Source organism: Cnephaeus nilssonii (assembly GCF_951640355.1).
Source record: "Cnephaeus nilssonii genome assembly, chromosome: 12".
Classification (NCBI taxonomy): Eukaryota; Metazoa; Chordata; class Mammalia; order Chiroptera; family Vespertilionidae; genus Cnephaeus; species Cnephaeus nilssonii.
Window position 1 is genome coordinate 4,825,813 of NC_137083.1, and position 71,500 is coordinate 4,897,312.

General features: G+C 45.2%; 3 protein-coding genes and 1 pseudogene across 4 annotated transcripts; 2 read left to right on the forward strand and 2 right to left on the reverse strand.

Annotated features, from left to right (window-relative positions):
* Nucleotides 1-2,734: 2,734 nt before the first annotated feature.
* Nucleotides 2,735-7,382, reverse strand: DNAJB9 (DnaJ heat shock protein family (Hsp40) member B9). Its single transcript, XM_079786526.1, has 3 exons — nt 7,290-7,382; nt 5,509-5,735; nt 2,735-4,306 (listed from the first exon to the last, which is right to left on the reverse strand). Exons 2-3 carry the CDS (start codon nt 5,723-5,725, stop codon nt 3,864-3,866), a joined length of 660 nt encoding a protein of 219 aa, XP_079642652.1. The 5' UTR covers nt 5,726-5,735; nt 7,290-7,382; the 3' UTR covers nt 2,735-3,863.
* A 190-nt stretch (nt 7,383-7,572) lies between these two features.
* Nucleotides 7,573-13,331, forward strand: THAP5 (THAP domain containing 5). The gene is made up of 3 exons (XM_079786836.1): nt 7,573-7,769; nt 9,954-10,146; nt 10,651-13,331. The coding sequence occupies exons 1-3, from the start codon at nt 7,690-7,692 to the stop codon at nt 11,557-11,559; spliced, it is 1,182 nt and encodes a 393-aa protein (XP_079642962.1). The 5' UTR covers nt 7,573-7,689; the 3' UTR covers nt 11,560-13,331.
* A 2,494-nt stretch (nt 13,332-15,825) lies between these two features.
* LOC307108674 (interferon regulatory factor 3-like) lies at nt 15,826-19,504 on the forward strand (annotated as a pseudogene). The gene is made up of 2 exons: nt 15,826-15,848; nt 18,306-19,504. The product of its transcript is annotated as an interferon regulatory factor 3-like (transcript).
* A 7,077-nt stretch (nt 19,505-26,581) lies between these two features.
* On the reverse strand, nt 26,582-51,929 carry LOC307107927 (putative G-protein coupled receptor 141; the record flags this gene model as incomplete). Its single annotated transcript, XM_079785475.1, has 2 exons — nt 51,857-51,929; nt 26,582-27,501 (listed from the first exon to the last, which is right to left on the reverse strand). The coding sequence occupies exon 2, from the start codon at nt 27,485-27,487 to the stop codon at nt 26,582-26,584; it is 906 nt and encodes a 301-aa protein (XP_079641601.1). The 5' UTR covers nt 27,488-27,501; nt 51,857-51,929.
* Between the last annotated feature and the right edge of the window lie 19,571 nt (nt 51,930-71,500).

Genomic DNA, 71,500 nt, shown 5'->3' on the forward strand with positions numbered 1-71,500 from the left:
GTTTTTTTTTGTTGTTGTTAATCCTCACCTGAGGATATTTTTTCCATTGATTTTTAGAGAGAGTGAAAGGGAGGGGAGAGACAGAGAGAAACATCAATGAGAGACACATCGATTGGTTGCCTCCCACACACCCCCCACCCAGGCCTGGGGGATCATGCCCTGGACTAGAATCGAACCCACCCTTCAGTCCTTGGGCTGATCCTCTTACCACTGAGCAGCCGGCTAGGGCTATGTTATGGTTTAATGTGGAAAATAGTTTAAGGCATAGGAAAATATCATGTCACCATCTCAGACACAGTCAACAAAAATAAATGTCCGAGAGTGCAGTCCACACCTTCCTGTCGCTACAGAGAAGCTGGGAAAAGAAAAAAGGCTGGCTAGCAAAAATGTGACCAGGGACCATCGTCAGAGGTCCTTAGCCCAATTACTACTATGCTTCCATGTGAAATGAAACCGAATTTAATGTTTCTGCATTTTGACACAGCAGGAACTGCATAAGACAGGAAAAGCGGGAAAAGGGAAAAGGAGAGGGAAGAAAAAGGTGGAGGGGAGGAAAGCACCCGGACTGAGAAGATGCAAAGAGGAGGAGAGATCAACCAATGAGACTGGAAAGGAGCAGCCCCTGGGGGACGAGAAAAAAGCAGCAGCTGGTGTTCTGGGAGCCACGTGAGGAATGTTCAGGAAGAGTGTGGAACTGTGCGTGGGATGAGGCCTGAGAAATGGCCAAGGTGTTTGTTACTTGACATTGATTTTACCATGTGAGCTCTTCCAGAACGCTGAGGAGAGATTTGGAGTGGTGGGAAGGGAAACTCTTTGGAGAAGTTTTGTTACAATGTTGAGCGATGAAACAGCAATTGGATGGGACTGTGAAGTCAAGAAGGTCTGCAGGGGAGGGCAGTGAGGGGTGACCAGGCCTGCAGGGGAGGGCAGTTAGGGGCAATCAGGCTGGCAGGGGAGCAGTTAGGCATCAATCAGGCTTGGTGCTTTCAACGTGGGAGAAGTAGCAAAGGGTTGTTTGCTGGAGGGAATGATTAGACAGAAAGCAAACCCTTGGTGAGAGGAGTGGGAGGCATGTGGGGGCACTAATTTGAACTTCTGGAGCTGACGTGATCTGGGCACAGTGGAGGGCTGGCTTGAGGTGGGAATGGGAGCTTTTCACAGTAGAACGCCTGCAAAAGCAGAGTGAGTGGGGCTGCTACTGCAGGGTGGTGGGGAGCTTGGGGAGTTCTTCCCAGATGACTTCCGTTTCCTCAATGAAGAAAGATGGCCAGCTATGAATGAGTAGGATGCATTTATCTTTGTACTTTTCTTTATCCATCTGGGTGACGTCTCTAACTTCCCCAAGACTGGCTTTCTACAGTCAGAATTTTTATGTATTTTCCAGGTGGCAAACAAACACGGAGAAGTCAATGAACACTCTGGGAATAAGAAGGGCTTTTCTGCTCTTGCTCACTAAGATGCATTCATTACCATGTACCTTATATTTCTTAATCATAAGTATTCAATCTTTATGGCCAACATCCAGCTTTAATCTGGAGCTGCCTCATGTTCATAACAAAGAAAAGCAAGGCAATACTATACACATGCACCTACCCTCATAAAGTCATACCTCTCTTCAGATCACTCTTCGAATAAATTTGATCTATTGCCCATATCACATGACTTTTACTTTTGCACACTTAAATATGGCTAAGGGTACTCAGTGCAAATGGTTCCATAGTCCAGTAAATTTGACAAATAAAACTTGGTACTTCTACTAGATTCAAAATTCAGATTAGCATGTTGGAAGCTTAAAGCCCACTAAAACAGTATTCTGGGACCCAAATTTCCGATGTGTTGGGGGAGAGGTTCCCCCACCCGACGAGGTGATGCTCCAGGTACCAGCTGTCCTACAATTCAACTCACTTCGGATGCTCTCTACTTGGAGAGGGCATCAGATCCCGAAGGTCAAGGGCTCAGCCCTCTGCTTCAAGTGCCAATGGCAAGCCCACATTGTTACCCGTGTTCTGACCAACTGGCTACAGACCAAAGGTTCCGTAATCACCTCTGCAGAGACAAAAGGAGGTTAAAAAAAAAAAAAAAAAAGAGGAGGGGGGATTCAAATAAATGTTCAAAATGGGAAAAACAGGGAAGACAATCAGGCTCTAGAGAAAAGGGAACAGATGCTAACAATATAAAAATAATCCTTGCCCTGCCCAGTTTAGCTCAGTGGATAGAGCATTGACCTATGGACTTAAGGGTCCCAGGTTCAATTCCGGTCAAGGGCACATGCCTGGGTTGCGGGCTCAATCCCCAGTAGGGGGCTGTGCAGGAGGCAGCCAATCAATGATTCTCTCTCATCATTGATGTTTCTCTCTCTCTCTCTCCCTTTCTCTCTGAAACCAATAAAAATATACCGGTATTTTAAAAAAAAACCCTTAAACTTAATCCCCCTCACTCATTTTGTTTGATAGGCTACAAAGAATCCTCAGACCAAAATTCAAGGTATGGCTATTTTCTTATTAACACATCAAACTTAATTTCCAGGAAATTAAGGTATGTAAATATAAACTGACCTTCTTCAATGATCATTACCAAATGGAGCTTTATGCAAAGCCTCTGCTGTTTCCCAGACTGGTCTAAAGAGGAATGACTCAGTGGCATGAATACCTGTTTCTAGCAAGCAAAATACACCAAAAAGATAATTCACAAAATCTTCAAACTACCAAAATATGTGAGGGAAGGAAGATGAAAGAAAGCGAGGTAACTTCTGGAATATGGTTTTCGATCAGTGTAAGCATACCTCCAGAATTGCAGAGTAAACTTTTAATGAAGAAATGACACCAGAGAACATTATATTGTAAATATTATATTTCTCTCACTCACACACATTGTATGAGACATTTACTACTTTTAATATGTATCAATAGGATTAATACTCATATGGAGTATAATGTGGGAAAGTGCGGAACTAAAGAAATAAGTCTATCTGAACACAAAAGCACACATTTCTTAGAATTTAAAAATATTGCACATAATAAGGTTGCGTAGAAATTACTGTTTTTACAAACAGAATGAGGTATTAGTCAATTTCTAGATAAAGATGAGTGCAAAGAAGAGGAAACACACACAAAAAAAAACCCATAAACCTGTATTAAGATATACAGGGCCAACAAGAAAGAAAGGTGAAAAGGTATGTGAAGTAGCTATGATTCCAACCTTATAAAATCATTAGCCAGGGGCCAAACACGTAACAATCTCTTGGCAATATTTCATAAGTTCCCAACTTTTTTCAGCACAAGTGACGATGAGCAGCACCATCATTTCCTTTACGCCCATTGGACAGCAGAAAGGCATGGCCGTGGTAAATGTTAAGCCATGCCTTCCTGAAGCTGCCGGTGGAAATTTACCAAGCCACTGCTCTCCCTTGCTTAACGCCCCATCATCCAGTTCCCCGTACACTTAGCAACTCAAGTCAGCCATGCTACAGAGCATGCAATTTTAAGTTAGCAAAGGTTCCACTGCAAAAATCATTCAAGTTCAAACAACTAAAATCTAACATAAATTTAAGAGTTTAACCTTTAAATATAAATCAGGCAAACTCATTCCTTTCTTGGTAATAAAACTGGCCCCAGGTGGAGAAAAAAGACCAGGCAAAATTACATCTTCTTTTTCTTTTTCAAGACCTTTTACTAATCAGAGAAATTAATTAACAATTTCTCTATTAACTGAATGTTAATTTGTCAAAAACAATTTAAATATATTTAACAACTGTATCAAGTTAAGTGAAATCATGCACTCGTCAAAATAGTTCACAGAAAACTTTTGCATCATAGATATTGAAGAACAGTCAACTAGCTTGGTGAGAACAGAAGGAAAATGAACTACTGTCCTGAACAGTCAGTGTATGTAGTGACCATATTTCCTCTGCGCTGAGTGACAGTCCTGCAGTGCTTGCTAGATCCATGGAATCTATTCTCAGTGTGCCGGCCAGTGGGGTCAAAGCCACTGAAAGAAAACATTTTCTCCATATCTTCAAACACGTCATCAAACAGTCCACCTCCGAAAGAGAACTCCTGGAAATGATGCCTCTGTCTACTAGAACCATCCTGGCGTGTCTGGAAGTGATTTTCAAAGTGCTTCTTAGACCGAGTGTTTTGGTTTTGACCAAAAAAACCAAAGTCTTTGAATAAGTCATCGAAATTGAAGTTAAATGACTGTTCAAAAGGACTTCCACTACCTCTTGGTCCTTTGCCATTAGTGAAAGCACTGTGTCCAAGAGAGTCATACTCTTTTCGCTTGTTAGCATCTGACAGTGTTTCATAGGCTGAAAGAGATAAAGATACTTTAGTAACTGAAGGTAATCAGGATTGCATACCTCTTCAATAAGTACATTCAACTCTCTATTTTAGAGGCTTTCACATTATAAGTAAAACCAAAGTATACAAAAATAAGAATAAAAGGACCAACAAAATGAAACCCGAAGCAGGGAGGCATGGAACAGCCTGATGATATATCTTGATATGGGGTTGGGGGACAAGAAGAAATAAACCAAAGGACTTATATGCATACCCCATGGACACGGGCAATATGGTGGTGAAGACCAGGAGTGGGGGGTGGGGAGGATTGGAGCTAGGAGGCAGAGGGGGGAGAAATAGGAGCTATCTGTAATACTACCAACAATAAAAATATATACATATTTTTAAAAAAGAATAAAGTGAAAGTTACAAAAGGCAGGAACTTCGTCTTGTTCATTGCATACTATAAGCAGTTAGCACAATGCATGCTTCTAGTAAATAGCCAATAAATATTTGTTAAATGAATGCTACCATAGCTACAAATAAATGGGGGCAACAATTACAGTTATTCTTCATATTATTTGTGTAAAATCATTACTTCTATTAAAGAATTTGATGGTCAAATATAATGAATTAAGAGGAATTCAGATTTTTCACTTCTCTGCTAAAGTAAATATTTAACTCCAACCCCCTACTCAGTTAACTCCACCCACCCTTAATTACTGAATGTTCAGGAGACGCAATTTATTTTAGAACTGGTCTTAAAAATTTGTTTCATACTTTTCCTTTAAAGACAAATTTGGCTTTGTAATGTAGATCAAGGAAGGTAGAAAAAAAAACAGCAAGGCATTTCAGTCTATTTAAATTTTTTACCCTTAATATTTTTTTATATTTAATCTCCATACTTAAACATTGTTTCATAAGTTAGTTTATAAGTATTGGGTACCAAAAATTCCTGTTGACACCGAAACAATTTTACAAATAATAAAATAAATTTTTCAACACATTTAGATCTGTATGTCAATAAAAAAAAAATACCACCATTTTATCCACCCATTCAAGAATCAAAGTTATCTGTTATAAGAACACAGTTCCGAGAATCTCGCTATATTGAAATATAGATCCCACTCCACCTCCCTTCTCCACAGTCTTCAACACACACACCCTGCTTAGCTACCGCTCTCCTGGACTAGGAATACCTGAGAGACCTCAGAGGCAGGCGCTGACTCACCTTCTGCAATCTCCCTGAATTTCGCTTCCGCATCAGGGCTCTTATTTTTGTCCGGATGGTACTTCATGGCCAATTTGTGAAAGGCCTTCTTGATTTGGCGCTCTGACGCCGATTTTGGCAAACCCAAGATATCATAGTAACTTTTTGAGGCCAGAATTAATTCCGTTATCATTAAAATGCAGATGGCGAAAGTGAAAACTGACTGGGGAGTAGCCATTTCTAATACCCTAAAAGAGAAAAGAAAGACAATGTTACCCATGGGGCTCATCGTAAGACTTCCTTTCAAGAGAAACCCAATAAACTTTTCGGGCCCAAGGCAGACTGTAGCTGACCCCGCGTTATTTCACCTCTATAGGCTGTACGACCCTTACATTGGCTGTAACCTTCTCAAGGGCAAACGGAATGCAGCCGGAATGCGAAAAACATGTGTCTGCCTTTCCACCAACGAAGCAGGCTGCCCACAGAGCACACACACAAATACTCAGCAACTGACTTTCCCCAGTTAATATTGTGGGGGAAAAACAAAAAAAGGATGGGAAATCCAGGTGATATTTTAAAGGATCTCAAACGTCAGGAATTCATGTTCTGAGGGAGTTAAAACAGTAGTTTAACTTCGCAGAAAAAGGAAAAGAAGTGCATTACCGAGGTGAGGAGCTCAACCTGCCTAATTAATAGTCCTTTCCCCACCGGGAGAGCTTCCAGCCGGCCTCTCCGCAAGGGGACCCCAGGCTGTCACCCCTGAATCTGGACAGCGCAGCACGGCCGCCCGTGCCGAGACACCAGGGAAGGTCCCCAAGAGTCAACATGGGCCAACGAGTCTTGTCCAACGCGGTTAACAGAATTGAAGACTCCTTCCATTCCAGCCAAGCCTGCCGGGCACTTCTCTGTCCTCGGCGAAGATGGAACTCAAAGCCCGGCTGGTACAGACGTACTGAGGGGGGAGGACGGAGAAGGAGAGAGACCGGGTTCTGAGCGCCGGACCCCAGGGTCCCTAAGAGCCTCTGACGACACACCGGCTGACGAAAGACGCCCGGGTTTGTGGAAACGCCTGCCCTCCCTCCTCTCCCGCGGCCTTCGCGGGCTCAATGAGCAGGTGGATCCCTTCTCCCCACACTGAGTCACGGTCACGGGCACCAGGGGTCAAGTACCAACTCCAGGCGGAAAGGGCACCCCGAGGCCGCCGGCTCTGCAGGGGGTCAGGGGGTCAGGGTCCCGGGGCGGGGCTCAGCCCCGCAGGACGCACCTTGTAGCTGTAGCGAACGCTGTGCCGGTTTCCAGCTGAATGTCTGCCCCATTGAGTACCGGACTTCTGCATGGCACCGACTCTCATTCCCCAGAGGGGCCCGCCCCACAGCAGCCGGGGCCCGATCCCGGAGGCGGCGGCCCACAGGGCGGGACGGGGCCGCCTCCGCCAGGGGCGCCGACCCACGCCCCGCCCGTCCGGGCGCCGCCGCCAGGCAGACCGCCGCCCCGGCTCCCTTCTCCGGACGAGCGGCCCGACGCCCCAACGCGACGCGCACTCCTCAGCGGTTCGACCGTCCCCTCCTCCCCGTCCCCTCCCGCACAAACCCCCGGCAGCCCCGAGCCCTCCGGCCACCGCGGGGGACGGTGAGGCCGAGCCAACCCACAAAGGACGCCCCAGGCCCCGGGACGCGCCAACCCCCGCGCCCCCCGGCGGCTGCCGCTGCGACGGGCTTCGCACAGCGGCTGAGCCCGGCCCCTCACTCGGACCGGAGTCCCCCAGGAGCCGGCGTGCGCCCCGCGGCCGCCGGGACACCCACCTCGCCCTCCTCCTGCCTTCACCTCCGCCGCGTTCCCTCTCCGCCGGCTCCCGACTGGCGCGCGGCCGCAGCGGGCGTCCCCACCTCCTAAAACCTACACGAAACGTTCCCCTATTGGCTGCCGCCGCCCCACGTGACCGTGGCGCCCTACGCGCACGTGGAAAACTGTTGTTGCTGTTCAGCTTAGGCGTCACTTCCGGATCCACCCCCCCCCCGAGAGGGCGGTGCTGAAGCCCGCAGAAGCGGAAGTGGCTCGCTGTGGGCGGTGTCTTCTGCTAGCCTGTCCGCGCGCAGGCGCGGTGGCGCGCGCGGCCTGGGTTTGGGGCCCCGCGGCAGCGAGCAGGAGGGCCCACCTGTGCCCGCAGGCGGCCGGGTCTCCCTCCCGGGCCGCGCCGGAGCGATGCCTCGCTATTGCGCAGCGATTTGCTGTAAGAACCGACGGGGACGGAACAATAAGGACCGGAAGCTGAGTTTTTACCCGTGAGTAGTCCCTGGAGCGGAAGTGTCAGCCTTGCTTTTGGGTTAGGCCGTTTGGGGTCGGGGTTCGGGGTGTCCCGGGGCGCGGTCTGGCCCGGCGGGAGCGGGGCGTGAAGGCTCGAGCTCGATCGGGAAGCGCCCTCGCTGGGCCAGGACGCCGGGCCCGCGACGGGGACAGGGGCCTGTTGGGGTGTCGATAGCGCCCGGGAAACAGGTCTGCGAGGCGCCCTGAGGTTCTCAGAGCGGTTCCCCGCCTCCCCGGCCCCATTGCCCTGACCTCACTCCTGCCCTCCAGGGGGTGCACTCCTGTTCCTTTACCCGCCGAGAGCTGGGTCAGGGGTGTCCTTTCACTCACCTTCCCCGAGGAAACGGGGCCCTTCCGAGCGGAGGGCGCTGATCGCCAGGGTCTGGGGGCAGAGCCGGTTAGAACGCGCCTCCTGCTCGGGCTGTGGACGCGATGCCGGCTTCATTCTTGGGGAGAACAGGGCCTTATTCCCAGGACTGATGCCACCACACAGTTCCATGCATGTACGTCCTCGTTTTTCTGAAGAACGGGAAGGCGGTAGTGTGTCCTCGTTTGTAGAGTCCGCACTTGGTAGGTTCAAATCCCGGCCCCACTAACCTGCGCATTATGTAAACGCGCTGTGCCTCTGGTCCCTCATGTGTGAAGGTACTGGGGGTATCATAGTTCCTGATTCACACCTAATGTGTACAGAGATACATGGGCACTGGGCACGCACTACATGCCCAAATGGAAAGCAACGTATTTAGAATATTCTGTTTCATTTTCCCTGAGTTTAAAAAATAGTTCATTTCGCTCTAACCCGACTGCCTCTCTTTCTTCAGTTTCCCCCCCACACACACTTGTTTTGTGCAGCCTGTTTTACTTCAGACCTGAAGCTCCCTGTTCAGGAATGACAAGGCCTAAAGCACATGGTTGGGGATGTAGAGCCCTGCTTTTTGTATGAAAAACCTTATGTTGTTACTATTTTTTTAAAAGGAGATTATTATGTAATACGCTGCCCTGCCCTCCGGTAGCTCCCCCCCGACCCCCCCCCCCCCACCCCCACCCCCACCCCATAGCTTGCTGCGCTGCCCTCCTGTAGCTCTCCGCCAGCTTGTAGCTCGCTGCCCCATCCTCCTGCTGACCCGTCATCCGGTCGTTACACGGTCGGTCATTATGCTTCACGGCATAACCATCCTTTGCATATTACATCTTTACTATATAGGATTATGTAGGATGTGTCTTGGAATGTGTTCTTGTAAAATCATTGAAAGAAAAATAAATTACTGTTAAGTGTTTAATACAGTTTAATCCAAATCCATTTACCTAGTTAGACTGGCAGGAAAAATTTTCTGTAGAAGTCTGCCATTAGTCTAATTTTGCCTATAAAACATTGAGTCTGCTAGAGCTTACTCTAAGGCCATTGTCAGTACACGTGTAAAGAGCTCTCAACTTTCTCTGTCTTTTCTATTTCATTCGTTTCATATTATAAAATAGATCTGAGTCTGTCTTTTCTCAAGGACATGTCTTGTTTTTTTCTTGTGTCATTTTCTCTTTCAGAATTTGAATTTTAGAGTTCCCAGTTCATTGGTTATAGCAGTGGTTGGCAAACTGTGGCTCACGAGCCGCGGTTTGCCGCTCTGTTCACCAATGAGTTTGCTGACCACTGACCTAGACTATCGATTCCAATAATTACAGGCTGTTGTTGTTCCTTGTGATTAAGCCCCTATCCCAGTGGTCCGAAAACTCATTAGTCAACAGAGCGGCAAACCGTGGCTCTCGAGCCGCAGTTTGCCGACCACTGGGTTATAGGAAGCCTAGGAATATTGGACTAAATTACATGCGGGTAGAATTGAGGGTGATTCTGGTAAAGAGAACGGAATATTAGTATCTTTTAAGTCTTGGTGTTCATTTTATTGTCAGCTAAACCATTTGTTTGAGTTAACTTCTCCTTGTTTTAAAAATATTAACATAGCCCAGCTGGCGTGGCTCATTGGTTAACTTCGACCTGTGAACCAAGAGGTCAAGGTTTGATTCCAGGTCAGGACACATGCCCGGGTTGCTATCTCAATCCCCAGTAAGGGACATGCAGGAGGCAGCTGATCAGTGATTCTCTGTCATCATTGATGTTTCTATCTCAAAATTGTAAAAATATAGCAAAATTTTCCTTTTTTTAATTTCAGGTTTCCTCTACATGACAAAGAAAGACTTGAAAAATGGTTAAAGAACATGAAACGAGATTCATGGATGCCCAGTAAATACCAGTTCCTGTGCAGTGACCATTTCACTCCTGACTCTCTTGACATCAGATGGGGGATTCGATACTTGAAACAAACTGCAATTCCAACAATATTTTCTTTGCCTGAAGACAGTCAGGTATTGGAGGCAGGGCAAGAGGGGAGAAAGCTGAGCGGGGCGGGGGGGGGGGGTGGATTGCAGAGTGGCAGGAAATTAGGTGGAAGGAGGGAGAGGGAAAGAAAGATAAGTGCTGGGAAACAGATACTTGAGAAAAAGAAAGCTGATTGATGCTTTTACTAAAATGGTAATTTTTTAAAACTAAACCATTGTGAAGCATAGCTTAAGAGGAGTAAAAAATAATAGACGTGAATCATTAACTTACCATAAGTTAATGATCTAAGGTATTTTTACTGGTCTTTTGAATGATCTGAAAAGTTTCCATCATATATTGAGGATGCTGAATGCATTTTAAAAAACACTTTAAAGTCTACTTGAGTTATATAGTTAGAATTTTTTTAAACTGAATAAATTGGCTTGGTCAATATACTGCTTAAAGTTGTAATTAAGTATTCAACACTGACTAATAAGAGAACAAGCCTAATAAGGACATCTTTTTTAGTATTTGAAAATATTATTTTCTAGGAAAAAGACCCTTCCAAAAACAACTGTCAGAAGAAAAAAATAGAGTATGAAAAAGAGGTGTGCCTGAAAGCAAAGTCACAAGAATCATTTGCATCAAAAGAGCCAGAGAAAAATACAGTTAATACAGGAGTCCTCCCTGAACCTGCAGAATCACTCCATTCATCTGCGTTGGTGAAGCCGCCAGCTCCAAAAGCAGGAAGTATATACAATAACATATTAACTCTTAATCTAGTTAAACTGGAAGACACAGGAAAACCAGAATCTACCTTGGAAACATCAATTAACCAAGACATAGGTGGTTTTCACACATCTTTTGAGAATCTAAATTCGACAACTATTACTTTGACAACTTCAAATTCAGAAAGTGTTCAGCAGTCTTTGGAAACCCAAGAAGTGCTTGAAATAACTACCAATCATCTTGCTAATCCAAACGTTACAAATAATTCAGTGGAAATTAAGTCAGCACAGGAAAATCCATTCTTACTCAACACAATTACTCAAACGGTTGAAGAATTAAACCCAAATAAAGAATCTGTTATTGCCATTTATGTACCCACAGAAAGTTCCAAACCTACAATTAATTCTTTTATGCCTGTCCAAAAAGAAACTGTAGAAATGGAAGACACAGACAGTGAAGACTCCTGTAAGGAGCTGGACTATGAGACAGAAGTCTTACAACTAGAACATTCTTACTGCAGACAGGATATAAACAAGGAGCATCTTTGGCAGAAAGTCTCTAAACTACATTCAAAGATCACTCTTCTCGAGCTACAAGAGCAACAAACTCTAGGGAGATTGAAGTCTTTGGAAGCTCTTATAAGGCAGCTAAAACAGGAGAACTGGCTCTCCGAAGAAAATGTCAAGATTATAGAAAACCATTTCACAACATATGAAGTTACTATGCTATAAAGAGATCTCAAAGCTATGACTTATGTAAGCATTTTGCAGCCAAACCAAATTAATGTAAAGTGAACTTTTTCCTGCATAAATTTCTCCGCTTAATGAAGCTCAAAAAGTGCCCTAACATTATGAACTGTGTCCTGTACTTGTAATTCTCATTTTTTAAAGAAAAACTAGAGTGTTGTTGCACTGTAGATAAAAATATCTGTTACTGGGTCATTTTCCAAATTAGAGTTAAAATATAGGGAATAAGGAATGAGTTTGTCCTAAAATGAGAGAACACAGATATGGTTAAAGAGAAAAACAAGCCCAGAATAAAAGGCTCAGGCCTGGTTCTATCGGCATATGACTGAGGCAAGGTACTTACCAAGATGGAGCTCATTCTCTAACCTGTAGACTAAGGGCACTTACGAGGTCTCTAATGAGGTCTGTTCCCTTATAGTTCCTTCCCGTTCTAGTCAGATACTCTTACTAGAACAACTTGTCTATAAGGTAATCTGTACTTACATAATACTGGGTGTGGGCCAGAATGAAATTATTAACAACTGAATTATCCTCAAAATTTGTGGAATTTTATATTGTTTGACCGTTTGGCTAAAGTTATCCATAATAACAAAAGAAAAATACTCCTTTTATAATTTTATTCCAGTTGAACTAAAACGAGGAACCACCCATTATTAGCCCAGTTCTTAGGAAAGGTACTTTAAACTTAAAAGAATATGTATTTTGGTACCTTATATGTGGTTGACCATCATTATACATAGTCATTTAAACTTCTTTACATCCTATATTTAAAATTATAATTTATAAACCAAAAATTTCAATGAGGTTCATTTTTTACATATATATTACTATATTTTAGAAATCACAGTTTGTATCTATTTAATATGTGTAGCTTTTTAAAATGTGTGCTTGTGTTTAAATTCCAGAATGATAGAGTAATACTTAATACTATACATTCCCACTTATCTATATTTTATTAAAATTTATATGCAAGAAATTATAGCAATGTCATGATGACCTTCAGGAGAAAAGTAGGAAAAATCAGTGATGGGATATAAATAAAAAATACTGCATATATTCATATGAATTTAAGAAAAAAAATATAAAAGCAAAAACAGTGGTAACAATGTGAAAAATCAGTAATCTCTTGAAATTGGAAGTTAGTATAATTAAATATGTTACTGTTTATGGTATTGAGCAAGTTTCTATAAATCTGATTCTTATTTTTTTTTAAATTAGGTTGGTAAACAAGACATTTTCTTTTATATAAAAAATGCTATTATCTTGAGGGACGGTTTTGACAAATCTATAAGGTAGCAATTATATTTTTGGTCCTGGAAAATAGGAGGAGCTCAATAAATATTAGTGGACTGCACAGTAAATAGTATACCAGCAGTTCTGTAAATGCATGGTGATTATTTTTAGCTATTGCTTAATTTTTTTCAGGCTAATAAAAGTAGTTGGTGTTATATGAATATATGTCAGCTAGTTGTAAAAAGTTGATTAGAAGTGTTCTTACTGGGTGACCACGGGGGGAGGGGAACTTAACATTTTACATAAATTAAGAGATTTGGTAGATTTAATATGTTATTTTTAAGTATCCCATGTTGCATTTTGCTAATACTTCTTTAAAATTAATATAGTTGAAAATGGCCTTTGTAAATCATCTAAAAATGTTACAACTCAATTTATCACTGTATACCATGTAACTTCTATATGTTTAAAGTTATTTAGCTTTATTTCTTTAAACTTAATAAATCATAAATATTTTAAAAATTTGCTTGGCTTGTCTATATTCAGTTTTGGATGTTCTTAACCTGTTAATCTCTAAATGTATTTGGGGGTTCTAGACACGTTTATTTTTTACTGGATAATTATAGGAGCCACTTAGCTAATTTTCAGTCCGCCACTTTCATATCATCCTGACTGCTGTCAGCTTTTACCCTGAGCTGTAAATCTGTCACACCACTTAACTATGTTATTTCATACTTTCTGAAAAATAAAATTTAATGTTCAAAGTACCATACAGAGTGTCAAAAAAGTGAATTCAGAGATGAAATTTCCTTGGTTACTGGACAAAAACTGTTTAAGATGACTGAACTCTAATTCCGAATGCACCTGATACATAGGACCTTCCTCACTGAAGCAGGAGCCAGAGTTGGAGCAAGCCTACTCTTGTATTTCTTCTGTGCATGGTTCAGGTGTTCCATTGGCTAAAATGCATAGCGTTTGAATATGCACCACAGACTAGAATATCATGAATGTGGAATGAGTACTCTTACTGAGCTTGCAAACTTGCTTAGTCTGATTGAAAATGAATTCACTGACATAAGACAAGAATGTATCTGCACCATGGATGAACAGGAAGTCAGTTCAGTGGTGGGGTGTTAAAATAACGAGTTTTTGAGGGAGTGAGAAGGGAAGGGCAAAGGACAATATTCAGGTTTTCAAAGAATCCCCAGGAAGCCATTAAATGAAGCATTCCCTCTCCTCGTTGGAAGATGAGTATGTTCAGGAGGCACTTGTGTGCCTTGCTACCATTTGGTGCTTTGGAGTCTGAAACCTTTCGGCACATGGACTTTCGATGCACCTGTTTGGTTTCATTAATTTGGGGAATGACAAGCACACAGGGAAACCATGTAGAACCTAGGAAGGGCTCAGAGGATTGAAAAATCTGGCTTCCCTCACGAATAGAATCTAGTCTCCTTTGTCAGTAGGCAGAAGCGCAGTGCTGGGTATCACCACAGAAATCCATGTTCAAAGAAAAGTGCTATAAAAAGCCTTTGAGAAAAAAGAAGAGCCAGTCTAAGTCACAGTGAATAAGCTGCTCCTTCCTTGGCAACAGCAGGATACTGAGGGTGGAGAGGCACCATCAAGAATAGGAAGGGAGCACTTCGTTTTAACGAACATTTGCCATGGGAGAAATTGCTTGCAAATTTGTATAAAATGGTCCCACAAGCCTCTGCTCTTTCTGTCTTCTTTTGTCAATCTGGGCAGATCTGAAATTAGAACTTTGGGACACCGGGGGTGAGAGAGGAGGGTCCTATATATCACTGAAGAATCAGTTCAAATATCACCTTTACTAAGAGGTCTCACACACACACCAGTTAGTTGTTTACCATGTCCTCACAAACTATAATAATAAAAGTATAATAATCTAATTAGACCAGACAGCCGAACGAGACCTTCGGGACGAAGTCTCGCTCAGTCCTGATCAGCCAGACCCCAGCAGCAAGCTAACCTACCAGTCAGAGCATCTGCCCTCTGGTGGTCAGTGCATGTCATAGCGACTGGTCAACCAGTCAACTGTCTGCCCCCTGGTGGTCAGTGCACATCATAGTGAGCGGTTGAGTGGCCTTAGCATATCATTAGCATTTACGCTTTGATTGGATGAATGGACAACTGGATGACCGGACACTTAGCATATTAGGCTTTTATTATATAGGATCACTCTTTGTTGCAATTACCTCTTTAAGTATAGTCTCTCTGATTACACTGCAAGTTCCCAAGAGGTGGAAATCAAACTTGACTCATCTTTGACAGTGTAGGGAAGGAAAAAATTCCTCTGCACCCATAGATTCAGTGCCGGGGTCTGTGAAACAAATGGACAAAATACAGATTAAGGGGAAAAACAGCTCCTGAGCCCATTAACATGTGCACGGCACATACATGTGGCAGGATTCAGGCAGGGGGGTCGGAACTCAGGGCTTATCTAGCATCTTAACAAAAAAAAGCGATAAGGCAGAGCCTAATTTCCCCTTCCCCTTGGGTCTGGGTTGGCTTTGGTAAATAGTTTGGTAAATGAAATGTGACAGAAGTGATGTTCTGGGACATCTGAAGCTAGATCATAAAAAGTTTTATAGCTGCTGCCTGGGGTTCTTACAACTCTCAGTCTGTGGAGCAAGTTGCCATGTAGGAAGTCAGACTACCGTGAGCTCATCATGTTCTAGAGGTCACGTGAAGGTGCTCCAGTGGACAGTCTGAGTGTAAGTGATGCCACTTCGGACCCTCTAGACCAGCCCATCTGCCAGCTGAGGTCACTAAGTGACTTCAGTCAACACCACATGGGACAGATGCTAAGCCATGCTACTTACCTGACCAACGAAACTGAAACATGATATGCTTGTTGTTTTACACCACGAGTTTGGGGGTTGTTACACAGAGGATCACCATAACAAACACTATTATGAAAATGAAGGCAAACATCCCTACCATCTGGCCTTATAAAAACACCTGTGATTTTCCAGATTAGTTGAGAAAGAACCTGGAACAATGCCACCACCACACCTGCCATGGTGAGTAGTCTATCCTGGGCAATCTTGTTCTCTCTAGTGCGAGGATGGGAACACAGTTTCTGAAGATTAAAAGTTCTTGCCAACACAGTAATTTCAATGGAAGATTGTTGGCTATTTCTGGTCTTCAACCAATGAAGTCTTGTTTTTATGTTGGGGATACTATAATGAACAGGACTTTCTGATTACTGGGTGTCATCCTGAAGAGAAAAAAACATCTTCACGTAGGAAGAAAAACCCAAGGTCTGATGCAAAGATTGAGTTGTGAGGTGTGGGCTGGTAAATGTTCTGGGCCAGTGGTCGGCAAACTCATTAGTCAACAGAGCCAAATATCAACAGTACAACGATTGAAATTTCTTTTGAGAGCCACATTTTTTAAACTTAAACTTCTTCTAATGCCACTTCTTCAAAATAGACTCGCCCAGGCCGTGGTATTTTGTGTAAGAGCCACACTCAAGGGGCCAAAGAGCCGCATGTGGCTTGCGAGCCTCAGTTTGCCGACCACGGTTCTGGACTAGCTCAGATTTCAGAATGCCTTGAAATAAGTCTCCTTGATTGAAAGAATCTGGGATAGGGGACTTGCTTCCTGAGAGAATGATCAGTTCCTGGAGTGTTAAAAGCTTTAGGTTGGCTGCACATGGAGCAACCTGAACTTAAAAGTTACCCTGGGCTTTACAGCTGCATTAGCCAAGAGGACCATACCAACACAGCAAAGGGAACACAGAAATAAAAGTGAATGCTAAATTGAATCAACTCTCTAGTGCTCATGCAACAGCATCCTGGATCATAAATTACCTGTAGCACGATCCTAGTACGTAATTTGGCTTGGTGAGAACTTAACTGACAAGTGTATATAAAGTAATAGAAAGTTTCTATGGTGAGTTTTTAATCTTCCTTTTTATTCTTTAACTAGTAGCCCATTTGCAGGAAGAATCCTGCAAGTGGCCGCTGCTGCCGCCGTTGTGCCCGCCGCGCCTGCACCAGCGCGCCGCTGCCGCCTGCCCTGCTCCGCCCCGCCCTGCCCTGCCCCGCCCCGCCCCGCCCGGGCTTTCCCTCTGGCAGCCACCTTGTTTTCCGCTTTTCCTCCCTCTTCCTTCTAAGTTGTCTTCAGTCTTCACGCCTCCCTCCCTCAGCGTATGCAAATTAACTGCCATCTTTGTTGGGTAATTTGCATACTCGCCCTGATTGGCTGGTGGGTGTGGCTTTGGATGGTGGGTGTGGCTTGGACATAGCGAATGTGCGGTCAATTTGCATATTACTATTTTATTAGGTAGGATGAGGAAGAATTGTGTAGCCACAGAAAACTAAAGTCTTCCGTTCCTTCCATGCTCAAGTAAGAATCGTCTTCATTAAATAACAAAATCATGTAGAGAAATAGTTGCCGTTAAAATATCATCTCCTTGGGGCATTTTGAAATCATTATAAATCTCAAATGGATGTGCTGCCTCCATAAGCTTTAAAGTGGTTCTATCAAAATTGTTCAGATCACTGTAGAAAATAAAGAGATGCTAAGCTGGCCCACGTGCCCACTGAAAGGAAACTGGGTTAATGTCTTTTCTCCCAGCCTTGTTTTTAGCTCAGAAGGGCACTTTTCAAAGCATTTTTCTATGACCTAACAAAAATCATTAACTACAGGGCAGTTTTTAAAGACACTGGTTTGTAAACACTAAATCCTACTCTCCCAAAGCTCAATGGCTACGTAAGTTCATAACAATCACCATTTTAGAAAGTTCTCCTTTTACAAAGGCCTATGTCAGTAGTAGAGTGGCTTGTATTTAGCAACTATTGTTGGGAAATGAGTAGAAATGAGTAGAAAAGCTTTCTTATCACTGGGGCCAGTAAAATAGATGTTTTATTCCTTGAGTGAACCAAATGGTTTTGTGGCTTATGGCTACACTGCAAAGGCAATTAAGAGCCATAACAAATATTTGTTAATTTTGGTTATGAAAGGTACATTGTGAGTTATTCTTTTGTCTGTGGAAGCTCTCGCTCTCTCCCAAACTCCGGAGGATTCATTCATTCATTCGTTTATTCATTCCTTCATTCCTTTATCAACTGATAATTAATGAGCATGTATTGCTAAGAACTGTTCTATATTCTGGGTTTGGAACTTTAACCAAACCAAAAAAATAATTCCTGCCCTCTTAAGACTTACGTTCAATTTGAAGAGAGAAAACTGATTTTAAAATTTCAAATAAACATAGCGTAGAGCCAGAGCATAAGAAATAGTGTGAAGAGGGCACGGGGAGGAGGGATGGCCCGGCTTCGGGTGCCGCCTCTTTGGGGTTTGTTGCCCAAATGATGAGAAAGTCGTTTTTATTTCAGGAAATCTGGAGAGAACAAAGCTCCACCGCCCTAAAGCTCAGCTGATGGTCCAACATGGGATCCCAAAAGCCTCGGACCCTGCCTTGGCTGGTGTCTCAGCTGAACGGGGGGGGGGGGGGGGGGGGGGGGGGGGAGGGGAGGAGGAGGCGGGGGAGGTAGCTGGAGGGCATGGCTGGACCAGAGGCCGCAGGCGCTTCCGCATGCCCTGGAAGCACGGTTTGCGGTTTGAGGCAGGATGCCCAGCAGGAGGACTTGGGCATCTTGCAGACCTGGGCAGAGGCCAGCGGTGCCTACACTCCTGGGAAAGGTAAGCCTGACCCGCCGACCTGGAAGAGGAATTTCAGGTCTGCCCTGAACAGGAAGGAAGGGTTGCGTTTAGCTGAGGACCGGAGCAAGGACCCCCATGACCCGCATAAGATCTATGAGTTTGTGAACTCAGCTGGGGACTTTCCTGAGCTGGAGACTTCTCCAGACACCGATGGCAGATTCAATACCTCTGTCACCCAGGAAGACATTCTGCAGGAGTTACTGAATGACATGGCCTCGGGCCCAATTCCAGATGAAGGGGGCCTCGAGCCTGGCTGTGGTCCCTGCATAACCCCCTCAGCCATTTCTGAGCCCCAACTTAGACATTCCTGCTCCCTACCCAAACTCAGAGCCCCCTGAAAACCCACTGAAGCAGTTGTTGGTGCCCAAGGAAGACTGGGAGTTCAAGGTGACCGCCTTCTACCAGGGCCACCAAGTCTTCTAGCAGACTGTCTTCTGCCCCAGGGGCCTGCGGGTGGAGGGGTCAGAAGGAGGGGAGAGGACACTCCCTGGGCAGCCAATAGCTGCCAGACCCTGGGGCATTCCTGGCAGACAGGGCCGTGAAGGGCTACGTCAGTCGTGTGCTGAGCTGCCTGGGCGGGGGACTCACTGTGCACCCAGAGGCTGGGCCCCTGCCACACATACTGGGCTGCGGGCGAGGACCTTCTCCTTGACAGCGGCCCCGGGCCTGATGGCGAGGTCCCCAAGGAGATGGAAGGAAGCGTGTTCAACCTGGGGCCACTTGTGACAGAGCTGACTGCCTTCATCAAAGGAAGCAGACGCTCACCACGCTACACCTTCTGGTTCTGCATGGGGGAGCCATGGCCCCAGGACCAGCCGTGGACCAAGAAGCTAGTGATGGTCAAGGTTGTTCCCACGTGCCTCAGGGCTTTGCTAGAAATGGCGCGGGTAGGGGGTGCCTCCTCGCTGGAGAACACTTGGACTGCACATTTCCAACAGCCACCCCCTCTCTCACATCGGAGCAGTACAAGGCCTATCTGCAGGACCTGGTCACTGGCCAGGTCTGAACCCACCACTCATAGGTGCAGGTCCCTCACCTCCACCAATAAACTATTTCTTGCCACTGTGAAAAAAATAAAATAAAATTAAGAAATAGTGTGAAGAAAAATGAGGCCAGGTATAGAACAGAGTGTGATGGGGATACACCGTTGATGGGATGGTCACTTGAAGGGGTGATCGGTGGGAGAGAAGAGCCGTTTGGGAAAGGTTGGAAAACTGTTCCAGAATGAAGGAGACTGAAGAAACATGACAACGGAATGAAGTCTGTGGTTTAGGTGGTAGCTGTGAATCGATGTTAATTTCCTGATTTTGGAGGTTGTGTAATGATCTTAGGAGAAATAGTCCTTGTTTGCGGGAAATTCACACTGAGCTAATAGGCCGTCCCGGGGCATCGGGTCAACAACTAACCCTGAAATGGTCCAGGAAACCAAGTTGTTTGTATTCTATTTGTAAGGTTTTTGAAGATTTGGGATTATTACAACAGCCACCACCACCACCACATAATCCTCTCGAACATTTCTTTCCCCTCGGCACCCAAAGGATAAGCCACAGGTTTATTCTTGGACAGAGAGGCTAAATCTTAACTTGCTTTCTTTTTTCTCCCTTCCTTTATTTATTTTTGTTGACCTAGGTCAGTGGTCGGCAAACTCATTAGTCAACCGAGCCAAATATCAACAGTACAATGATTGAAATTTCTTTTGAGAGCCAAATTTTTTAAACGTAAACTTCTTCTAACGCCACTTCTTCAAAATAGACTCGCCCAGGCCGTGGTATTTTGTGGAAGAGCCACACTCAAGGGGCCAAAGAGCCGCATGTGGCTCGCGAGCTGCGGTTTGCCGACCACTGACCTAGGTTTTAACAGTCATTAAATCATGTATCATCACACTATCAACAAGTCAGAAGAGAAGTTTCTGAGAATGGACCCAAGGCTGGCTGTTACTAAGGGGGAGACCTCTGTAAGGCTTGCTAGTCACATACCCCAGTCTTTTCAGGGTTTCACATGTAGACAGTTTCCTGAAACTCTGTCTTAAAGGCATTCAAAAATTATACTAATTGGTAAGCACGTTAAAAAAAAAAAAGTCACCTAATACCGATTTGCGAGAATCAAGTTACTTTGGTTCAAAAATTCTTTGCAGTGAACCGTTATTGAAATAAAGACAATAATCCCCAAATAGGAGCCAAGCCAACATATTTGCCTGCAGAATTGTTTTTGCTCATACAGCCACAGAGACATATTTTAACAATATCTTCTCGGTCGACTTGCCACAGGAAAAGAATTGCTATGAAATATGCCTTTTAAGAAAAAAAAAAGCAGGACCTAGTGCAGAATTCTGAAAACCCTAAAAGGTTATTATTCTTACATCCTTTTCCTTTCTTTTCTCCCCTCACCATAATTAAATATATTTAAAACTCAAGAAGCTTGGAAAAGCAGATGCAATTTGTTACTTAGGGGCCATCTGCTGTTAAAATAACGGACACATTTGCCTTTTGTTCTTTTTTGTAAATTTTGTATGGAGAGTATTTTCAACATGACAGAAGTTAGAAGCTAATAACACAGTTAAACTACTTTAAAAACAAAAATATACTTCAGGTATATAACCTGTTGATTAGATGTACTTATTCATAGTGAAATGATTACTACAGTCAAACTAATTAGCATTATCTCCTCAGGTAGTTACCATTCCTTTGTGTGCACCTGAAATCTACTCTCTTAGCATTATTTGGTGCAGTAATAAGTATAGTCATCATGCCTGTAAATTAGATCTCTAAACTTATGCATCCGGCATAACTATAACTTTGCACCCTCTGTCCAACATTTCCACATTTCCCCCACCACCCCAGCCCCCGTGACCACTGCTCTACTCTCTGCCCCATCTAGGAGGCCTTGGGGAGAACCTGCGCATTTTCAGCCCTTCTTGAATCACGCCACACAAAACTCACTTCACCTACAGGTAAAACAGTCTGTTCCTCTCTCATGTCTATGAGGCCGAGGAGGAAAGCTAGAACCTTCAATGACCCTGTCACAGGAAATTAAGAAACGAACAACGGTGGAGCAGAGTGCCATCCAACGGGTGCCAGAAGCAATCTTTCGGCCTGGGCTTCAAAGACTGTGATTATCCACGGATTCAAAAGCTGGCAGGTATTGACCAGGAGCCAAACAGAGTTGTGAGGCTCAGAGAAATACCTTCGTCTTATCAAAGAGGAAAATACCCATGTATCTTTTCTTTGCATTTTCCTAAAAGTTGCACTTACTCTCTTTAAAATACACACACACACACACACACACATAGAGGCCTAGTGCATGGAATTTGTGCACAGGTAGGTTCCTTAGGCCTGGCCAGCGATCAGGGCCATTCTGTGGGGTGACTTGCGGGGCAATCGGGGGACCCCGCTGGCACCCACCTTGGCGGGCCTGGGGCCTGGGGCCTGTGGGCAGCTCCTGCATTGAACATCTACCCTTGGTGGTCAGTGTGCATCATAGCGACCGGTCGTTCCACTGGTCCTTCTGCCGTTTGGTTGATTTGCATATTAAGCTTTTATTATATGGAATATGTATATGATTTCAGAGAGGAAGGAAGAGGGAGAGAAAGATAGAAACATCAATGCTGAGAAAAAAGCATTGATCAGCTGCCTCCTGCATGCCCCACACTGGGATTGAACAAGCAACCCAGGCATGTGCCCTGACCGGGAATCTAACCACGACCTCCTGGTCCATAGATCAATGCTCAACCATTGAGCCATGCTGGCTAGGCACACTTACTCTTTTAATCGCTACAGAAACAAAAGAAATCATTTAGAATGGAATCAAGCTGAGGTTGAATATCCCCAAAGTACAGAATTATATTTTTCTGTTCATAATGTCATAATTGTCAATCTTCCTTTTAAAACTGACGCTGTTTGTGGTAGGTCAGTGGTTCTCAACTCTTACAGACCCAATGCCTTACATTTGATTGCAAATATTTGGCAATACTTTTACCATTCTAAAATAAACTTCACAGATAAGATTCCTGTATATAAATGAGGAATGAAAGAGAAAGGTATTCATAATAAAACCACATGTATTTCAGTGTATAAATGCTCATTATCAGAGCAGACAGAACAAGGCAGTCTGAGGTTAGCACCTCTATTTGACACCTACCTGCATACAGCAACCACAAATACTGTTTACAAGCATGCTGAGTTGTATTTCAATGCCATAGATGGTGTTGCTATTGAAAATGTGATTTTTCCAAGGGAATGAACAACTCTTGGTAAAGACCTAAAGAAAACAGCCAATTCTTTCCTCTATATCCATGGTAGCGGAATTTTTGGAAAATGCAGAAAATTAAAACCATACCAAGAAAATACTATGTTCATGAAAACTGAATAAAACAGAACTACTCCTATCATTGTGAGCATGTGTTTTACTTCATGAAAATCTGAAGAACATTCAAATACAGAGCAAGACCTGGTCATTCGTTATAGTGTGGACAGTTGCGTGCAAGGCAAGATGTCCAGTCTCCGGCCCAAGCCACCAAATGCCAGCCAGTGCTCTTATAATTATAATATCCTAAAATGGCCCGGGAGGCCCGTGTCACCCCACTCCTGCATGAGATTCATTTTCACCACAATTAGACAAAGAACAGGCAAATAAAAAATTTTAGTTTATTCTGTAAATATTTTTGAATAAGATATATATATATGGAATATAACATTTCCTATAGATCCACAGAAATAGGCCCTTCATTATAATCTATATGCTAATACAGAGAAAAGCATAATTGTCTGACCTTGACATTTAAAATACTAGTATGGAAGAGATTATAGTACAGTCTACAGATATTACGATGCTATGTAAGACATAGCTTGGTTAAAAAAAAAAAAGAAACAGTGTAATTCCCTTAATATTTTTCAAATTTTATATTTGTTTCAGGTGTACAGTGTAGTAGTTAAGACAATCTTTACAAAGTGTACCCCCCAATATTTCCAGTACCCACCTGGAACCATACATAGTTATTACAATATTATTGACTATATTAGTATACCCTACGCTCTACTTTACATCCCTATGACTATTTTGTAACTTCCTACTCCCTTCACCTTTTTTCACCCATTCCCCCAAGACCCTCTCATCTGGCAACTCTCAGTTTGTTCCTTGTATCTATGAGTTTGTTTTGTTTATTTTGTTCTTTAAGTTCCACATATAAGTGACATCGTATTTGTCTTCCTCTGACTTATTTCACTTAACATAATACCCTTTAGTTCCATCCATGTTGTTGCAAATAGTGAAATTTCATTCCTTTTTATTGCTGAGTAATAGTAATCTAATCATCTACTGATGGGCACTTGGGTTGCTTCCAAATCTTGGCTATTGTAAATACGCTGCAATGAACATAGGGCGTGCATATATCTTTTGAATTAGTGCTTTGGATTTCTTTGGACATATTCCCAGAAGTGAAATTGCTCAGTCATAAGGTAATTCTATTTTTAATTTTTTAAGGAACCTTCACACTGTTTTCCATAGTGGCTACACCAATTTGCAATCCTACCAACAGTGCACAAGGGTTTCCTTTTCACCACATTGTCGCCGACATTTGTTGTTATTGATAATAGCCATTCTGACAGGTGTGAGATGATATCTCATCATGGGTTAAATTTGCATCCCTCTGATGATTAGTGACGTTGAGCATCTTTTCATATGTCGGTTGGCCATCTGTACATCCTCTTGGAAGAACTGTCTATTCATGTCTTCTGCCCATTTTTTAGTTGAATTGTTTGGATTTTTTTTTTTTTGCATTGAGATGTATGAGTTCTTTATAAACTTTGGATATTAACCCCTTATCAGATGTACCATTGGTGAATATGTTCTCCCATTCAGTGGACTGTCTTTTCATTTTTGATGGCTTCCTTTGCCTTGCAAAAACTTTTTAGTTTAATGTAGTCCCATTTATTTATTTTTTCTCTTGTTTCCTTTGTCCAAGTATGTCAGAGAAAGAATAATGTTAGAGAGTTTATTGCCTATGTTTTCCTATAGAAATTTTATGGTTTCAGGTCTTACATTTAAGTCTTTAATCCACTTTTAGTTTATTCTTGTTTATGGTACAAGAAAGTAATCTAGTTTCATTTTTTTGCATGTACCTGTCCCGACATTATTTATTGAATGGACTGTCTTTACCCTCCTTTATAATCTAGCCTCCTTTGTCATATATTAATTGACCACATAAGCATGGATTATTTATGGGCTCTTTTTGTGTCTATGTGTCTGTTTTTCATAAGTAATTTTAAAAGCTTTTAAACATTTTACTGTAATATTTTCTTACAAAGTTTATGGTGTTAAAATTTTTCTTAAAATTGTTATGGGTCTTAGAAATTTTCTTACAAATGTTATGGGTCTATGTGAGAAAAAAATAAACCTAAGAAAAATGGGGAAAGAATACAAATAATAAAAAATATATAACGTGAAAAAGAAAAGAGGACACAAAATTAAAACGGGAAATGGCCCTAGCTGGTTTGGCTCAGTGGATAGAGCATTGGCCTGAGTACCGAAGGTTCCCAGGTTCAGTTCTGGTCAACGGCATTCACCTTGGTTGTAGGCTCCTCCTCAGCCTGGGCCCTCCCTGGTCAGGGTGAGTGCAGTAGGCAACCAATCAATGTGTTTCTCTCACATCAATATTTCTCTCTGTCTTTCTCTTTCTCTTCCACTCTCTTTCTAAAAATCAATGGAAAAATATCCTCAGGTGAGGATTAAAAAACAAAAACAAACCAGAAAATAATTTGGGAACATGACGTATGCAGTATGTTGCTCCTTTTTCTTCCTCAAAGTTAATTTCTATGACTCAGTAATTTCAGTGATCAAAGAAACTCACATGGGTATTTCTTATTCATCTGATAAATTTATGGATTCAGGTAGAATAACAAATTAAGAAAAAATCATTAAATCCTGGACAGTTAACTCACTGGGGGGGAAAAATGACCTAATTTATTCATTTCTTCTATTCTACCCTGAATTGCTTCAGGTTTTCTGGAGCATTAAATATGAAACTGGATCTGTTCCTTAGGAAGATTCAAGATTATGAAAGTTTGAGGGAAATAGTAGCAATATGGGCAGGAGGGAAGAAAACGCACAAGCTTATGTATTAATTTAGCATCCTAATCTCATAGTTCAATGATTTTTCTACATATTTCTCAAAAGTTCTAAAGAATATTGTTTTCATTTATTTAAAGACCGATAACTTTAAGGGTTAAAGAGAACTCAAAAGATTTCAGCCTAGCTTTCTGTCTCCAAGGAAAATGTAAATTAACTGTGGACCAAGACCTCTATAAATTATTCAAAAACAGAAAAGGGGGAAAAATTACTTTCCTTGGGAACTCATTTTAATGCATAGCAGCATATTGGTCTAAGTTACACTCTTACCATCATTTAAATATATTTAGAAAGTTCTTAAAATCATTTTTGGAGGTATTGAGGGAGTTGACCCAAGTCCTTAAACTTGACCTTTCAAAGGAAAAGTCTAGATAACCTTATTAGAGTGGAAGGCCAAGAGTTCTGTTTCTCTTGATTTCCAGATGAGTGACTTCCTACCAAAGTGATGATAATCTAGAAAAGTTTCTTACTGGCCTCTCCCCCTTATCTGTTTTTGTCAGGGTGTGAGCTGAAGGGGTATCTTATCTTATTAACAAAGCAGAGCTTGGGCTTTGGAGCTGAATTCATTTACCTAAGGCTTTCCGTGGAATGAAAAGAACCAACTACAGGGCTGAGTTCAAAGCTTAAGGAAAGGCCATGTTTCAGACGGAGGAAACTAAAATAAACTCAAAAAACTCAGAAACCATTAGACCCAGGATGCTTGGACGGGCCAAGGAGACCCTGTGCATTGAAAAACAATGCAGTGTTGCGACTGCAGGCGGACTGACCATCAGGAGTCTCAGCATGGGCGTCCTTTAGGGATGGCAGGGACTAAATAAGGACTGGGATGAATAAGTCCTTTCCTTTGGCTGCCACAAGGCATGGTTTTAATCAAGTAAGTAATAAAATCTCCTCCCTCCCTCCCTCCCCTCTTTTTCACTCCTGATGTAAAGGAAGGAAACCAGAACACTGCATTGTGGGGTTAATGGCACAAGAGGTAATCCCATAGGTCAATTATCTTTTGCTTAAGCCAATGGCTTCCCCCAAGAACAAAGAGCAGCAAATCAAAGCAGCTAATCGCTGTTACACTCAAGAAGATTTCATTATAATATGCAATATTGTCGTTACAGTCATTTGAGAGTGCCACCGTGTACAAGTAATAGATCCTAAATAACTGGTAGGGAAGGAAGCAGATCATGATGACCCCTATAAAGAACAGGTTTTTCAACTGGGCCCAGAACTCCTGGTGGGACAGTAAGGAGGGGCGCAGCTTCCGCACCATGGACATAATGATGAAGACCTGGAAGACCAAGAGAATCAGCGCAATGGCTATGACAACGGTGACTATCAAATAGTTGATGACTCGCACATACGTACGAGTAAGCTCTTTGTGGAAGTTAAAACAGTTGTACATATCGTACACTTCAAAACTTCCGTACTGAGAAGCAATCAGGGGCACCATAATGACAATCACCAGCAGCCACAGGCCCGCGCTGGCAGCCACCGCGTGCAGTTTTCTGTAGAATTCCACCTTGTCCTTGCGCTTGAAGAAGATGAGGTACCTGATGACCAGGATCACCAGGTAGAACAGGAACGTGAGGTACATGTGGATGTGCAGCATGGCGCTCACGAATTTACAGAAGGACAGCCCAAATATCCACCTGTGCTTGATGAGGTAGGTCAGGCGGAAAGGCACGGTCAGCAGGAAGACGCTGTGGACCACCACCAGGTTCACGACCGCTGTGGTGGTCACTGACCGGGTGTTCATCTTCACGAGAAGGAACAAAATGGAGATGACGCCCACCAGCCCGCCGATGAGCACTGCGCCGTAGAGCCAGGTTAAGTGGGGTGTCACTATAGGTTTGCAGGAACTATTGTTGGCAGACATACTTCAGAAGCCACCTGGAAGAGACAAAGTGCCCACATAACTGACAAACTTCCAGAACTTAGTACATTCCCGCCCTCTCCCGCCCCCCCGCCAGCACTGGCATCGTGGCTGTGTCATTTACCTGTTTACATGACGTCAACTTTATATGCCTTAAGAATGAAGATGAGCCCAGCCCGTGTGGCTCTGTGGTTGAGCGTCATCTATGAACCAGGAGGTCACAGTTCGATTCCTGGTCAGGGCACATGCCCAGGTTGTGGGCTCGATCCCCCATGTGGGGTGTGCAGGAGGCAGCTGATTGATGATTCTCTCTCATTATTGATATTTCTATCTCTTTTCCTTCCATCATTAAATCAATAAAAATAAGTTTTAAAAAAGAGGACTATGTCATATGCGTGTCTGTGTACTCTAGACTGAAAATACGTTGATCCTAAATCTCTCGTAGGTGGAAGACCTCATGCAGAGACCCCCAGAGACATGTATATATGTACACAGTCAAGACAGTTTGCATAAAGCTGGATTGCAGACCGTCTGATGCTGAAACATGGGTACTGGCCCCACTGGAAAAAATCATAAGATGATGGAAAGTTGAGGGGAACCCTTTAAGTACACAAAATGTATACATACTTTAAGAGCTGACAGTTCAACTGATGTTTCTTTTTTTTTCAGATTTAACCCATTGGAATTAATAATTATTCAAAGTGTGTATATATTTTTTGGGGACAACCTGTATATTTTTTAATGATCCTAGTTCTCTAATTCCTTCCAAATCATCAGCAAGTTATTCAAGAATATTTACATTCAATTCATTTAAAATACTGATTACTTTGGCAAAAAAAAATTGTCTAAGTCAAGGCAGCAGAAAGCAAGAGGAGGGTATATCTGAATTTCTAATCACAGTTATGATGTCACCCAGCATTAAGGCCGTGCCAAGTTCTGTCCATGGGCCCCACAAAAACACAACATGTCTCCTAAGGCTCCCATCGCCCAACCTCACATTCATGAAAGAACCACTATTACTTTTCCTCAGGACTCCTGAAAGATCCTTCCCCTAAACAGTCCTGATCCTTTCTAATTCCTTTTCTACATTCTAACTCATTATTACTACATGGAAGATTTAGTGATCTATTCATTACAATAGTCAAATTATTTAAATTCCTTCAATGGTTTCCTATTTTTTTAAAGATAAGAATCATAATCCTTACATGTTTAAAATGTTCTGGGTTATGGCAAAATCTGATCCCTTGAGACCAGATTCAAGAAATAATGTAGAGATGAAACTGATAGGATTTGAAGGATGTATATGGAGAAATGACAGAAAAGAAGTGTCTCAATTACTCTCAGATTTCTGACTTGAGTGTATGTGTGATTAGAGATCTCTGTATTGGCACCAGGAACAAATATGAGGAAGGATATTACATTATGCTCTTAGTACCTGACCATCGTACCACATTTGCAATTATTCTTATTCATCTCTTGAATGTCTCTTTATACAACCAAAATTACCCAGCAATAAAAATGAACCAATGCCCGGCTAGTGTGGCTCAGTGGTTGAGCGTTGACCTATGAACCAGGAGGTCACATTCAATTCCCAGTCAGGGCACATGCCTGGGTTTCAGGTTTGGTCCCTGATAGGGGCGTGTGGGAGACAGCTGATCAATGGTTCTCTCTCATCACTGATGTTTCTATCTTTCTCCCATTCCCTTCCTCTCTTTGAAGTCAATAAAAAACATATATATATATATTTTTTTTTTAAATGAAGCAACTACTGATATACAGAATACCAATGAATGACAAAAAACATCTTACTAAATCCTGTATTCTCAATATCGCCCCCAAGGGGGCAAAAGTTTGTTCTTGAGGTGTGAAAAACTACTACTTATGTGTAAAACACACATATACATATACTACATAAACACACAAACAGCCTATCTATGGTATTAAAATTTCATAAGAAGGGGAGGGACAATTACAGAAAAATGTCTAAAAAAGACTATTTAGGGTGGGGCAAAAAAAAAGTTGAGAAACGCTTTACTAAATAGAAGATGCCAGCCACAAAAGACTACATAGTGTATGATCTCTTTTCTAGAAAATCAAAACAAATGTGATTAAAAGAAAAATCAATTTAGTCCAGGGCCCAGGTAGCAGGGGAAGATAACAGACTTCCAAGGGCCACGGGGGAACTTATGGGGTGAGGGGATGTTTTATATGTTGGTTACAATTGTAGTTATTGGTCAAAGCTCATCAAACTTACTCTTAAAACTGGTCAATTTCCTTGCATATAGCTTATACCTCGATAAAACTAATTTAAAATGATGATGATAATGATGCTGATGACCTGACCTCAGACAGCCTCTGCTTTTGTGAGCATGGAGGAGTTCCTAAGTGGCCCACTTAAAAGGTTGCCTACTGTTATATACTGAAGAGAAGTTGCTCTATCAAGTAGACATGAAATTATATTGTGTTCATATCTGAATCAAGGATGAATGTCCCACCATCAGTTGGTGTTGCTTACAAATTATAGGATGGCAAAAGGGAATACAGTGAACTCCATAAATCCAAGCAAAGGCAGGAAGGAAAAAAATAAACAGAAAACAAAGAAGAAAACAAATTTGAAATAGACCAATTTGAAAAGAAAACAGTAAGTCCAGACATATCTGAAATCATAATCAATATAAACTATTTATATTTTGTTCATCCAGGTACAGAAAAGAAAAATTGTATACAACCCTGTGAATATACCAAAAACCACTGGATTACGTGCTGTGGAACAGTGAATTTTATGGTATGTGGATCCCATCCCCATAAGGCCATTGTTTAGAGAGGGAAAGAAAAAAGCTGTCTGAACTGAGCCTCTGGTGATGAGGAAAAAGAGGGAGAACCATCCCCGATTAGGTGAAGAATGAAGACAGAATCCGTGGTGCCAAGTGCTGCGTTCTTGCTGGGTGGCCCTGGTCAGCCAGCTTGGTGCCAGGGTGCCAGGATTGGGGAGCTTTGGGTGACCTGGCCAGACTCAGGCTAAATGTCCTGGTCCTGCTGACCTTATTCTACAATCCTCTTTGCTTCCCACTCCATCCCTGGATTCACTTCCTCCTATTTGCACAGAAGAGATGGGCCCCACCCCCTGACCACCCAACAGGAGAGAACACGCCCTGCCCATCATTTCTTCATAGAACTTACCAGCAGCATCTCGCTTTTCCCCGACATCCCCCATGCCCACCCCAGAAACGAAGGGTCCATGGAAGCTGTGTGAGTCCCCACTGTGTCTCCAGGGCCAGAGGAACACCTATATCTGTCCTGGGATCAGAAGACAAAATCGCTCAATCTTACCGCCAGAGGGAAACCTCGAGATGGTTGGCCCAACACACCCTTTAGACTGAGGAAGACTCCAGAGAAAAGCCACAGGGGCACCTTCGTTAACTAACGCACAGCGGTGGGCAGCTGAGTCTCAGTGCCCGTTCCTGCCCGCTGCTGTCCCTGCTGCCACAGGGGAGCTCCAGAGGCCCACAGAGGTGGGTGCCGGCTCCTCAAAGGCAGAGCCATGTGCCCTTCTTCAAGGTCAATGTTAGGAGCCAGGGCGAAGAGCCTGCCTGGGCTAGAAGAGGCAGAACACTGAGCAGAGGCTGTTGTCGGGCCAACGGCTTCCCTGCCTTTGAGATGCCCTTAGAGCACATGCTAGTCTGGTACGTTCGCTGAGAACAAGCAGGATCATTCTCTTTCATCTCTCCGGGAAAACCGAGCAGCATTCTACTCTAAATATTTTCCAGAATGACTACTCCCCTGAAGGACTGCCTCGAGGTAGCCAAGAAAAGCCGAGAATACGGGAAGCAGCGTGGGAAACAATCAAACAGATGTGAGCTCTAAAGAAGTCATTAGAGGGAGTTGTACGCCCGAGTAACATATCAAAGGCCCCCCGCCCTCCTCCCCACGTCCACGCTCTCACAGCCCTCCTCCCGACGCTGGAAAGGAGGCCCCCGCTCTTCAGCTGAAACGGCAAACCCTGCTCCGCTGAGACTGTTCCAAGGAATCACTCACCAAAACGAGCGGCTGGAAGCAGCAAGAGCTCGCTGGGCTGAGCTGCCATTCCTGCCGTCGTCGGGGAGGTGGGCATGGCTCCCCCTTTACGGCTTCTGGTTACCGACAAGGGTAGTGAGAGCTGAGGCTGGGGCCGCAGGAGGTTGACACTCACAGACTTGGTGCCCTCAGAGGCAGAGCCACCCCCTCCCAGAAGGCCCCTCCGCACACTTTACCACCTGCTTTCTGCCAAATGAGGGGCCGGCTGCCGAGTCTCCCCATTCCTGCAAGGTGTTTTGCTCGGATCCATAGGTCTATAGGTAATAAAATGTGCTGTGGCCCTAGCTGGTGTGGCTCAGTGGACAGAGCGTCAGCCTGCAGACTGAAGGGTCCCGGGTTTGATTCCGGTCAAGGGCACATGCCCGGGTTGCAGGCTCGATCCCCAGCGTGGGGTGTTCAGGAGGCAGCGGGTCAATGATTCTCTCATCATGGATGTTTCTATCTCTTTCCCTCTCCCTTCTTCTCCGAAATCAATAAAAATGTATGTAAAATGTGCTGTGCATCCTGACCATCTCCTTACTGGAAATCTTGCTTCAAAGAAACACCCCGTTTCCCAAGGATTGTGCTTTGTTCTCCGCAAATGTCTCGTCTGCGGGCTTGTGACCCTGGAGTTCCTGGGTGCCCGGTGCAGTGGCTTCTCGCCACCCTCACAATCTGGCCTCCTTAGTCGTCCCAACGCCCAAGGACGGAAAAGAACACGTCAGGGAGCCAGGGGACCAGGGAGGCAGGAGGGCTTCAGCCGGCAAGGCGTGGCCGCCAGCCATGCAGTGACTTTCTCCCTCTCGGCTTCCTTCCAGCCCCGCGAAGAGCTGGAAGGTGAGAGGGGAGAGCGATCCCTAAGGAAGGCTGCTCACACGTCCTCACCTCTCCTGGCTCAGCCGGTGGGGCTCAGCAAGGGCCTCAGCAGGCTCCTCCTTTCCGCACCACTGTGACCATCTCCTGTGTTTATCCAAATGTCCATCTGCTTTTTCATTATCTCCTTTTTATCATAATAACTACCAGGGTCTCGTTTCCTTCTCTTTCCTCAGTGGTTTTGTTTTGTTTTGTTTTATCACACACAGAAAGAGGCAACAAGTTGAAGAAACTAAAGCATAGTTAGATGGACAGGATTTTTTTCACTCTTTTAAATATTTTGGTACATTTGCTGCTAGTATTTTTCGATGCATCTACGTTAGTGATATAGTTACAATCCCAAGGCAGCTCATTTTTCAGCCCGTATTTTTCACTAATAATATATTGAAGTACTTAGTCTTAAAGCTTCCCTACTTTTATTTCTTTAAATATGTTTTTATTGATTTTTTGTTTTAGAGAGAGATGAAGGGAGAAGGACAGAGAGATAGAAACATCGATTGGGATCCACTGCCTCCTGCGTGCCTCCTACTAGGGGCTGAGCCTGCAACCCAGCCATGTGGCCTGACCAGGAATTGAGCCGGTGACCTCTTGGTTCCTGGGTCGATGCTCACCACTGAGCAACACTGGCCGGGCAAAACTTCTCTACTTTTAAATGACTGCAGAACATCCCATCCAGTGGACATCTCCAACGTTATTTAACCAAATTTCCAGCAATGGGTTGTTTCTAACTTACTGTAATTACAAGTAAGTCTATGATAAACATTTTTGTGAATTATGCACTTTACCTATTTTGGATTATTTTCGGAAGGTGGCATCCAAGAAAAGAGTGTTCACGTGACATGACATGTTTGTGTATCTAGATTTTAGAGCCAGATTGCTTTACTGACAGATGTAAATGTGAAGTATTTATTGCCAGTAAAAATGCTATTCCTGCTTTCTAATGGAGGCTATTCCTGTCAAGCAGCGTGTTTCTAATACTTTAGCCAAATGACCCCCATCATCCAGCAGACTTTACTCACAGTTCTTGCAGGCAGAATTCTGAAATGAGAAAACCAGGGCTGTGGGTAAAATACTGGCCTCCAGTAACTTTTCCCCGGAAGCCTGTGTCATCCTCTCAGCAAGCTAAGCCAAGAGCGGGAAAACACTCCCAGAAGTCCTCTAGGATGTATCTCCTGCTCCATCCAGGCCTTCCCCCCACATCTACGTAGCGCTCTGGACAAGTCCCGGGCCTCTTTCTTGGAGCCCAATATCATCTGCCAACAAGTCAGGATGCTGCGGCCACCTGGCCCCTGGAGAGGACCACGAACGGACAGGGACTTCAGAGAAGGCCGAGCCTCTTTCCGAAGGGAAAGATGGCATGTCGTTTGAGAACTAGCCCCATCGATGGCGGGAAGGCACCATGCCTCCAAGGTGACTGAGAAATATAAGCTTCTTCAGAGCAGGGGGCCCTCGCGCAAGTCAGAGCTGCTGAGAAGGCAGCCGGGAGAGCGGCCGAGGCTCCCCTCCTGCCGTCCACAGTCCCAGGGGCCTCGGGTTCCTGCCGTGTCCTGATTTGTGGGTAACAACAGCTGCCTTGTCCCGAGGGTTTCCTTGGGTCCTGGTGCCATTGGAACTTTCACTTACATTACTGATGTTCCTCCCACGTCTAGGATGTGGGTATTTTTTATCCCAAATATCTGTTGAAGAAATTGAGGTTCAGGAAAGTTAAGCAACTTTCCCGGGTTTGCTCAGCCGCCAAGCGGCAGCACTGAAACCCACAGGTTGGGTGCTATGGGCAGGTGGCCACGGCGCAGAAGTCCCTGCCTGTGAAAGAAAAGGGGGCCACTGACCCCTGCTGCATGCCTCTCCCCTACAAGCTGGGGAGTCTCCTCAACAGCTGGCCCTCGGTTCTCCGCTGCATTTGTCTGTCTCACTACGGCCACTCCCAGGGCACTGAAAGGCAATCGATGTGGACACTAGCAGGGGCTGGGAGAGGTCACTCAATAGGCCCCCGTGGCATTCTCAAAGCCAATGATTGCAAGATATTAAAAACCAAAACTGCATTCAAATTTGACTACTAAAGTTGAATTTGCCCCTAAGATAGATTCCTGAGCCCTTTTCTTAATTCCTTTTCACTCTTTGAACTCTAAGACCTTAACTCCCCTTTTTAGAGATTGGAAACCACCCTGAGATTGTTACATGGTTCCTGACCAGCGGCCCAGCCCAGAGAGATCTGGCCCAGGGACAGACAGTCTCGCCATCCGTGGGTACAGTGGGTACGAGGGGCTGGCATCTCGAAGTGCCACGGCTCTGTGCCCAGGGATCCCTGGATGAGCAGCTGGGGCACAGTCCTCCCCTAGGATTGCCAGGCTTGCGTCACACTGTGCCTTTCCTCTGCCTGCCTTTTAGTCTGGTTCATGGTCTGTTTCCCAGCCCCCTCTGGGGCCTCCTGGACTCCCATCCATCTCCCCTGGCACTTCTGTCTTCACTCCCTGCCCTCCCAGTCATTTAGGTGTGGCTCTCTGTTCAGTGACCTCCATGGACCAGCCAGCCCTGCGCTATTGGTCCCAGCCTGGGGCTGACGTTCTTTAGGGCCTGTCTCCTGTTGCTCCTGCCACCCTGTTCCCCTGCCCATCCCACGGGGGCTGAAGCCATTTCCTGTAGAAATCTCCCGTGTAGGAGGGGCCGCCAACTTCCTTAGTTTCCCATCTAGTTCTCAGCTCCTTTTATCTTGGTTTGCTACCCAGCAGCCTCTGAACAGTACACTGTACCCATGCGGAGGGGAACTCCAAGATTAGATAAATTAGTCCCTCTACAGTGGCTCATGATTCTCAGATATGTGTGGCAAAGGGCACGTATCAGTGTATCCGAAGAGAGGAACTAAGTTGCTAGGGGCATTTGGTCCTCTGTAGAGGAAGGTGAGGACCAGTGTGCCGTTATTAAGCACAGGGGGAGACCCGTGTGAGAATGGAGAGAGGAACCAGCAACGGTGGAGGTAGGAAGACGCACCAGATATCCAATCATGCATCGGAGACTGTAGGAAGCGGTTTTAGGGTTAAGCCTCGGACTGACCTGCTGGCAAAGTCGCAAACAAGTCCCAGCTTGGAGGGCACAGTCCTCTAAGCATAATTAAGCTTGATCTTGTGACTGCTCCCTAGATCTTTCCTGGGTAGCTAGTGGGCTGTGGGAGGGGCAGCAAGTGCTGTCAAAACAAGTGAAACTTACAACAACATTGTCAATTGCCTTGTTTGTCCCTGATTATAAATAAAGCACCAGCTTTGTAGTCTGGATCTGTTCTGCGGCCTCAGCCAGGCACAGAAAGATCCACCCAGCCCCAGCTTTCAAATCTATCTCTCCTCTCTTTATTTCTAATATTTCTCAATCCCTGGCCGCCTCCCCTTAGAACTGGTTCGTTCATCTCTCTTTCCGCGCGGGATGTGGAAAAGGGAGATCCCCGCCATGTCTGGCCCCCGCCGCATCAGGCCCCCGCAGGAGACTTCTTGGGAGGATGTTGCACAGGAAACCTCACCACTGGATCTGTGGTCAAATGTGATGACCAAGTCTAAGACTTTACAATTTAACAAAGACCTGGCTTGGGCAGTCATCTCTTACTCCATCTCTCAGCTCACCCAGACATCACTTCAGGCTTCCACAGCACAACTCCCTTGTAATAGTCCTGATTACCAAGCACGCAAAGGCATTTCTTTCTGGTCTTCTGGTTGACCCTTCAGCTTCTTCAAGCTACCAAATGCTAACATGAGTAGCTCCTCTGGACTCTGGCCACAGAATTAACCTCAGCCCTGAAGGCCCTTAAAGTAGAATACTCAGAAAGAACCAGACCTTGGAAGTTCCAAGACGGAGCAGAGGGAAAGATATTTATTAGAGATCTCAAACCTAGGTCATTGACTTGGCTTAAATATTTTTCTCCTGGACGATGTTTTTGCATCTTAAATGACACGCTAGTATTGCTGTTCATATTCTGTATTTGTTACATACAGCTACAACTACTGTATACAATGAGAGTAGCAATCCCTTGCCTTTCCCATAGTTTCTGAGTAGAATGGTTTAGTGGGGTTCAATGGTGTCCAGCCCCCAGAGAGATATGTCCAAGTCTTAATCCCAGATACCTATGAATGTGACCTTATTTGGAAAAAGAATCTTTGTAGATAGAATTAACTTAGGGATCCTGGGTTTTCTACGTGGGCCCTACATCCAATGACAAGTGTCCTTTAAAAAGGCACATTAGGGAGAGGCACGCAGAGAGGAGAGGAGAAAGCCAGGTGAAGACTGGGGCAGAGATTGGCGTTACACAGCCATCCCCCAAGGAATACCTAGAGTCACGGAGAATGTGGAAGGGACAGGGAAGGTTCAAATCCAAACTGGCTCGGCTCCATACCCCGGCTGCCCTGATTCCAGGAGGAAGTTAAGATCACCTGATGAAACCCCTTCACAGAGAGCACAGCTTCCTCTTCATGCCCCTATAGCGCCCCCCACACCACCAGAAAGGCAACCGCTCTTTGCCGTTCCTCAGGTATCAGCTTTGCTTTGAAAAGAAATGGCTTTTGATTCATGACCTGACACCATCTGCAGAAGCAGAGAAAGGTGGTGGGAGGAGTGGATGACAATCCAGCTTCTATGGTCCAGACAAAGCATTAAGTAGGCAAGTGGATCACCTATTACCCTTTTTGTCTCTGTTTCTTTCATACTCTAGCTCTGATCTCACCACCCACCCCAGGCACAGACATAAGCACCCTGGGCCCCTGGGCCACCAATGCCGGGGTCCTCCCTTTCAGCGGCATGGGTGCCCGTCAGGGGGAGCTCAGGGGATAAGGAGGCGAAGTCACTGCTTCATGGAGACCAGAGCAGGAACTCAATCACTCCTTCCTCGTGTCCGAAAGGCCAGCCATGTCGCAGGCCCTCAGCAATACCCATGCCCCCCTTTTCTTGGGACTCCTCTCTGGGAGAGATGGTCTCCCTGAGACCTGCCCTTTGGACTTGCAGGTGTTGCTACTTACCAAGTAAGAGGAAGAGGAAGACTAGCGATCTCTAGGGGGAGTGACTGCACCCCCAGGAGCTCTCAAGTCCTAGGGGTGGCGCTGGGCTGGGGGTTCCTGAGCTGTTACCCAGTGAAGGCACTCCCTGCCCGTTCCGGGGTCTGTCTTCTGTCTTTACCACCTGGAGGACTGAGGGTTCTAATCCCCCGACGTTCCGGCGGCATTTAATCAACCTTGAGGCGTCGTTCAGGTACATCGGGCTCTCTTATCTGCAGTTGAACATTTGCCTCTCTGGCATACCTAAGCTAGACCTCTCCCTGTTATTGTTTTGTTTTTTGTTTTTAAATATATTTTATTGATTTTTTACAGAGAGGAAGGGAAAGGGATAGAGAGCTAGAAACATCGATGAGAGAGAAACATCAACCAGCTGCCTCCTGCACACCCCCTACGGGGGATGTGCCCGCAACCAATGTACATGCCCTTGACCGGAATCGAACCTGGGACCTTTCAGTCCGCAGACCGACGCTCAATCGCTCAATCCACTGAGCCAAACCGGTTTCGGCCGATCTCTCCCTGTTAAAGAACAGCCACACATGTCCGGCAGGAAGGACTCAGGAGCAGGAGGGACACAGGGAGAAGCCGTGGGATTTCAGAGACATTACCTGCAGTTCCAGACGGACATTACGTTTCCTGGTGGGGTTTGGAACAGGCTGAAATGTACCAGCAGGGCTAGAGGTTGTTTTTCTTTTTTAGACCTGATTCTTCACAGGCGCAATTAACTTAAAGGACTTAATCTGCTATGAAATTTTGAAGACGTCACGTGGATTCGGGGAGGAGGCCACATCGCCTGCACAAATTACACTAAGCAGGTAACCACTCAGCCAGCCCACAGTTACCTCTCTGGACTCCGCGACTGACTTATCTCTGCAGCATCTGTCCCCAGGGAGCTCAGGGAGCTCATCTGTGGCCCGGAAGATGCCCACTCTGCTTTTTTACCAGGAAATGCCCAGCTCGGTGCCACTCTGGGTCAGTCAGTGCACTGACCGCGTCAACATCAAAAGCCACCAGAAAGAAAAAGAAAGAGACAATCGGAAAATTTGAGCAGTAAGCGGCTATTTGATGATATTAAAGATTATCAAGATAAAAGCATTAAATAGTTATGTTTTTTAAAAGCCCCCTTATCTTTTAGAGATACATATCAAAATATTTATGGATAAAATGGTATTACATCTGGGGTTTTATTCAAAATGATTCAGTTGTGGGGGTGTGGGGAGGTGGAATAAATCAAACCAGGGCAGCTGTGAGTCGAGTTGCTGTAGAGGGTGTAGCTGGGTAATGGGGGCGCAGGGTGGATTGCTCCCTATTGTGCTGTGTGTTTCAATTTTTCCATACTGGCACGTTTAATCAGTAACATGAAAAGAATAAGGGCAGAATGCATTTTCCTCAAAAAAGACCAGCCACGGTGGAAGACAGATATATTTCCATTTCCTGTTATAAAGAGCGAACATGGTCAAATTCAGTGCCACCGAAGGCCCTGCTGCCAGCGGGCTCCCTCCACATCACCGAGTGTGTTCCTCCCTCTATTTGGAACCACCCGAGTCCTACCCTCCGCAGAAAGGACTGTGGACAGAGAATCCATGCTGTGAAACACACGCTGAGAGGATGCCTGGGGCAGGCGTGCTGGGCGCACCACAGGTATTCAAAGACTGTTCACTCCATAAAAAATCCTCCAAGTGGGAGAGAGAGAGGCCAGCTGACAACCCACAGACACACAGTGATTCCTGCTACTGTGCCCCCTGCTCCTGCATTCAATACCCCAGCATCCCCAGCCCCTAAGGACTGACCGAGCCCACTGAGAATCCTGACCTTCACGCTTGTGGCTGCCTGACCTTCACCCTTGGCAGGGAACATAGAATTCAAGACAGCCCTTTATAGAACCTTCTGGAAAGGAACCTTAACATCAATGGTTTTCAAATCAGTGAAACTTAAAATAAGATCTTCTTCATCTTTAGGATTAGGGAAGCAAAATACTGTGACAGTCTTCGGTGCTGGCAAAGACGAGGTGACTGCTCACTGGAGCTGAAATTGGGATCACATTTCTAGATATCACTGGGCAACGTATGGCCAGTTCACAGAAAGTTATCATACTCTCTGAGGCGGTTAATTCTCTTCTAGGAATTCCCAGCCTCAGCAATATATACACAATGTACACACTAGATACACAGAGATTTGCTAACAATAAATTAATTACGCTACACCCATAGGACCTACTCTGCCACTAAAATGATGCTTAGGAAGAAATGTTACATAAGATAGAACATTCCTATGAAAAAGAAGACTATTTATACACTATGATTTCTACCAAATAATATGGATATGTGTTTCTTGTAAGTGACTATATCAAATATCTAAGAATAGATATGTTGGATTATGAGTTTTCTTTCTTTCTTATACTTTTTCACTGTTTTCCAAATTTTCTGCAATAAGGATGCTATTTTCATAGTATAAAAATATTTTTAAACTCTTAGTTCTTCTAATATTTCTCCACCATGCAAAGTTGTCCTATATTTCTTAATTTCCTGATCACTATGACTTCAATGACAGTCACAAAACAAGACACACTCAGAATAGGTGGTATGGCTTGTGCATCTATGTATAGTTGTCCTTGGTTCACTTAAAAATAAAGTTTATGACCTCCATCTCAAGGTCATTTGGAGGATCAATGAGACATTATATATGAATGAATCTTTCCAAGCCTTTAGGTTCACAGGTTCTTTTATATGTAACATGTTGAGAAGGCTTGGATGAGGAACCATACCTGAGCATGCATTGTCATGTAAAATGTGGTGAGAGGGGGAGCATTTATAATTACTATGTCAATGGTGCTTGCAGCCAGGCATTTGGGCCCTGACATCTTGTTGCTGCTCTAGCCCTCCTACACCATGAAGCCAATGGTCACGAAAGAACGGACCCTGTCTATGTGGGCTCAGTACCCTAGGTATGCCTCCCCTCACCAGCTTCCTGGAGGAAGGAATGTGTCTGCTTAGGACTAAAACGAAGTCAAAGAGAACAACACTCTTCTTCATTGGAACGCAGAGTGTCTGGAGCCGGCTATTTTGCCAAGTCATTTGTCAGAGACCGTTGGAAAGAATCGGTGACTAGATTTGGAGCTCAGTTCCCTACTAAATCTGTTCTTTACCAGGGTTCCACCATTTTTCTCACCATGCTTCCATATGGCCACTTATAAACTGATCTCCTTAAATCTGCCGGGCAGCTGTGATGCTTGACATAAGCCAACTTCTGGATCCAAGGCATCTGAGAGGTCATGTTTTCTAAGAGGTTATATGCACACCAATGTTCTCAATTTAGGAAATTTCTTTTGTATCCAGAGACTTCTAGCACCATAGAATTCACTCTTGTTCTGCAAGGTAGTCTATAGTACTGTTAGTCAGAAATGATTGCTGAAAAGTTCTTTATTATATTGTACAGAAGTCTGCCTCCCTATAACAATCCACCATGGGGTTCTTGGGAGCGTAACAATGTAAATGTTATTTTTCCTAAGTAATATTCCTTCATCCGCTGAAAATTTCTACCTGCTTTTTTTTTCTCTCTACCTGCCATCGTTTCTTGTAACTGGGTTTCCAGCAGAGGGTAGGAGCTTTGGTGCTGAGTCCTGCCTTTATTAATTCACTGGCTGGGCCATCTTGGGCAAGTTGCTTAGTTAATATCTCCCTACTTCCTTTTCCTCCTCTGCGACTGGATGATTATAATGTTACCTATTTCATAAGGTTGTTGCACTAAGTGTTTTGCTTGCAGGCTGATAATCTACATAAAACACACCAAGGGTCTTGATGTAGAGATTTCACTTCTTAGATGCTCATCATTGGTAGGGATGGTAAAGATGGTATGATTTCCAGTACCTTCCTCATATGACCGGACTCTGGACACTCTTGTTTGCCAATGTCCTTCTTAAACTGTAAGGCCAGGTCTAAAGGCACTAAACATACTATAATCAGGAAAACTCAGAACACAGAGGGATGCTTGCCACGTGACCTAGGTATTAGCTATTTGCAATTGGGCAAATTCTTTGATCTCTCTAAACCTAAGGTTCTCTCATGTAGGACATGGGATAATAAGATTATCTGCTTTGTAAGGCTGTAAACATGTTAGCACTGATACCACCCTAAGGCACTAACTCTGTGCAATATGGGATCTAAACACTCCATTTAGGAGCACTGAGGACCCTTTTGGCAGCCAGGAAACATGCACTATTGTGACGACAGGAGAAGGTCTGGGAGGTCTGGGGGGTGGCTGTCTGTCTGGGGTGAGGGTGATATTTTCCCCCTGGGCACAGAGGCTGCCCCACACAGGTCTGACCACATCGCAGCCCGGCTCCACGACCAAAACACCGAACAGGAAGAAGGTAAAGAAAAGAAGAAGAGGAGAAGGAGGCTGGGGGGAGCACAGGAGAGAAAGGGGAAGAGGGAGAGGCCATGGAGTGACTGAGAAGTGGAAACACACGGGGTGGGTGGTCGCTTTCAGAAAGAGGGACCGGAGGAGAGCCACCAACCTGAGAAGGGGCTTCTCTGATTTTCCTTCATCCATGCCTAGTCTCTGCAGGGTCTGACGGTCAATCCCGATATGTGTGGGGGACCCTACAAAACGCACCCTGTCCCTTGCTTATAAAGAGGCAATGGCACGGAGCACAAAGACCATGAGCTGCAGCGTGAGCCGCGTTTTCCTTTTGTGGTTGTTTTCAAGGCACCCATCATTCCGCCTCACCGCTGGGTCCCAGCCTCAGCGGAGCCTCTGCAGAGCGCAGCCTTTGCTTGACTAAGATTCTTCTTGTAGATTCTTCTTGCCATTCATGGGGGTTCCTTAGCACTGCCAGCAAAATTAAAGGCACCATTGGCAGGGGGGGCATTCTCACTTCCTCTTGGTACATACAGAAATCGGGGGGGGGGGGGGTGGAAAGAAGTCCTCTCCGCTGGGAGAGTTAACCTCAACACTCGTCTTGCGTCTGGGCAAGTGTTTCTACAGCGCCCGGGTGTTCAGACGCCAGCAGGCCCGCGGCCCTGTGCTCTGAATCTTGGAAGATTCTGAGCCAGTGAGTCTCATTCTGTTGACAGATTTGGACCGTTTTCCCCCTTCTCTGCATCCTCTAGCCCCGTGGCCGGCAAACTGCGGCAAGCGAGCCACATGCGGCTCTTTGGCCCCTTGAGTGTGGCTCTTCCACAAAATACCACGGCCTGGGCGAGTCTATTTTGAAGAAGTAGCATTAGAAGAAGCTTAAGTTTAAAAAATTTGGCTCTCAAAAGAAATTTCAATCGTTGTGCTGTTGATATTTGGCTCTGTTGACTGATGAGTTTGCCGACCACTGCTCTAGCTAGTCTGGACACCAAGCCCGGAGGTAACTGCCACCAATAAGAGGTGTCCCTGTGAGAATGTGCAGGTGAGGCTGAACACGCCCAGCACTTGGCCTGTGTCAACGGCAGGCAGACCAGCGGCTGTGGAGGCGGCTCTCGGGTTCCTCGGAATCACCCTCCTTGGAGCAGAAGTGGCTATGGTCTTCAGTGGTGGTTTCCTGAGGTTCCTGTACTTCCTGACTCCCCCCCCCCCACCCCCCAACACACACACACACACACACACACACACACACACACACACACACACCCAAAAAAAAGATAAAAGGAAATGCAGCCGCTGCCCAGTGGTGTGGCAGCCCCGGCCTCCTGCATGAACCCCCGTTTGGCGCACCGGGGTGCTTTCAGGGTTTTCCAGTTCTCCGGCTGATGCATCCGTGCTGCCTGCACAGCGGGATCCCCTGACGCTTTTGAGAACAACACCGCATGGCTCCCACTTCCGGGAAGGGGCCTAGGAGCCCATACATTTTATTGCTCTCCAAACAGTTCCATGGGAAAGGAAGGAGGAAAATCACTCCAATTTCAAACTGAATTCCCAGCCTCAGGCTTTGCTTTCTTTGGGGTCAGACCCTCACCTCACAGTCATTTCAAATCAGGGGTTTTTGTGTGATTGTTTTTTTTTTAGTTGAATTTATAGGGGGTGGCATTGGTTAATAAAATTATATAAAGTGTACAATTCTAGAATATATCATCTGTATATCGTATTGTGTGTTCACCACCTCAAGTCATGTCTCCTTCCGTCACCATTTACCAACCAGGTTTATCAAGTCAGAGACCTCGCTCCGTCCCCTCTCTCAACGTTCTCCCAACACATCGAGGAGAGGCTGGTCCGAGCAATTTTCAAAGTGGCCCAGGTTCCTGAGGACCCGGCAGAAGCGAGTGCCAATGCGTATGTAAATATTTAAAGAAATAAAAGGATATAGAGTGATTAAAAAACCGAGCAAACAGAATTGCACCTTTGAAAATGAAAAATATACTAATAGAACCAGCATCTCAAAGGATATATCAGAGAAAGAAAATAAAACCTGGTGAACTGTACAATAGATATGAGAAAAAATATTGCTCAGCTTGCAGCAAGGAAAGAAAAATAATAAGAGCTAACACACTGGACACCCTTCTCCATACTTTACATACAATTTCCCTTGTAGTCCGCACAACAGTCTCACAAAGTAGAAGGCATTGCTTCCCGTTTTGGAGAGGAGGAAGCGGGGGCACAGGGAGAGAGTAACTCACCCCCATTCATGCACCCATGAGGGTGCGAGGCACAGCATTCAACCCAGGAGCCTGGCTCCGGCTCCGCCGCTCAACAGCTCTGCTCTGCTCCCATCAAGGAAATGGAAATCGGAAAAGTGACACGGAGTTCAATTTGTTCCAGAACACACGACAGAGAGGGCAAAGTAAAGGCAATTTTCTGACAGGGAATGGCTGCGGATTTTCCAGAACTGATGAAAAATACCAATCATCAGACTTGGTAAGGCCCAAGAATTTTAAGCAGGACGAATGAAAATAAATCCATACCTACACACAGCACGGGGCGCCGCCGAATGCCAGGGAAAACGGAGATGCTGGTGCTGAACAGAGCGGCTCATCAGAGAAGACACGTCCCCTAAAAAGAAAGGTTTTACAGGCAGGCGGCTTCTTCAGAGCAGTGTGGAGGCCGGAATCCAGTCAGATATTATCTTATAAATAGTGAATAAAATAACCACCAGCCGCTTTCTTTGATGACTCAGAAGGCAACCCCAGGATTTTCTTACACACCCAAGTCATCAATTCAGAAACTTATTAAAACTGAGCAAAGGGACCCTAACAGGTTTGGCTCAGTGGATAGAGCATCGGCCTACGGACTGAAGGGTCCCAGGTTTGATTCCGGTCAAGGGCATGTACCTTGGTTGAGGGCACATCCCCAGTAGGAGGTGTGCAGGAGGCAGCTGATCGATGTTTCTCTCTCATCGATGTTTCTAACTCTTTATCCCTCTCCCTTCCTCTCTGTAAAAAATCAATAAAATATATTTTAAAAACAAAAACTGAGCTAAGGGTGTGGGGTTAGCAGCAGCTCTCCCCCATCTGGCTAACTGAGGGCAAGTTCCAGCCTCTCTCAGCCTCAGCTTAGGGCACAGGAACAATGAGGGAAGCACAGGCGTGCGGGCACGCAGGCCCCGGGCCTCTCAAGCTCCAGGGCCCACTGCTCAGGATCAGAGAAGCAAATGGCCTAGGGCAGTGGCCCGCAAACTGCGGCTCGCAAGCCACATGCGGCTCTTTGGCCCCTTGAGTGTGGCTCTTCCACAAAATACCACGGCCTGGGCGAGTCTATTTTGAAGAAGTGGCGTTAGAAGAAGTTTAAGTTTAAAAAATTTGGCTCTCAAAAGAAATTTCAACCGTTATACTGTTGCTATTTGGCTCTGTTGACTAATGAGTTTGCCGACCACTGGCCTAGGGCACCATCCTGATTCTCTGTCCCACTTGGAAATCAGCAGTTTGTTTAAAGTCAATAACCCCTGCCCGACTGGTGTGGCTCAGTGGTTGAGCATCGGCCCATGCCCCAGAGGTCGCTGGTTCAATCCCCATAGGGCACATGCCCAGGTTTCAGGCTCATCCCCAAGAGGGGGTGTGAAGAAGGCAGCCGATCAGTGTTTCTCTTTCATCAATGTTTCTTTCTCTCCCTCTCCCTTCCTCTTTCTCTAAAAAGCAATAAAAACATATTTTAAAAATAAATAAAACCAACCCCCGATAAAATATAACACCACGTTCACACGTTTGACTAGCACACATGTCTATACTTTTTTAAACCAACAATTTATACATGTTATTATTTAAAGTGTAAAACACTTTTTAAAACTCCACACTGATTTGGGATTTCTGGCTGCTGTTAATCTAGAACAAGGATTTGCAAACCACAACCCAAGGGCCAAATCCCACCGCCCGCTGATTTTACAAGTGAAGCAGCACACAGCCACACGCAGCTGCTCACACTGGGCCTCTGCCTGCCCTCCTGCTGCTGCACGGCAGCTGGTGGTCATACTAGCGACGGCCTGGCCTACAAAACCCCAAACACGTACCGTCTGTGTTTTACACCCTGCTCCCCAATTCTGCCAGTCTCTGGTTATAGATCAAAGGATTCTTATTTTTTCTATTGGAAGGGAAGTTGAAGGCAATCCAGTCAGAGTCATGGGCAGGGATTCGCTCTCCGTGACCAATGGTGCCAGGAAGGCGACAGTGAAACAGACGGGGAGCTTCTGTCGTCCGTCGTCGGCTAGACCTGGCTTCTCGTCCCGTCATCAGTGGACAGTGTCCTTGTGCGGTCACTGGGGGGCTTAAAGCTGAGCATGATGCTGGGTATCATAGTGCTCAATCCATGTCCCATCTCTCCGTTCCCATCAATGCTGAAGTCAAAGCCAGCCCTGCCTGCACGGTTTCGTTTCAGAAGCGAGAAAGAGGAAGGGAGCAGGGCAGGTGCGGCCGCTCCGAGAAAGTGGAACAAAACAGGGCCCTTGTGTCCTTCCGTCTGAGCTCAGATGAAAACACGCCACTGGGCCACCAGGGAAATCCGAAGCAGCCCTTTTCTTGGTTAAAATTGCCTGCTATGTCTTCACTGAAACACAAAACTCTACCTGCTCTCTGACTGGCAGCCTCCCCCGCCCCCCCCCACACACCACCTGAGGCCTCCACTACACCTCCCCACCAGAGCCCCCCCCCCACACACACACACACACCTCCTTAGGCCTCCACTACACCTCCCCACCAGAGCCCAGCCCTGTAGGAGGCTGTTTCTGACACCGTCGTACTGAGGTGCCCCGTGGCCCCCCTGCTGCGCACTCCCTCCCTGCAAGGATAGGAAACCCCAGGGTTCCACTCCAGGTGTCCCTGTGGTCTTTGGCGGAACGTCACTGACAGATGGGCAGCCAGATGGGACAGTTCGGTCTGTTTTGTTTTTGGGTGTCATACAAACCCAGCGCTGTGCAATGGTGGGAGGAGGGAAGAGGGGTGAACATAACTGAATAGCACTGTGTCCTGGGTATGTTTCACGTTATTTCTATGGATCTTCACCATTCTCATTTGGGTCAGAGAACGTGAGCTCCCTTTTACCGGGAGTAGGAGCTGAGGCTGTGGGAGCTGACAGGTCTGTGGCCTGGCAAATGTGTTTGCCACTGAGAAGTACACAACAGCTGAGAGAATCACCTTTTTTTTTTTTTTTTTAAAATAAAGAAAGCCTAGCTGATAAGGAATGAAACCTATGTCTCCCATGTGATGGCCTCTTTCTTCTTCTTTTTTAACTGTAAATATGTTTTTATTGATTTTTAGAGAGAGAGGAAGGGAGAGGGACAGTTAGAAACATGGATGAAAGAGAAACATCATCCATGGACTGCCTTCTATAGGACCCCTACTGGGGATCGAGCCCACAACCCTGGTTCCCGGGTCAGCGTTCCGCAGTGGGGCAATAGCCTGTCTTCTGTGTGTCACACAGTGCTGGGCCCAGCGACAGGGGCAGGCTTTGTCTCTCTGAAGATCTTTGATAAGACTTTTCTCTTCCCCCACTTAGACTTAAGCTCAGAGCAGCTGAATCGTGTCTCTGCTATTAGCACTTAGAGTACAGGGTGAGAAAAGCCCGGCCCCATGCCCACAATCCTTCATCGTCACCCAGGGAGATGGGTCCCACTATTAATGCCAGAGCCCCATCTCAGCACTGGATCCACGGGGAGACCTTGAACTGGGTGCTCTTAACCAGTGGTTCCAGTGATTCCGACACAGACACCCCCCAGAACCACTGTCTTAACGTAACTGAGTGTCAGACACCCACCATTCATCCAAATTTCAGCACACGTGGTCTCGTTAAGAGTCAGCCTTTTGACCTCCCTGCAGCACTCAGAGTCCACAACACGCTACCCAGGCCGGGGGGACGCAGGTCTCAGACAGGTTTCCCTCTCCTGCTCTGCAAGAGGTCCAGGGGACCTTCAGCCTCGATGTCCTCATTTGCAGTATACGGAAGCATGGTCTCACACCTAACCCAATGCACCCTGTTCTTCTGCGCAGCAATCAGCATTCTTGATAAAACGCTTTGACTTTTTTCTAATAACCCTCAGTAGTAATGTTCTAGAAACAAGCTACTATCCAATCACTTGGCTAATGATTTTTACTCAACCTTTTTTTCCTTTTATGCAATCTAATAAAGATGACCTAACCACTCATTTCCTGTGAATGTCTCTGCCAACAGCAAATAATGACTTACAATCTTTGCATTTGTTTTACATGAATGAATTGTGCCTTTCCGACTATAGTATTGGCTCCTGGAAAGCAGGGGTCATAAGCCATAAACATTTTAATCTCTCTCTCTCTTTTATATTAAAAAGTGGGAATAATATTTTTTTTTACTATTTACAATTAAGAAAACTTAAAAAGTTTTATATCACATTTGCTTCTTAGGAAGAGACTTTTACAAAGCCAGGGAAACAATTTTGCTCTTGGGAGAGATGGTTGTAGGATAGATTATATGCAAATGGTATATGGAGTGGGAGAAGGAGAGGGAGAGAAGAATGAATTGATGAATATGACAAATTTTTTAAACTTCTGCATACCATACCCAAACCCCAACTAAAGCTTCTCTAAGTTGGGCCCTGGCACTGAATAAAGTCTGTGCTAGACATGGCCACTGCTCCTCAGAGGGATTACGGCCTCGGAAAAAGGTAACACTGCGCTAAGACGATCGTGGGCAGCGCACGAGCGCCACTGTGCCAGCTGTGAAATGGTACGATCATATATGTGATTTGTACTGTGCTCCGCCTCCAGTTCCTCCTAAAATCCTTGAAATTTCTTGTTTAAAAATATATTTGCGTTGATTTCAGGGAGGAAGGGAGAGGGAGAGAGACAGAACCATCAGTGATGAGAGAGAATCATTGATTGGCTGCCTCCTGCACATTCCCAACTGGGCATCGAGCCTGCAACCTGGCCATGGGCCCTGACCGGAATCAAACTGTGACCTCCTGGTTCATAGGTCGACGCTCAACCACTGAGCCACGTTGGCCGGGCAATCCTTATAATTTCCTACGTAACCAGAGCACTAGGAGCATCTTGTTCTCACATTTAATCTTTGACTCATCCCCGGCGCAAAGCTCCTAAAATCCTTGCAACTTCCTAAGCGATAAGATCACAAGGAGCATCTTTGTTCTAAGTTTGGTTGTCAAATATTTTTAATCCTAGGATTTAAATCTCCCTAGAGATGTGAAGGAACCATAAACCAGCTGATGCAGACTGAATCTGTCTTTCAGAAAATGAAGTACTCCTAGAAGAGAGGCACTCTTGGGCCACACGTCAATCCCTACCCATGTAGCTGTGAGGCAGCTCCGGGGAATGGAGTGCAGATGTGGGCATCATCAATGGGCCAGGCAGTGGAGGCCAGGCTGAAATTCTTTATCAGGGAGCAGTGTGGTATCCTAAATTCTATACGATCTGACTTGTGGGTTGTCCAGGAAAACCTACCATTTATGCTCAGGGCGGGAAGTGCTGAGATGTGAGTGCTACTATTCCTTCGCGGAACTTCACTCCCCAGCCACCCCATCCCAGAGACCAGGCTACTGGGCAACCTGTGAGAAGTGTTTCTCTCTCCCATGTGAATTAAATTAGACAAATTTCACTCTTTTTAAAATATGACTTAATGCCCAGGAACTGCAATCTTTAGTTGACCAAGTATTTTGAAATAACAGTTATGTCCAATGTTAAAAACAGAAGCAATCTTTGGACTTAGCAGCTACTGTTTTTAGACCATTTTGAGTTCGAAGCCTTCAGTACCTAATGCACATAATCTCCAAAATGGCATCTTCACCTTTCCATTCATTTATTCAGTCAATTCACTCATTTATTTATTTCAGATGTTGAATACTTAGCATGCTACAAATACTGTTCCAGAATCCAAGAATGAAAAGGCCATAGTTTCTGCCCTTAAGAAAATTGTATTTTTAGGAAAGATACTCTTTTTAAATTAAATTTGATTATGATTGTCAGGAATAATACCATTGTCCTCAACAAGATGGAACAATAAGAATATTTGATACATATTTTGTCACAACTCATACTAGATTTGAAGACCTTTTGCAAAGTAATATTTCAGAAATGTCTGACCAATTACAGAATTTTTCTCAAGTTCATTACTCTGAAGGATATCACTGATTTGCACCTATTCCAATCTTCTTTAAAATATTTTGACATGTTAATTTGGTTATAATGTGCTAACATCTCTCACAGGGTAGCACAGTGGCTTATATAGAGCAGTCATCCAATAAGCATTGTGCAGGTTCACTGAATTTTAGATTTGGGAAGCATCTTTAAAATCAGCTAGTCCTATGGTCCTTAAGCTTAATTGGGTTTTGGACCACTTTGAAAGTCTGACAAAATCTGTGGACATTTTTCCCCCATTATAAAAACACATATTTACATACACAGATTGTTGTATACAGCGTTAGGCGATTGGTGAATTACCCTAAATATCATCCATGAACTCCTTTGGGGGTCATGTAATTTAGTCTACATCTTCTACTTTATAACTGCTAAAATTAACTGCCTTGAACAGGGGTTGGAAAATCATGGCCCTTAGGCCAAATCTGGCTCATCTCTTGACTTCATACATTCTGTGAGGAAGAGTGGCTATTACCTTTTTAAATGGTTCCATTTAAAATGGTTATGTGAATACCTGCATATTATATTCAATTTTGCATCTTGGCCTACAAAACCTAAACTATTTATTACCTATTATTTTATAGAAACAATTTTCCAGCCCTTGGCTTAGAATAGTTAGAAAATATTGTCCAAATCCCTCAATGACTAGAAAATAGGACTAGAATTCGTACCCTCATTCCTCATCCACTGGTCTTCTCATTACTCCTAATTGATCAATTAAATGCTGACTGATTGACTGAGTTACACCCAATAAAACAGAAATCACGGAGTTGTAAATCTGGAGTGCTTAATATACAACTTCTTGGATAAAGAACTGTGCAGAGTTGTAGAAAGTTAAAATTCAGAGAACAAAATCAGATTACAAATTCATCAAAGAAGCAAGATTAAACTCTCATATTATGCATGCCTGACTTGTTGTTTTTTTTTCAACTTTGCATTATGTTCCATTCCACCTATTTGAAATGCAATACTTCTTAGAAAAAGGAAATAATGGTAGAGAAGGAACTTAATGTAAAATTATTTGAATAGATGTTGTTCTTAACTTGGTTCTGTTAATCCTCACCCGAGGATATTTTCCATTGATTTTTAGGGAGAGTGGAAGAGAGAGGGAAAGATGGAAAGAAACATTGATATGAGAGAAACACATAATTGGATGCTTCCTTCACGAGCCCCGACAAGTGCCCGGGCCAAGGAGGAGCCTGCAACTGAAGTACATGCCCTTGACTGGAATCAAACCCGGGACCCTTTGGTCTGCAGGCTGACACTCTATTCACTGAGCCAAACCAGCTAGGGCTTGTTCTTAACTTTTAATTATGCGATTTTAAAGTTATTCTTTCATTCCTCCTGTCATGTAGTACTGTAAAAAATGGAATGAAAAGAATTACAATAGCCATTATTATGGGTGTTATTTTGAACATATTTCTCTTAGGAATTTCAAAAGCCCCTGATTGCTATTGGTTGTTTTCTTCTATTGATTAGGGCTGCCAGGATGGTTTCAAACTGTATGGGACAATATTACCGTCAGACAGTTTGAAGATTCTTTATAACGGAAGAAATAAACCACTTAAATGAAGATAAACATTTACCCTAACCCTAACCCAGATCCCCTAGAGACCTCTATAAACTTTTCAGCCAAAGTCCTTTCTTTTTGACAGATTCTGAAACCATTTTGCCCACATTTACTCGCTCATGAAAATTGGGTGTAACCTTCGCCGGCGTGTGCTTGACACAGGAAGGGTGAAACTGCTCTGTCTGCAGGAGTGTGGTCAGAGTGAATGAGGCTGTCTCCTAGCAAGCCCGTCTGAAGAGTCAGCCTTAGAACCACATGGGCTCTCTTTATGCGAAACTTTCACTCCCGCAACCCCACCCAAGTGTCCTGCACTTACCGGGAAAAGGCAGGTTCCTGGGGGCAGTGCGGGGACGGCCGCCTGTCTGACCTCCAGCTGGGATTGTCTCCTAGCAGCCGGGCTGCCCGGGCCCCTCCATGCTCCGCGTGCACTCGCGAGGGCTGGCCCTTCACCAGGCACAAGGAAGCTGGGGCTCCAAGTTCCTCTGCGAGTCAACAGCAACCACAAAACCTCAAAACCATTTCAAACACAGGCGCCGTGAAAGACCAAGCTCCTGCAGATGAACAGCCCCCGTTGCAAAATGACAGGAAGGCCAACTGTCAAGAGGGAGGTGTTAAAGTGGTATGGCTACTGTGAGGGCCCAGCTTTTAAAACGCAACTCAACGTGAACTGTGTAGAGAGTGAGGAAGGAGAAGGCAGGGATCGGACCCGAAGCAGAACAGGGGGAGACCAATGTGTGTTGAGTTTGGGGTAAGGGAGCACAGGGTGGGGCAGAGGCAGGTTTAGAGCTGTTCCTGTGGGAAATACTACAATAATAGGTAACAACACAAGAAGAAACTCCGTGTTTTGTGTGCTCACCTCCTTTCGCCCCGCCCGGTCTATGTGATATTTCCTTTCAGAAAATGTTCCGAGTTGTTCTGAATTCTGTTAGGGACTTGCAATGTCTACTCTGTCGTTGAAGTGTAATACCAACGGCAACAGGACACTAGGGTCAGCTCACTTAAATAGAGCTAAGAGCGAGGTTAACCCGAGTCAGAGCATCCGAGGAGGGCGGGTACGCATCTGCCACCTAATATGTTAGATCCTTAACGTGACCCCCAAAGAGGTCACAGAGCTGGGTTGCAAGCACAGAGAGAGCCCAGTTCCGCAAACTGCTGCAATTTGCCTACCAGTTTATGCAACACGTTAAATTAATAGTTTAAATATCGTTATCTTGCAAGTCATGCAATAATGTTGTATAAAAATCCTAATTTATTAACTATCAACATTTTTATATATTCCAATTCTTAAACTCTTATTTGACATTTTTCATTGAAACCAAGTTATGGGCGCATCCAACTGGGACCATTCCTGGGTTCTCTGCACCGTAGAGGCCTCACTGGGATGGCAGTTTGGGTAAGTTCTGATGATTTCCGCTCTCCTTTGCAGCGCTGGGACCCTGCTCTCACTAGCCAACGGCTGCCGTTCTCCTTTCTTACCACTCACACTCCTCATCCCAAGCAGCGTGGCCTGCGCACCTGGCCCCAGAGTTCTAGCTTCCAGGGAAGGCCCTCCAGCTGCAAAGTGTTCCGTTCCAGCCGCTGCACCATGTCTGTGTGAAGGGAGTAAAGATGTTCTACGCTTCAAAGCAGCTCAGACCGGAGAAATTTCAAATGTTAGCAATGGTAGAGAAGACTGTCACAGACAAATCCACCGCCTGAGGACAACTGAAAAAAAAGGGTAGACTATAAAACCTACTGATGTGAAGTCTCTAGAAAACTGGCCCGGAGGTGAGAATCTGGAGGGACAAAGTCCCCAGGAGAAGGGGGTACAAAAGCTGAGCCTGATGCTCAGCTCGGCTCGGCTCTCACTCAAGGTGCTGTTGATCTGTCACTGGCCTCTGAGAGGCAGAAGAATCGAGCAGAAAGGGGTGGCTAGGAAGCTCTGAAGTGCAGGTTCCCTGGCGTAGGGGACAGAAGAGGAGTCTGGGATCCCCGAGGAGGGGGCTCCCGTACAGTCAACGTTAGCTTTCAGGTAGGACCTGCAGGGCTACGCCTTGGGAGGAGATATGAACCAGAAATGCTACACCACGAGGTGGAATCGCAATTTCAAATCAACTCCATCAGGTAATCGTTGGACAGATCAGGGGACTGGTCAGTACTGCGGCCTGCCCCCCTCTACCAGCCCCAAGCAAAGTAATCTCTGGGGGACGATGACACCCTCCACATCAGCAAATTGCCTCTCACATTTTCAATAAATATGAACAGGCACGTCAGAAGTTAAGACTAATAACCAAAACTGCGAACACAAATAGGAAACATAAACAGGTGCACAAAGATAGAGAATTGAGGGACTTTAAAACGGCTGATTAATAGTTGGAAGAAATAAGATGAAATATGGAGAATTTTATATTTATGCCGGAACTGATCTTTTTAAAATCAAATGGAAATTCTGATTAGACACAGAAGATGAAAACTGGAATAGGTCACTAGAAAATATCATATTGAAAAATAGAGGAGGGAAAGGGATAGAACTTACATAAAATTGCACAGAGGACATGAAGGACACAGGGCAAAGCTCTAACAGGCCCATCGCTGGTGTCCTAGAAAAGGAGAAGAGAAAGAATTGGGCAGAAGCAATATTTAAAGAGGCAAAATGAAAAAAATTATTATATTGCAAAATGATCACCATAATAACTCTAGTTAATATCTATCCCCATACATAATTACACATTTTTTCTTATAATGAAGACTTTCCAGATTTATTCTTTTAGCAAATTTTAAATATGCAATACAGGATTATTAAAATTAGTCTATTTTCTTTTTTTGTTATTGTTAATCCTCACTGAGGATATTTTTTCCACTGATTTTCAGAGAGTGGAAGGGAGGGAGCAGGAGAGAGGGAGAGAGAGGGAGCGATACATTGATTGGTTGCCTCCTGCATGCACCCTGACCAGGGCAGGGGATCAAACCTGCAATCCAGGTATGTGCCCTTGATCAGAAATGGAACCCGAGACCGTTTGATGCACAGGCCAATGCTCTAACCACTGAACTACACCAGCCAGGGCATCACCCATTATACTTATACTAGAAAGGGCACAGGCCAGGCCAAGGGACCCCACCAGTGCATGATCAAGCCAGGGAGAGACCGCGGGAGGACTCTAGTGCGTGTCCGGCCCATCTGGCTCAGTCCCGATTGGCTGAACCCAGCAGCAAGCTAACCTACCAGTCAGAATGTCTGCTCCCTGGTGTTCAGTGCACGTCACAGTGAGAGGTTGAACAGCCTTAGCATATCATTAGCATATTACGCTTTGATTGGTTGAATGGCCTGCCAGCTGACCGGACAGTTAGCATATTAGGCTTTTATTATATTGGACTAGAGGCCCAGTGCACGAAATTCGTGCATGGAAGGCAGGGTCCCCTCAGCCCAGCCTGCCCCTCTCCAATCTGGGACCCTTTAGGGGATGTCTGACTGCTGGGGAATCGGGCCTAAAGAAGAGTCAGACATCCCTCTCACAATCTGGGACTGCTGGCTCCTAATTGCTCACCTGCCTGCCTGCCTGATCACTCCTAACTGCCCTCCCCCACCCCCCGCCAGCCTGATCACATCTAACCGCCTCTGCCTGCCAGCCTGATCACCCCTAACTGGCCCCCTGCCGGCTTGGTTGCCCCCAACTGCCCCCCGCTGCCGGCCTTGTCGCCCCACGCAGCCTGCTGTTCGGTCACTACAGTGAGGGTGTCCTGACCACTTTGCATATTGCCCTTTTATTAGTATAGATTGGATTTCCTACTAGATAGCTCTCATGGGTTTGTTCTTTTTACTTTTTAAAAATCTTAGTTCTTTCTTCTCTCCCTCCTGAATAATTTCTAAATTCCTATCTTTCAGGTCACTTATTCTCTCTTCCATTTGGATCTGTCCTATTGCCAATAGTTTCTAATGCATTCTCTACCTCATTCATTGAGTTCTTCAACCTATGCTTGGTTTTCTTTATAATTTCAATCTACTAGGTAAAGTATTCTTTTTGTTCATGAATTTTATTCTTGAGTTCAAATAATTGCCTTTCTGAGTTTTATTTTATCTCATCTGAACTTCTTCAGAACAGCACTTTAGAATGTTTTATTAGTGAGGTTTAATGCCTTTAAGTTCGGTTGCTGGAGAATTGTCACTTCTTTTTGCAATGCTGTATTCCTGTGATTTTTCACAGTGTTTGATGAAATGAGCCTTTGCCATAAGCATCTGAAGTAGCAAACACCTTAATCACCAAAGGCTTTGTTTACTTGATTCTAACAGGGCACCAGGCTGACAATTAGAAACCCTTCCTTTGTTTCCAGAAGGTGGTGCTATAACACAGGTTTTCCGTTTCCCCTTCCCACGCTGACTCAATGCTACACGTTTCCACTTTCCACCTCTTCTGCCAGAAAGGTACTGCTGCCACCGCCACCACCCCAGCATGGTTCAGGGTCCACTCCGACTGCAGGACCTGGACTGAATTTGTGATGACTCCGATGAATGAGACACCTCGTGGGGATTCCTCAGAATTTTTGAGAGGGGGCTGAGGAAAGTGAACTTCATAGGGGACTGAGGTCATTCTCCAAAAATAAGGTATTGAGCCAAAATAATTTGAGAACTAGTATTAACATCCCCTTGCTTTTACTCACAGCTATTGGGGATCTCTGAAAATTCTCATTTGGTATCTTTTGTTTTTAACCATTTCCTCCATTCCTAATATTGTGTCTGTTTAAACATGGTACTGCAGTTTATGTAATAAAATAGGCTTCGAAGTCTAACTGCCCAGTCTGGACACCCAATTGTGCCACTTCCTAGTTGTGCTGCTGTCCTGCATTTACTCCTTAGCCTTTCTGTGCTCACTACTATATACATCTGCAAAACAGTACCTCCCTCAAAGCACCATTGTCTTCAGTGAAATAGTAGGTGCAAGCACAGCACAGGGCTGGGCCCGCGATAAGCATGAAATTCATCATAGCTGTGCTGCTATTGTTGTTAGTATTATCATCATCATTATTACTGAGTTCATCTTTATTTGGGGTATTAGATGCACTCATCCAAATCTACTTTTCATTTTCTCAACACTGTTATCTATATAACATATATAAAAGGCTAAGCAACCGTCTAACTGGCCAACCGGCTGGTAGGTATGATGCGCACTGACCATCAGGGGGCAGATGCTCAATGCAGGAGCTGCTGAGCTGCAGTGACTTGGCAGCAGTGGTTTTTGGGTGATGCACCCCGGAACCAGAGAGGAGGGAGCCCGATTCCAGGGTGAATCACCTGAGAACTGCCCTCTCGCAATCCGGGACCCCTAGGGGGTTGTTGGAGAGCTGGTTTCGGCCCAATTCCCACAGGCGAGGCCAACGGAGCCCACCTGCCAGAGGGACCCCGCTCACTCTGCAGATGCCCTTCAAGCAGCAGCACTGTCCCAGGTGCAGCTGGCCAAGGGGGGACCGTGGGAAGTTGGCTCCAGGGCGTGTCCGGCCGTCTCGCCCAGTCCCGCCTGGCCGGCCACCTTCTAATTAATTTCCTTTCAAAGTGCATGAATCCGTGTACCAGGGCACTAGTTTTATCATAAACTTCAAAGATTTTCTGAATAGTCATCTGTATGCAAAGACTGAACTCTCACTGTGAATTTTCCCTTTTCCTTGAGATCAATAGTGGTGTTCTTTGACTCACTTGTTCTGTCAGTAGTCACTAAATCACCTACTATTTATTATGCCTACTGTACAGTAAGCACTCTACTAGGAACTGGGTATATTACATTAAGTCTGCCCTCAGAAAGCTTACATTGTAGTGGTGGAGATAGACAATGAGTAAACAAATATTTCATGTAATGTCAGGTCAATGTAAGGGCTATGAAGAAAAATACAACAGGGTAAATAAAAGAGAGTGACAGTGATATCAGTTTAAACAGAGACGTCAGGAACTCAGGAACGGGCACCTCTTTATTTGCAACAGACCATGCGAAAGTTCAAGCCCAAGGGCATTGATAAAAACAATTGAGTTCTAGGAGGTGAGCAATTAAGAGCAGTCTCCATAGCAACAAGAAAAAGTGATAGAGCCACTAGATGTGCAACAGAGAGAACAAGAAAGCTAAGAAGAGCTCTCCGGGGGTAAATCAAGCTTCAAAGACTAGGAGAGCAAAGGGACCCAACTTTAATTGGATCAGACTGTGGAGCAATTTATGAGCCAAGATGTTTGTCAAAAACAATAGAGAAATCATCTAGCAAGTAGTGGAGGCTAACAGTTAGGTCCAATAACCAGCCTGAAGCCTAATGGGGAATTCAGGGTAAGAGACAAAGAGAACAGACTAAAACCATCCTCATCCCTGGGGAAGGAGGTCAGTGCACAGGCCTGGGACCGTGCCCTCTAGGGAGCAACATCAGAGAATGCACACTGCATGGGACATAGACTTCACTGAACTGGCCCAGCTATGTCACTCAATAAATAAGAAAGCAGCCAAAACCGGTTTGGCTCAGTGGATAGAGCGTCGGCCTGCGGACTCTAGGGTCCCAGGTTCGATTCCTGTCAAGGGCATGTACCTTGGTTGCGGGCGCATCCCCAGTAGGGGGTGTGCAAGAGGCAGCTGATCGATGTTTCTCTCTCATCGATGTTTCTAACTCTCTATCCCTCTCTCTTCCTCTCTGTAAAAAATCAATAAAATATATTTAAAAAAAAAATAAAAATAAATAAATAAATAAGAAAGCAATTAATTAGAATATCCAATGGAATGGGGAGGAGGCAATACTCATACTGGCTACCACCTACTATTGAGAAACAATATTGAGATGTGAAAACGAACAGGAAAGTGTTTTCCATAAACAGAAAAAAAGAGCCAGCAACAAAAATTGCCTTTGAAGGCTTCAAAGCAGCAATTATACATATCAAAGAGCGAAAGGAAAGAGTCTGCCTAAGGAAGTAAAGGAAGAGGTATGATGACAATGCCTCATCAAATAGAGATCAGTAGATATGCAGTGTATAAAAGGGGCAAATTGAAACTCTGGAGTTGAAAAAGACAATAACGAATCAAAATTCACTAAAGTGGTTCAACAGATTTGAACTGACAGAAGAAACAATTAGCAAACATGAAGGGAGATCGATAGAGATTACGTAATCAGAAGAATAGAGAGGAAAGGAACAAAAACTATATGATAATCTCAATAGATAGAGAAAAGGCATTTGACAATATTCAACACCCTTTCATGAAAAAATAAGTTCAACAAAGTAGAAATAAAAGAAAATTTCCAAAAATCTCACAGGCAATATCATACTTAATGGTGAAAAACTAGATTAGGAGCAAGACAAGGATGTCTACTCTTACCATCTCTATTCAACACTGTACTAAAGGTTCTAGACAAAGCTATTAGACAAGAAAAATAAATAAAAGACATTGAGATTACAAAGAAAGAAGTAATAATGAAATTATTTTTATATAAAAAATCCTTAGGGATTCACTAATAATTGAGTTGCAGGATACAAGATCTACAAAAATTAGCTGTTTTTCTATATGGCACCAACGAAAACCTGAAAATAAAATGAAGAAAAACCATTCCACTTACAATAAGCAACAAAAAACAATAAAACACTTAGAGTAAAATTAACAAAAGAACTACAAAACTTGTACTGTTAAAACTTCAATACATTAGAGACTATAAAAGGACAATTATTTTCATTGTATATTCAAAGTCTAGCAGATATATCATAGAAAATTGACTCAATAAATATTTGCTGAAATAAAAAAAGCCCTACAAAGCATTGTTAAAAGAAATTAGAAGAGACCTGAATAAATGCAAAGACATCCATTTTCATGGCTCAGAGACTGAACAGACTTAATACTTCCCAAATTGATCTACAGATTCAATGTAACCTTTTAAAATATATATTTTTATTGATTTTAGAAAGAGAGAGGAAGGGAGAGGGAGAGAGAGACAGAAACATCAATGATGAGAGAGAATCACTGACCGGCTGCCTCCTACGCATCCCCTACGGAGGATCAAGCCCCCGACACTGGCACGTGCCCTGATCAGGAATAGAAGCAGCGACCTCTTGGTTCATGGGTCAACAGTTGAATATAATCTTTATCGAAGTCCCACCAGCTGCCTTCTTTGCTGAGGAAATATCACGGGGACCGTGGAGTGGAGAACAGATGGAGGCGGCGAGGGTGGAGGTAGGAAGCCCCGTTTACAGGCAATCCCACTCTGAGGGGAAGGCCATGACAGCTGGATTAGGCTTATGGTGATGGAAATGGAGGGATGTGACTAGACTCAGGCCTTATTTAGTGGGTGAAATATGCAAAAATATGAACATAAACATAAGGACAAATACCAAAAGTCTGAAAATGAACATGATATTGGAATAATTAACTCTAATGAGCTCTTCAGAGTCAAACTGCCAGAGAAATCTAAATAAATAATGAGAATCTACTCACTGACTAAGAGGCAGAACTATTCTTCAGCGAGTACTCTGCATAAAAAGCAACATCTTTTTTGATTGTTCTTGGCAACTTCTCAGAAAGTCTGATTTCACTGTTACATGGTCGAGCAGGAAGTTTTGCTGCAATTTCTAAAACCTCCTTCCCCAAAGTAATGTCTTAGGCAGGGAATAAGGGATGGGGGTTAGGGCGGGGGTGGGGAGGTGGGGGGGCACGGAGACCAGCAGAGATGCTCGGAATTCCCAATGCAAAAAGAAAAGTTGTTTATTTTAGAATAGATGTTTAAAGCTATGACACTATTAATTTAAAGGATTCAATAAGTGGAGGCCTGAACTTTTTTTAACTTCAATTTTACTAAGATATAACTGACGTATAGAATTGTAAAATATTCAAAGTGTACGTCATGGTGATTTGATATACGTATACCTTATGAAAGGATTTTTTCTCCCCATCTAGTTAATGAATCCGTCCATCACCTCACATATTTATTTTTGAGTGTGTGTGAAAACACATTTAGGTTCTACTCTTTTAGCAAATTTCAATTATATAATACAGCGTTACCAACTATAGTCTGAAATTTAAGCAATTTCTTCTACTCTTGTCTTCAACAGATACCAAGAAATAGACAAACAGGATACGTCATGGTTTTCTTATAAATAGGAGTTCACTCTCAGGTTGCTAAGTCACAGGAATTAAACCTCCCCATGTCTGTTTAATCATTTCACTAAGTAATGGTATAGCTGACTTTTAGCCTCATATTTTACACTGCAGGTGTCAGCTTAAGTTCCTCAGCAAAATTCATTCTTTCAATTTATGACTTTCATTCTAATGATTGGTTTCTTTGCACAATGTCTTTAACCCCATTTCTGATATCATGTGTGCTTAGAAGGAGTCAATAGCCTGGAGGGAAAGTTCTTTGCTGAGCCAACAATAAAAATACTGTTTTTAGAATGTTGATGCTAGCAAGTGAGTTGACCTGGGTTATTAGAAGTTTTAGTCGACGCTGACAGCTCCAAGCTCTCCTGTTCACTGAGGCCAAAGCCCATGTTTCGTCTCTCCTGTTAGTAGGAAGCAGGGCACTGCTCTGCTTTGTTTTGTACACAGAGTTCTGCTAAACAGATGCTGAATTCAATCCTAACATCAAAACGACCTTTTATCCTGAGCTTTCATGCTGGAACTGCATTAAAATGTAAGCGTTGTTAAATGGGATAAACTCTGCAAATGTTCACAGAAACTTCAAGATCTGAAAATCAGGTTTCTTCAGGACAGATAACTTTTTTATGCTAATAAGAGTAAATTTAACTTAATTCCAGGGAAGTAAACCTTAGGGAAAGGGCTGCTTCACAAAGTTAAGGAAAGAAAAGAGTAGGTCCTCCCAGGACACCCTCTGTGAAGACATTTTTCCGTCAAGTCCATGGGATGGGAGAGCAATCTACGCCGTCTGCACCCCCCCCCCGCCCCCAGCAGAACCAGGCCGGCGTGACAGGACGTTCTTCTGGCTGCAGGGAGACTCCGCACATCTGTATGATCACCTTGGCTTAAGTCACCCCACACATCGTCCCGTGACAACCAAATTAAGTTGGAGGGGAGCGAGGATGTGAACACTCGCTATGTGCTGCTCCGGGGGCTTGCTCCCAGCCTCATAAATTCATGGGAGACATTAGGACACCCGAACCTCCACAGCGTTCTCTTCTCGGTAACATTGTCTGTAATTAGTCACAACAGCACAGTTACCTCCAAGAAGCCAGGCCCAGGGGTGGCCACAAATAACAAAATAAAGCATCCGGATTTACAGCAAGAAAAAGGGGGAGTCGTAGGGCAAAGCAGCAGAGTGAAAAAGGTTAATAATTACCCATTAATATTGCAACTCTCACTACCTGTGCACTCTGCGGCGCCATGCACGCACAGAGCCCCTGGCTGTGCAGCCTGGTAGTATTTCAAGAGGGAGAGGAGGCATTTCTGTTGTACGTTATCTTAATGTTGCTCTTGGGGAAAGGGTTAAGCTTTGGATGTAGCTCTAGGAATTCAGTGGGTCAGTGCTTCTACCGTGGTTTAGTCTCAGAGAAACAGGTATTGCAGACTAAGCTACCCTGGTATACAGACACCTGAGGGTGGGTGTATGAATATTTAGACAGAGAAGCCACCATTTCCTGAGTACTTTCTTTGCATCAGCACTATTTGCATAATGACTCCTCCCAATAGAACTATTTTCCCCATTTAAAAAGTAGTGGAACAGCAAGGTTTATTTGTGTCCCAAGGTCAAACAAGGCCAGACTAGGAATCCGACCCAAATTATGTGCTTTTAAAAAATGATTCCATCATGTTCTGTCTCGTGATATAAACAATTACATAGGAAATGTTTACCGGGCGCCCTTGTGTTTACGCTTTGCTTACATGTAACGTGTTTCACATACTTGATCTCATCTGAGCTAGGTATTATTTTACACACGAGACTCAGAAAGACCAACTATTAAATAGTTTTATGACCACAAAATCCTCGGGGTCCTTGGTTGACCACCCAAATTCAATCACTTGGAAAATATGACATCTTGCCCTAGCCGGTTTGGCTCGGTGGGTAGAGCATCAGCCCATGGACTGAAGTGTCCTGGGTTCAGTTCCGGTCAAGAGCACGTACCTGGGTTGCAGGCTCCATCCGGGAGGCAACCAATCCATGTGTCTCTCTCACATCGATGTTTCTCTCTCTCTGCCTCTCCCCCTCCCTTCTATTCTCTCTAAAAATCAATGGAAAAATATCCTCAGATGAGGATTAACAAAAAAAGAAAATATGACATTTTTACTTTAAATATATTTTTATTTATTTTTCTAATTTTATTGAATTCAGAGAGGAGGGGAGAGGGAGAGATAGAAACATCAATGATGAGAGAGAATCGTTGATCAGCTGCCTCCTGCACACCCCGAACTGAGGATGGAGCCCGTAACCTGGGCCTGTGCCCTTGACCGGAATCTGGGAGGCTCCTCGCCTGAACAGACCACGATCGGCTCTGCCTCTCCACCGCCCACCACACTCCGTGGCTTTCCCGCGGCTCTTGTCCTCCGGGTGGTCTCCAAGGAGACCAGGGCACTGCTGCTGGGGAGAACTAATTCCTCTTCTAATATACCACGGGCTGGGAGGGCGGTGTGGGGTTTTCTCCGGGGTGTGTGTGTGGTGTGTATTTGGTAAACATCTGTCCTCTCCGCAGCACCATAGCTGCAGCACAGTAAAGACGGCACCTGCTTTCTCCCCACTGTGCCACCCCACTGCGCACCGTCTCCACCAGAACCTGAACTCGGAACTTCCCAGCTGCGCACGGAGGGAGGGAGGGCGTCGGAGAGAATGGTTGCTTTTCCCAAATCACCGATGCTATTATCTCCCTCCTGCGCTTAAGGGTCCTCCTAGCACGACCAGCCCCCCAGAGGCTCGTGGCCTGCCATCCAGCAAGCCATCGGAGCTAGCACGAGGACCCCAGAGAGCCAGGGGGCTCCGACTCCTCCGGCCCCCATCCTCAGCAGCTGGGTTGCCCACCTGGCGGGAAGATGGTTCCCTTACCGACAGAAGCCGCCACACATTCCAGGAAAAAGGAAGGAAAGGGTGCGGCCAGGCCTCACAGCGAGGCCAGCCCTTCAGGAAGTGTGAGCGGCCCCAGGAGCGGTTCTGCTTTCTGCTCTGGCAGCAGGAACTTGCTCCAAAGACTGGGTTCTGTTAGTGAAAAAAAAGGGGGGGGGAGGGAGGCTGGGTTCCTCAACACAGAGGTGGAGGCATCGGCTAAGCACTGGGGGGAATAACCCCACTGGAGCTTTGCCTCACACAGTGCGGAGTGTAAACGGCATGTGGAGAAAAGCTGTGATCACCAGGATGAACCACAGACAATATTCACGCACACGTGCTGTGAAGATGCCGTGCTGAGCCAAGGCCATGAGCAGAACACACACAGGCAGAGAGCGAGCAATAGTCAGCTACCAACATTTTGGAAACTCTCCTGCTACCTACCACTTCCTTGCAACAAAATAGTCACGAATGTAATTTAACAACAAACTATTTACTAACAAGAATATTTTTTATAGATACCACAAAGGGTAAAATAGCCTTAATATAAGATTCGATAAGAAAAGAATACAATAAATGGCCAAGGTTCACTAACACACAATTTGAAAGAGAAGAAAAAAATTACCAATTGATATATTAAAATGTGTTTAACTTCATTATTAAACAAAGGAATGCAAATTGACAAGTTACCATGTTTTGCCTATAAAACTGTCAACTCTTAAAGAACCCGATGAGACTCCATGGTTGAGGTGACATGGGGCACATACTTGACCACCAGGAGAAAAACTGGAATTGTATTTCAGTGGGCAACATAAGAGTGTATATCTCAATAGCTTTAATTACATTAAATGCCACTGTCTTATTCTATGGAAATTTTAGAGGTCCGTGAAAGGTTTACCCATGAAATTTTTATCACAATATCGGTATTTAGAGTGTAATTTGGAAAAGGATAAATGTTCACGATAGGAAATTGGTCAAATGAATTTTGTTTTACAAAGACTAGAGGCCCAGTGCACGAATTCGTGCACGGGTGGGGTCCGGCCAGCCTTCCCCCATGGGGGCCGATCGTGGGTGAGGCTGGCCAGGCCGCTGCAGTGCCTGTCATAGCAACCGGTCATTCTACTCACTTGGCTTTTATATACGTAGATGCTTTATTCTGTCATTATTTTTTTAAATTGTGTTTTTATTGATTTCTTAGAGAGGAAGGGAGAAGGAGAGAGAGATAGAAACATCAATGAGAGAGAAACATAAATCGGCTGCCTCCTGCATGTCCTGTCCTGGGGATCCGATCGAGCTCACAACCCAGGCCTGTGCCCTGACAAGGAATCAAACCAGTGACCTCCTGGTGCATGGGATGACACTCAACCAACTGAGCCATGCCAACCTGGCTATTCTGTTATCTACACTAATAAAAGAGCAACATGCTAAACAACCGTACCTTTGTGATGCCCACCAGCCAATCAGGAGTGAGTATGCAAATTAACCCAACAAGGATGGTGGGTTAATTTGCAAACACAGGCGCTGAGCGGCCAGGGGCAGGGTGGGATGCTTGCATTCTGCACCACCCCAGCCGCTCTGGGCCTCTGGGCAGCGTGGGAAGGCAGAAAGGCGGCTCCGGGCGGAGCAAAAAGGCAGCTCCGGCCAGAGCGAAGGTGGTGCTGGCAGCCAGGGGAAGGAAGGCCCATTCTTGCACAAATCTTCGTGCATCGGGCCTCTAGTTACTAATAATGCTGTACATGAAATCCTGTGTGGAATTCAGGAAACACCCTCCTGATATATTGAAAGGAACATACAGGTTAAGAAACATTAAGAAGAGAGTGATAAACAGACTAAGAACAAGTCAGAAACACACAGAGAAAAAGATTCAGATGGATACACACTAATTAGGTGTAACTATGTGAAGGAATTTGGGGTGTGTTTTAATTTTCAGTCTTTTTTTACAATTCACATGCAATGTCTGTAACAATAAGAAGCAATAAAAAGTACCATCTCAATTGTGAATAACATTACACCAAAATATTCACATGATTACCTCTGGATGAGGACTGTGGGGCTGCTCATTTATATTCTCACTAGAGGCCTTGGGGTGGGGGGGAATCCCTTAGCCCGGCCTGTGCCCTCTCGCAGTCCTGGAGCCCTTGTGGGATGTCCGACTGATGGCTTAGGCCCGCTCTCTGCCACGGGGAGTGGACCTAAGCCGTCAGTCAGACATCCTCAGCGCTGCTGTGGAGACGGAAGAGGTCCTGCCACTGCCGCTGCACTCACCGGCTGTGAGCTGGGCTTCTGGCTGAGCAGCGCTCCCTCCGTGGGAGTGCACGGACCACCAGGGGGCAGCTCCTGCATTGAGCATCTGCCCCCTGGAGGTCAGTGCACATCATAGTGACCGGTTGTTCTGCCGTTTGGTCGATTTGCCTATTAGCCTTTTATTAGGTAGGATTGGTAAGCTTTCCTGCACTTCCCTTTAATCAACAGGTATAAACATCTGCAATCTGAAAAAACCCAATGCTGTTTTTTAGGAAAATGCTGCTGCAATGCTCTGTTGTCCTTGTAACCGAGTCCTGAGCTCTGTTACATCCAAGGTGTCTGAGCTCCTTCACACTGTGGCCCCTGCTGCCCCTGTACTATCTCTTACTGTAGCTCAAGGCCTAGCGAACAGCTTTCTCTGAAAACAGCCGAGCTCACTCTCCCCTCTGTGAGCTCTGGGTCCCTCCTGCCCACATGGCCCTACCTGGCTTCCCTTCTATGGGAACCCCTCCCCCTTCCCACGCAGCTGGGTGGTGGATCAGGTGCCCCCATTCACAACTACATCATTTAGCGCATTAATCTCACACTGTTCTGTTTTCTTGTTTTCTCACTCGCTGGTTCGTGTTTCTGCAAGGGAGCATTTCATGAGTGGTCAACAATGATTGCTGTCAAAAGAGGTAATGGACACCCTAGCCGGTTTGGCTCAGTGGTTAGAGCGTCGGCCTGCAGACTGAAGGGTCCCGGGTTCGATTCTGGTCAAGGGCACATGCTCAGGTTGCTGGCTCAATCTCCACTAGAGGGCGTTCTGGGGGCAGCTGATCAATGATTCTCTCTCATCATTGATGTTTCTCTCCCCCCACCCCTTCCACTCTCTCTAAAAATCAATGGAAAAAATATCCTTGGGAGAGGATTAAAACAACAAAAAAAGAGTTAAGGAATATGGATTGCCTTGAGCAGCCCCAGCACCCAGAAATGCTAGTTATCACAGACTAAAAGAACACACATAGCTATGACCATTTGTCTAAAGGCACAACTAAGGGAAGAATTAACTTAATTTTCTGGATAATTAAAACAAAAAGCACCTTGCTGGAGGATGGGGCTGAGAGTGGAAACGAGAGTGGCTGTTTATTTTTCCTTGCTGTCCTGAATTATTTTGGATGCCTACACAGAGGGCCTGGATTCCCCCGCTCAGAGCCCCCGGAGAATTTTCACAGGTTCAACCACAACAGGATAACGAAGTAAATCCTCCCAGGCAGGAGCAGATAAAAGGTGATTTCTCTCCATTACTTGGCCTTTATCGAAAGGACCATGATGAGCTTCTAGAAAATGCATTATTGATGTGATGTAATCAAGCGAGCTTTCTTTTTTTCTCTTTCCTTTTCAAATAATGACTTATTTTATATTAACCGTGGGGTGAAACATTGCCGCTCAAGGTTGTTTTTCAGCAAAAGTGGATTGTCTTTGATTTCATTCCCTGCCTTTCCCATCTATTTCAGTAGCTCGCATGTTTTATCGATGAAGCTTTATTCATGTCACCATTCAATTTCCAGTTCAGCAGAGATTCTGTGGCTTCAAGGTATTTTCCCCTCTTGAGTCTCACCCTTTGTCCCCTACAATGAGTGTCCTTTGGTCAAGTAATTCCTGGACCACTCATGGTCAATTCATATCTCACTCATTTCATTTCCTTCTCCAAAAAACCCTCTTTAATTGTACTACCGTTGAGGGAAAAAAAAAGATGTTTGCAAATAATTAAATATTGTGTTTTTGAAACAGTCAGTCTCTACTTAATGTCTTGGAAAATATTAAAACCCATAGCCCTGTTCCCTTATCGTACATGAAAATCCCAATTAAATGCAAGATAATTTTTGGAGCGTGGGCATAAACGAAACTCAAAGTCCGAACACAGGGGGTTAATTTAGAATACAACTCAAAGAAGAAAGGTTAATGAGGGCTTGATGCGACATTTACAACTCCCAATCACACACATGCTCATGCTCTCCCCCAGCCGCCTCTGGTGATCGTTGGCACTAACTTATAAATACATGCTGAGCAAATGGGCACTGCCTGCCTTTCTCCAGCGTGCCAGGCACGGCGCAGGACCCGGTCTCTATTCTCCGGGGGCTCCTGTGGAATGGGGGGAAGACAGGTGAAGTCGCACACAGGAATGTGTAACCCCAGAGGAGTGCCCCAGAGATACGAAGCTGGATCCCAGGAGCTCCTGTGGGCTGGGACCGGCCAGGGCCACACCTCCGGACCTTTTCACTGGGGTCTATGGCAGGTCCGTGGGTCCTGCCTGGGACCTTCACATGGAAACATTTTCCCTGCTAAAGGCTCGACGCAAACACCTTGCCAGACCTCACCTGGCCTGGATTTTAAAATTCCCTTAGGATCTCCTCTGCCTCTAATGTTCAGACTGCAGCACCTCATCTTTCCAGCTATGATCTACGAAGATGCATCTCAGGTGTGGCTCTGCACCTCCCAAGGCCTCAACTAGAATGTGAGGTCTAAAGGGTTGGAGTGTCCCAGCAGGCATGTGCCATGACTTTCATCAGAGATCAATGGCTGGGGGCGGGGCTTACATTACAGAAAATCAAAGGACATCAATAAAAATATTCAATAGAAATTGAATTTTTTAATACGTGTCTTTATTGATATTAGAGAGAAAGGAAGAGAGAGAGATGTACCAACTGCCGGTTTAGGCCCGATCCCACAGGGGTCCCAGATTGGAGAGGGTGCAGGCCAGGCTGAGGGACACCCCCTCTCTCATGCATGAATTTCATGCACCGGGCCACTCGTTTTTTAATATGTGTCTTTACTGATATTAGAGAGAAAGGAAAAGAGAGGGAGAGAGAGATCGAGAAACATCATTGATCCGCTGCCTCCTGCACACCCCCTACTGGGGATTGAGCCTGCAACCCGGGCATGTGCCCTGACCCGGAATGGAACCGTAACCTCCTGGTTCATAGGTCGATGCTCAACCACTGACCCACTCTGGCTGGGTAAAAATGGAATATTTTAAAATCAAAACGCATAAACACTTTGTGGTTTTAAAATGAGTGACACACTTTCACATCTCATTCTTGTAACATTTTCAATAAACTGGACCCCCTGGAGGGTGACCGTGCTATTTCCACATGTCCCCTGCCCAGCCTTCCACCAGGAGGGCCAGCCTGGGATAATGCCTGGAAGGCAGACGTCCCAGGGACAGGAGAGAGGCTGAGCGGGTCCGGGAGGCTGGCGTAGGGAAGACAAAGGCCCAGCCTCCCATCACGCCGCTCAGAGGACTCTCTCGTCCTCGCCGTGTCCTCATAGACTTGGATTCAACCCGACCTCTCCTGCAGAGCCGCTCCGTTCCCCTCCATGCTGCCCTGCTCCTCTGTCTGTGGGGGTGGAGGAGAGGGAGCCCCCCCCCCCAACCCTAAGCAGCCACAGGCCTATTCACTCATTCACTAGGTCAACAATCCTTTGTCCCCCTAGAGCCGTGGTCGGCAAACTGCGGCTCACGAGCCACATGCGGCTCTTTGGCCCCTTGAGTGTGGCTCTTTCACAAAATACCACGGCCTGGGCGAGTCTATTTTGAAGAAGTGGCGTTAGAAGAAGTTTAAGTTTTAAAAATTTGGCTCTCCAAAGAAATTTCAATCGGTTGTACTGTTGATATTTGGCTCTGTTGACTAATGAGTTTGCCGAACACTGCCCTAGAGCAATCACGCCAGCAGAGGGCGGGAGCCTGGGGACAGTGTTGAAGTTAAATAGCAGTTTTTCAAATCCTTGCTACTTTAAGCTGTGACTTCACCCAAGAGCTCTGTCTAGAATGTGGCAACACTCAGGGGCACTCTGTATGGGAACTGGGTCTGCAAGGTCTGCCGCAGGAACAGTCCCTGTGGCTGCTTTTAAAGGATGAGCTGTAAGAACGCTCCTGTCATCACGGCATTTTCCTGGGCCCTGGCCTGGGAGAGAATAACGGAGACAACATAGAGAAGTCTGCCCACACCCCACTCCCAGGCTGATGAGCTGTGTGGTCATCACTGCTGGTCTTTTCTTTTGGTGTTGATTTCAGAGAGAGAAAGGGAGAGGGAGAGAGAGAGACAGAAATATCAATGATAAGAGAATCATTGATTGGCTGCCTCCTGCATGCCCCACACTGGGGATGGAGCCCGCAACCTGGGCATGTTGACTGACCTCAGATCGAGCTGTGACCTCCTGGTTCGCAGGTCGATGCTCAACCCCTGAGCCATGCTGGTCGAGCATCTTTGTTGCTGTTCTTGACTCAGCTCTGTGCAGTCTCCTTTGACCCAGATCTCAACTCTCCGGGGCCTTTGTCTTCCCTACGCCAGCCTCCCGGACCTGCTCAGCCTCTCTCCTGTCCCTGGGACGTCTGCTTTCCAGGCATCATCCCAGACCATCTATCCTGCTGGCTTCAGAGGAGCAGGACTAAGTGACCTTGGTCCCTCCTATCACTCGGCCAGCCCTGACTTTCACGTCAAGTGAAACCTTCAGGACCATCATCCCTTCCCCTCGTTTCTTCCTCCGAGAGCCCAGCCCCTGCAGATGCCTCTGGCCAGAGAGGCTCATTCCCAGTCCCCTCTCTGGGGCTCATTCCAAGTCCCCACCCTGAGGGAGGCCACGGCTCTTGCTGCCTCGCTTCTGCAAGGTGGGCCACCAGAGAGCAGCCTGGAAAACCTCACTGTGTGCCAGAGCCTCCCGGTTCCTGGCAAGTCCACCTCAGAGTCTTTGCTTGCAATACCAGGAAGCTTTCGGACAGTAAGAAAGAGAAACTTGCTCAAGGGTCTCACTCCCCCAGCCCGTTAAATGAGGTGCCAGCTCATGTGTAAATAGCACCTGCCTTTCTAGCTAAAGGAGGCTTCGTCAGCCCCAGGGTCTCAGGCCCCACATCTGCACGGAGCCTGGTCAGTGGACAATGCCCCCAAAACCACCAGAACTCTGAGTAACGCACCTCCCTGCCCAGAGCAGGCCAGGTGACGGTCATTCAGGCCAAAAGTGACGGTCAGAGTCTTCTCTGTACCAGATTTGGCATACGACGGGATAAATGTCGTCCTAATTTTGATGGAAACAGAAAAGCTAGTGAGCATGATTTCTAAACAAATGGAGTTTAGCTCAGGATTTGCAGGCTCAATCCCTGGCCCTGGCTGGGGTGTGTGCAGGAGGCAATGTATTAATGCGTCTCTCTCACATTGATGTTTTTCTCTCCCTCTGTCTCTCCCCCTCCCTTCCACTCTCTCTAAAAATCAATGGAAACAGTATCCTCAGGTGAGGATTAATAAAAAATAAATAAAATAAGATCTCACCTACACCTAGCCATTGCGTTTGATATGTTCACAGGCTACTTGCCCCCAGGAGTCAAAGCATTGGCATGGGCTCATTAACCTTCACTTGGCACCCTGTAGGCGGCAGTCGGGTAAATTATATGCTACTCGGGACAAGTTTTAAGCGAGTAAAGTTCGGAAGACTTGCCAACAATTCATCGCGATGAGCTGAGAAAGCGCCAGGCTCCACTAGTTTGCTTTTCGTCCTGACCTGGCTCTGACTTAGCTGTGAGATGACCCTGGGGAGGGGACAGGTCGGCTGAGGGCATTTCTGCAGAGCAGGGCGGCGCCCAAGCTTGGAGCTCACCTGCACTTAGAGAAGGACCCTGAGGGGAATGAAAGTGCTTTGCCTTGGGAAACGCTTCCAATTTCAGTTTCAGGGGGAATGGTTAATTCATGAGCTGAGCTGCTGGAGGAAAATGATCGTG

Bases quoted from the DNA above. Each gene is read 5' to 3' on its own strand.
- DNAJB9 (XM_079786526.1), bottom strand. From the start codon at position 5,725: ATGGCTACTCCCCAGTCAGTTTTCACTTTCGCCATCTGCATTTTAATG. The intron at 4,307-5,508 runs GTGAGTCAGCGC...TATCTCTTTCAG, and splicing joins ATTCAGGGAGATTGCAGAAG to CCTATGAAACACTGTCAGAT.
- THAP5 (XM_079786836.1), top strand. From the start codon at position 7,690: ATGCCTCGCTATTGCGCAGCGATTTGCTGTAAGAACCGACGGGGACGG. The intron at 7,770-9,953 runs GTGAGTAGTCCC...TTTTAATTTCAG, and splicing joins CGGAAGCTGAGTTTTTACCC to GTTTCCTCTACATGACAAAG. The intron at 10,147-10,650 runs GTATTGGAGGCA...ATTATTTTCTAG, and splicing joins CTTTGCCTGAAGACAGTCAG to GAAAAAGACCCTTCCAAAAA.